Consider the following 72,089-nt stretch of genomic DNA (forward strand, 5'->3'; position numbering starts at 1 on the left):
CATGATGCTACATCATCACTAGAATCGCCCATCGATGCCATGCCAATCGATGAGCCACAAGGGGAGCTAGTGCCAGATCAACAGTATGACTATTGTACACAAGGGATTGAAATACCATTGGAACAACCTCCCCCAAGTACTATAGAATCATCGGGATGGCTACATGGGCACCACTTGTATTAGTAGTATTGCCAAACCTCATCACCATCTATCATTCTCCAACATCAAGCTAGCCAAATGATCCAAATGTCAGAACTATTCTCTAGCTTGGCCAAGGAAGAATATGCAAGAGAATTGGACATACAGACTACAACAGAAATCGAAGACCAATTCTAGGCAATCGCCATAGAGGTCAAGACACTTTCGGCACAGATAGATGAGAAGGAGGTAGAAGAAGTGCACATGAACCAAGCTCTCCAAGCTCAAGAGAAGGTAGTGAGGGATGTGACCTCCAACCTCCACCAAAGTCAAACACAGTTGACAGCAGTAGTATAAGCAACGGCAATCCTATAGACCTACTATAACTCCTTGACATCCGCACATGCTCAACAGATGGAGGTAGTGGCACAAGCTCGACTCACTCTAATTCACAAAGAAGAAGAGCTCCAGGATTGCAAAGATAAGCTTGAAGACATAGAACAATCTTTGGCAGTACATGCCTTCAACATTGACGAGCTTACAAGGAAATGCAGAATCTTAAAGGACCAACTTGCTACCACTTAAGAGGCCAGCACTTCACAAGCACAAGTCTTGGACCACTGGTCCAATACCACTGAAGACATTCCTCAACAAGTAAAGGTCACCTTGCAAATGAGAAAGCTTAAGGAGGCATATACAACCATCTACTAGCAATACAAAGAAAAAATGAATGAGATGCACTCCCAAAATATAATCATCTCCAAGCTTGAACTCCAATTGCTAATGCACAACAATGAGGCATTGGAAGACAACATCAATGAAGCCCCATTACAATGCATAACAGTGGTGTACCAAGAGCTTGTGGTTGCTCTACAAGTGGAAGATCACCTCAATGCACGCGTGCTTATCCAATGGAAGCAACTCCAAATCAAGAAAATATCTGCTCGTCCAACAATCAAATGGGAACGTTCCATAGGGACCAAAACCCTACGCATAATTTGCCAAGACTTGTCCGAAGATGAGAAAAATATCTTCTGCTTATCTACACATGCCGGGTTTATAGCACTTAGGACGGATGCTTTCATTGCATATGTATGCCTCATGGGTAGTCCTCCCCTTAGTATTATTGCAGGTTTGTTGCCATTGCTACAAAGGCCATCACTATTATTTGCAAGGCACGACATAACCGACATCACACCCATGCAGCTGATGATCCCATCGCACCAGCAAAAAAAAGTGTCGGAAGATGATAGGGCCTATCTCACATCCAACTTTCCATATCTAACCACTCTTTTTGCAAACCTCATAACCTCACTTACCCTTGCTGCTACCACCCTCTTAACCTTCCCCGAGCTCCATCCTAACATCTATTCCCTCCATCATCTCTTTGCTCATGCCTCTCATTATTTTCAACTAACCCAACAGTCACAAACTTACGAGCCCCTCACACCTAGCTTCTTCCCCTCCCTTGCTAATCCTACCCATGAGGATTACCAAGCTGCTCAAACCATTTGCCCAGTTCTTCCCCCCCTCCCCTCTACTCCCCCTTCCGCAACTAACACTCTTCCATATTTCTCCCCCATGTCCCCAGATTCTCTCCCTGCCCCGTCATCACCTCCAACACTACTTGTGCTTCCATCAGTAGAAAATGACACAGTATTTGATTTTGAATATCAGGATCCAGATAATCCAATTCATACTCCCATGCCAAGTTCCAATGATGGGTATGATTTTGGTGAGATACCACTTTCCAGTAATCCCAACAAGGAATTTTGGAGCAAATATCTTCATATGAAAACTCAAGGTGGATGGACCCTGGACAACTTTCCTACCAACCTTCGTCTCCAAGTTGGATCCACAACCTATGGTGCAGTCCCAAGCTCTTTGATGTAATCTTCTTGGAGTACCTACGTGCACCTCCATGTCTCAGAACCCATCCCACATGTGAGTTCTACATGCAAATCCTACATGCGAGTTCTACATGCAACTCCTACATGCAACTTCTATATGCAAGTTCTACATGTAGAGAGAGAATGTCTTACAATTCCTACATGTAGAGAGAGAAGCTCTCCAACTTGTATAAATACCCCATAATGGAATGAAGCCCACACTCTTTGGGGCATTGTGTTGAGTTCTACTTTGGTATTCCAAGAAATTGTCTCAAGTGTCCATACTTCCTTGCACTTCACATCCAAAAGCATGTCCTAACCTTGCAACCCATCCTCTCCCTCTCCTCCTCCCTCCTCCTCCTCCCTTCTCCTCCTCCCTCTTCCTCCTCCTCGTCCCTCCTCCTCCTCCTCCTCCCTCTTCCTCCTCCTCCCTCCTCCTCCTCCTCCTCCTCCTCCCTTCTCTCTCTTCTTTCCCCCATGCTCTTACACCTTCTTCCTCTCCCACTCCTATGCTCCCCCTAAACCCTCAGTTCCTCACCCCTTAATCTCCATGATCTACAAGGGAGACGAGTTCTCCACCATGTACTCTACTCTAAACCTTGGAACCTCTTCTAAACTCTAGAAACTTCTTCTAAACTCTGGAACCTCTCTCTAAACCTTGGAACCTCCTTCTAAACCTTGGACCTCCTTCTAAATCTTGGAACTCCTAATAACCCTGGAACCTCTTCTAAACCTTGGAACCTCCTCCTAACCCTTAAACTCCTCCTAAACCCTGCAAACCCAAATGAATACGAAAGCCTTCATTACCTCAATCATGATGATCCACGTTCCTTTTACACATGCATGCACTATGTTTGCTTACCACACTTAAGCCTACATCTCTCACCGGAATATGACTCGAAGGGTATCTTAGCCCATATTAAGCGTGTGTGGGCTATGGATAGGGGATTGAGGCTGACCACACTCATGGGTACAATATTCATACGCACGACGATCGCATCAACTTACACCCCTTCTCTCACCTAGGCGGGCACCGTTGTGTAAAACACCCTTGGCATACAATCTATACTATATATAATTGACGTCGTTCTATCTCTAGAACTCGACGCGCCACCTTCACTAAGCTCAAAAGAAGGAAGAAACATTGGCACATGGCGCTCTCTCCATCCTTTAGCATGCGCTCCATGTACTTTTTTGAATTTTGGAGAAGTAAATTATGGAGAAGGTGCGGTGGTGACACAAAAACGTGCAATGCACACGGGTTTATTGTTGCTTCTAGGAACTAGAGGGGTAATGACATGGTGGGAAAAGGGTTTTCATGGGAAAAAGAAATTTCCCACGTTGAATGTCATAAAAAGGTAGCCCTTAAATGCTTCAAAAACTCTTTTTCCCACAAAACCATTGAGCTCAAGTCCTCCCCTGGTTTTGTGGGAAAAAAAAGGGAAGAAAAGGTAGGGGACCACTTGCCACCTCCATTTCCCACAAAAGTACCACAATGTCATATGGCCTTAGTCATGGTTCACACTAGGCACCCGGACATGGGCAAAAGGTGGAGTGAAAGGGCCCATGTTCTACGTGGTCTAATGGGAAGGAGGGGCCCGGACATGAATGACAAAAAGTCTTGTCTGCCATTTGAAGGAGTGGGCGGTTGGAAAAAAAAAAACAACGCGAGATGCTGTTGTTGGGTGTTGGAACGCGCCCTGTCAAGCTTGGAAGACCTTTGTGAGCCACTAGGGTAAAGGGGCTAGTAAAGAGGCGGGTGCCTTTAAAATGTCAGCACCCTCCCCTAATTTCTCCATGGAAAGACCCAATAAAGAGGCATGAAAAAGGCAAAATATGCTTAGGTGTCAAGCTCTTATGAAAAGTTAAGATAGTCTAAATGTGGCACAGTACTGGCCCACGAGTGCCTTTAGTATTGGGTATGTAGGTTTTCCACCAAGTTAATATCTTTTTCTCATTTTTTAAAATAAAATTATATCCTTTCTCTATTTCCATTCATGGGATGCCCTTACATTTTGAAAAACATAAAAAAAACTATAGGCGCAGCCCCTTACACTATGAAAAAGATAGGGGTGCACAAGACTGGCCCCTTTACCCTAAACCAATCATAGCTTTACCGCCAGGTGGTGTGAACCACCCACCCGACAAACATTGTCTTTCTTATGTCGAGCGTCAAGTGTGGGCCCTTTTTTTTTTTTGGAACACACCCACCCGCCACTCACACCGGTACACACGACACAAACGCACCCGACCACAAGCTAGGACTTGATGCCGCAACCTTTAAGACTTGAACCGATGATGTGAGGGTTAGAAGCCCAAAGCTCGAAGCACGAGGCGAGAGCCATATGAGAGGACGGGAAGGCGCGGAAGGGCGACGTGGAGGAGGCGGAGGGAGGGCAGTTAGGGCGTTTGATTTAGGACAGGGTGTCGTAGGAGTCCTTCAACTGTCGTGTGCAACGACAATCTGTTTTGTTTGGTCTCCCGCTCGATTGATTCAGATCATTTGCATGCTCTTCCAACAATCGATCGCTTCATCGTTCGATTTCATCATCCTTCCATCTTCCCCAAATTTCTCCCACTTCTTGCTTACGTTTTGCATTTCGCGGAACCGCTCCGCACACCTTGCCCTTTTTTTCCCCTGTTTAACATCTTCGGCAACACCTGCGTTTTTTACACCATCGCTCAACAAATTGTAACGAGAGTCGCGCAATCGTTGCAAGATTCTGCTCGTTTATATCCAAGAAAGCAGTGAAAGTATTGCCCACACGATTCCAGACTGAGCTTTCAATTTTCGAGGACTCTGCACCCCGAAGTTATCAACTGTTTGTTGGTTGCGAAATGCGTTCAGTGATGCCGACAAGGCTGCCAATTCACATTTGCACATCTGTGCTCCGAACGTCAATACAGTAGCATTTTCTTGGAGAGGATTGTGTTTCAGGAAAGAGAAGACTGGAGGTGTAGGACGCTGGAAACTTCTTGTGCTTCAGTTTAACTTATCTGCATTACTGTTATTTCCAACTAGGCGGATTTCCAGAGATGGTATGATGCTTTGATAGAACTAGCTGCCATGGTGAAGCTGCGGTACCGTCAGGAAACCAATCCTTCAAATAATGAAGACGGCAAAACGATGCACCGTCGGTCGCTACTGTCGTTTCCCAGTTTCCGCAGGTCTTCAACTTGCTCTGCACTCCCTGGTGAACGACCAATTAGCAGGTTGTCCAGAATGTCTACCAGTAAAGAGGCTGTGAACTCCTACGCTGCATTGCAAGAAATCGGTGCCAACAAATATTCATGCACTCAACAAACTGGCTCGCTCGAAGCTGAATCCAACAGAAAGCCCTCACCTTTCAGAGTCGAACCACCGGTATTTGGAAGTCCGAAGCCTCAATGCCAACCTTCTCTGGTAGATGGTCCTGAATTGGACGCAGCTCAGACATCGTTTCAGTGCTCGACTGTCTCAGCTGCAATGAACGCCCCCCTAGCGACGACTATATCACGAGACAAAAAGTATGCTGCGATCGAAGCAGCACTTGCATTTCAACGATGGCGAAATGTTCATCTCAAGGTTTATATTCGTTACTTTCTTCGAAGAATTCTCGAGCTAAACGGATTCAAGGATTGAATGATATCCTTAGAATGGAGTGTCCTAATTAGATGTACAGCGGTTTTTGAAAGACATGGGATTATATTTAAGTACCTGTGGCTATTCAATTGCAATATCTTGTTGCCCAATTTATTGGAGGTTGGGTGGATCGTTGTTTCCACCATTCTTCGTTGTGCTTTAGTAATACAATATTCTCCATGCTTACGAAATCCTTTGAAAACACCTCATTTATCGCCACGAAGCATTTCTTGAGAATGGACAGAATACGTTGTTTTGACCCTCTTCGATCTTTCGAGCTTGAATTGAAAGCATATTATTAAATGGCTACTCAGTTATATACTCATAACGCCCCACGTTAGATTACTGCCTCTATATTTGGGACATATCTAGGGTCTTCCGTGGACCACAATTAACAGAAAAATGCTGAAGAGCTTGTTAACGGTTTTCAGAAACTTTTTAATCAAGAACTAAACAAAGTTTTGGAGGAGGCTCAAAAGGATGAGGCATGCTTAGCCTCCATGGAGCAGGAAATTTTGGATAAGGAACAACAGTTGGCCCGTGCTCTGGCAGACTCTGCTCAGTTGCGAGCACAGCTGTCAACCATAAACTTTGCAAATGAGAAAAATAAGAGCTTGAATGAGGTACGTTGCAAAATGTATCTCTTCGATTTTATTGGTAAAAGCATCCATAACTGGCATATCAGAAGTTTTTCCTATTTAGGAACAAACAAAGGGCAAATAAATATCACAAATGGCAAACTTGATACCTTATCTGATTCACTAGATTTTCGAAAGTCATGGATGGACAGAGGCACAACAAAATAGGGCAATGCATCTTCCTTATCACCATCACATACTTGGTTCGAATTACACACATTCTTCCTCCACTTTGAAAGAAAAATCTCCCAGCTTTGCATGTATATCTTTGCTTTCAGGATGGCTCCTATCCCTCAGTACAAATGCATGCACCATTTAGGTCAGTCGACAAGCGCTGTCCTAGTTCTACACCCTACCCAACAGTGAGTCAACAGCTGTTAGGACATATACATTTGCACAAGCAGGGAAGACGTAGCAATCTCGATTGGGCAAAAGGCAAATACAGTATGGAAGTTTGCCAAGTTGCCAAAACATGGCAGACAAGTACTAACTTGATGCAGGAAGGGAAGACAAGCACTCATCCCCAATGTCTAGATACCTAGTTTGTTATCTGTGAATGCACTGAAGTGCGCTTTAAAATTTTGTTTTTTATGGTGTGCCAGAAAAATCAGGTCCTGTACAGATGATGATCAATAATTATTTATCGAGTTTTTAACATGCTAATTTGTGGTCCTTTCATACGATACCCACATTTTTCAGGATCCATGTGCATGTAATCTGACTGAATTTACCATATAAAGCACCCCCTCCTCTTTCTTCTTTCCAAAAAAACTCCCTTGGAAATTTCACTCCAAGGGGGGGAAAGCGAAGCTTAAAAAGGAAATCAATGTCAGTTTTTCAGCATAGAGGAGAGTTAGATTGCCATTCTGCGGAGATTCGATTTCAGCAGCCACACAAAAAATACAAGAGTTCTAGGAGCCAAACCAATACTCAATCACATAGCCTGCATAAATCCGATGTAGACGCATGGGCCAATGATTGCGTTGTGGGGAAGAAGGCAGAATATATTTTATGTCGTTGCATCAAGCAAGAGCCCCAATTATTTCTCAATCAACATCCCACATGCACATGGCTAATGGGGTGTCGTGCGTGTAAGCATTTGGGCTAACCCTTCAATAAAGAATGACACTTATGAGGCCTCCATTTCCACAAAAATCAAAACCCAATCTTGATTTGGTGAGTTATAGGCTTGGACCATTTCCCAATCTGAAGATATCCAAATGCTAACTAAGGGGACAAAAGGAGGGTTGGCACAATGATTCTTGCCATCTCATCCTACTTTTCCGATTATATAATACATGCCATCTCATCCTACCTATAGACCATGGCCACTTCATATGCCCACATGAGCACATACGTTGCATTCACTACGTAATTTGGTTAGGAAATTTCTCTCCTTAAGGACCACCCACATTGGCCAGCCTCCCATTTTCCAGGTTAATACATGAATTACATTATGAAGAGAGGTCAAAACTTTTCCCACTTAACAAGTCCATCAATGTTAGAGTTGTCAAATGTCTTGCATAGGTTTGGACCACAAACCTTACTATGGAGTGAGCTGACATGTATGGATCTCATAATTCACAGTGGAGGTTATGACTCATCAAATATTGCCTATTTTTTGTCTTCTTGAGATTTGGTATATTGGAGATGACCCAATACTTTAGGCTGGTTGGGGGTCTATAGTTGGTTAGGTGCTATGTTATGAGGAGAATGACACAGGGATGTGATTTTTGTTGGCAAATAAACCATGACTACCTTGGCTTTGGGGGACTAGCCTAGAGGAAGTGCAAAACTTCTAAAAGTCTCTAGGAACTAATGTTAAGGTGGGGCCTAGTTCTAGGCACATTTATGAGGCCCAAATAGTACATTCACTTGGCCCAATTGTTAGGCCCAAGGCAAGGAATAAGTGTGACCAGAGAGTGCATTAGAGGCATTGATGATGTGGCGAGTCAGCCTGCCACGTGGCAGTTCAAGACTTGCATGTGTTTGCATGCATGTTTCTCTCTCTAGCTCGCATTTTGGAGGCTGCTCCCTGGCTGTACGGCTTCCCTCTCCTACCCACGATCAATTCTCCACACATTTCAAGGCAGATTGCTGGGTGTACGGTCTTCCTCGTGCATTTTGAGGCTGTGTACAGCTCTTCTCCATGATTTTCGAGACCCTTGGCTGGCTTATGGCTGCTTCTTCCTGCTGCGTGACCCGTGGGCTGCGAATTTTGATCCTCTCTCTCTCTCTCTCTCTCAGCTGCCGATTTCTCTTGCTGGCCTCTTGCTGTGTGGATCTGCTGCCTCCCGGAGGTGTTCCAGCCTGGAATCGAGTCTCTGGGAGCTGGTTCGATGCTATTTCAAGCTGATTCGATCCCATTTGCTGCTATTCCTTCATTCTCTCGTGGCTGAAGGTCATCTGTACACTGGTGGGAGCCTGGAAAGAGGATAGGTACGAGGCTAGAGGTCGCCGCTCTTCCATTGACAGCAGGTACAATGGATTTGACCTTCCTTTGGATGCTTTTGATCGCTCTTGAAGTTTCTTGCTCTATTGTCGTGGCCAATTCGGCTGACACCCAGACACCGAGGGTGAGCCAAAGTGGGAGCTAGAAGGTCAGTTCTGTGAGTTTCATTTCATCTTGAGCTCACTTTTGCAAGTTGGATGCCTTGTTGAATGCATTTATTAGCTTTGAGTTGGTCACATACACTTTTGGATGCCTTAGCCTTGGCTTGGCAATTGGGTCTAGTTGGCCTATTGAAGAGCGGGACGCAAACATGCCCTTGCCTACCGGCAGGGGAGCTGAGACAGGTCCGATGGAGGGGTGGGAGGGGGGGGGGGGTGGTTGACAAAGCTGCTATGGAGGGAGAGGGGGAGGTGGAAGGAGGGTGGGGGGGAGAGGAGGCGGAAGGGGGGGGGGTGTGGTAAGGAACACCGTAGCAGGAGGGGCGTGGGGGGGGTGAGTGGGGTGGGGTGGGGAGGGAGAGGAATCTGGGGGGAGGGGGACGGGGAGGAATAGGGGCGAATGCATGCCCACCTTGCTGATCAGGCACGTTGGGGCTCTACCTCACCCGCTGCCAGGCTAATCTCCGCAGCTTCCACCATCATGACATCAGAGACTCTCGAGGCTCACTTCTGGCGCGTGGGTAATTGTGGACCCGGGACCTCTACTAAGGGAGGATCACTTGGTTGGACAATGGCCCCTGCCGCTAGGGGAGAAGGATCTCCAACCAAGGGCTTTTGCAATTGCTCCTCCGTGGGTGCCTCTCTCTCTCTCTCTCTCTCTCTCCCCCCCCCCCCCCCCCCCTGTGTCTAGCCCGTTGCTTGTGGCACTTTCAGGCCAATTTGCTTGGTTTTTTTTTCTTGCCCACTTGGGTCCACTCTCCCTCTGAAGGTGTCACCTAGGAGGTCTAAGACTCTTGCTGCTCCTGTCTGAGGGGGTAATGGGCCTTGGCCTTTTGACTTTGCCTACCCTGCGGGGGTTTGGGGGGGAGGAGCTCGGATCTAACCACGAGGGTAGTTTCGGGCTAGATTTGCCATCTGTCTGCAATAGCGAAGACACTGGCCTGGTAAACTGGAAATCTCCACTCTCTAACGGAGTGTACCCCTCTCAAGGGTCTCAAAGAGGATCAACTCCGGGAGGGACTCTAGGCTCTCAACCACCAATCTGATCCTGGGGACCTCATCGTCTACCACCACTGATGCTGCCGAATCTGGTGGGGACTCCAGCACCGTGCCAAACGCTCTACCAATGGAGGGGAGAGTGGCTCTGTATTCTTTTGGGATCCCCCGGGAAGCAAAGCGTCACCAGGAATCAGGGAACATGATGTGTCGTGTCCATGTCCTCCACTGTAAAGCCATGGTACCAAGGGAAAAGGTACACCAAATGCAGGCCAAGGAGGATGGGGCTCTGCTCCACAAGTGTCAAGGCGGTGGTGGCGGAGCTCAGCTAGATGAGGAGTACGCCTCTTCCATAGATGGTGACCTTTGCCTTCTAGTGCCAAGCTCGCTGGGATCCACTCTCTCACCTGTCTCCTCATGGGTGTGAGGCCCACAATTCTGCCCACGACTGCCTTTTCCTGAAGCGACTGAACTGCATGCTGCACTTGTTGCTTGTCGGTTGGCAAAAGAATGACCTTAACGGCTGTGGGATTCGAGGGTGTTGCCATAGAGCCCCTCTGGCCAGACCAAGGGTCACCACCAAGGTTTCTTTTTCTCCAAAACAAAGCAAAATACTCACCGTTGCAGGGAAGGAAAAAGGAAAAGGCAAAACCTGCTAGGGGGGGAGTAGGGAGCTGCTACCCGCCACTAAAAACTGGTTACAAAGGAGGGAACCCATCTGATCACTTCTGCTGTTGAAGAGGGTAAATTAGGGAGGGAGGGGATCTCAGTGACCACTCCATAGATAGCTCCAATCGCGGCAAGGAGCCGATAATAAGCCTAACGAAGACCAGGGAACCTGATGAAAAGTGAAAAGGCATGGCTATCCTCTTGTACTAGGTCAAAGCCCAACGTGAAAGGTTCCAAAAAGATCCTCTTAGAACCCAAGTGCAAGGGTAGGCTTTGAGCATAGTGCTCATAGCCTTTGGAGAATCAAAGGCCACCTGGAAAAACCCACGTCCCAACAAATGAACATCTTTAAGGCAGGGAATGAGGTTCGAGGGTAAAGCCACAAGCATCTAGTCTCTGGCTTGAAGTCTAGAAGGGTGAGATCCATAGATGTGAGCGAAGAAGGTGGTGGAAGTTTGCAATTCCAAATATAGCAACTTGTCTTTTGAAAAAGTGCATATTCTTGGGGCGGCAGGTTGAAGCAAATGGGGATTGACTGAATGCACAATTCGTCAATTGAGGGTGAGAGGCCAACTCAAACAGGTAATAAATGGCTCTGTCCGTCTCGAGGGAAAAAGGGGGAGTTGGAGGGAGGGGGGACAGAAAGAAAGAAAGAAAGTTTATTAAAGTCTTCAGAAGGCCGGTTCTAGTCATCACACCTAATATATCTATAATTCCCCTCAATTTTATCTACAATTTGAGAAAAACTTTTATGAACATTTTTGCAGGAAGAACAAAGGCAGCGAAAGGAGTTGCTGGAAGCATTGGAACGAGTGAAATTGGCAGAGGCTAATGTTGAAAGGAAAGACAAAGAAATTAAAGCATTAAGTCAAAAACTTCATTCTTTAGAAGATGAAAAATGTAAGACCATCACAACACTTGAAGCAGATATAGTATCGTTACAAAAAACGAAAGACTGTTCTTCTGCTGAAACTCAAGCTTTGTTAGATCAGGTAACTTTTTTCATATCTTCAGTCTGTGAAGAAACTGGAATTCAATGCACATAGACTTTTCTAGGTCCTCTATTTGAGCATCTCAACAGGAGCTTAGGCTCAAATCTATTCCAAACATATAGCTGTTGAAAGCTGAATGTTACATACATTTATCATGTTTGATGACGTGTCCTTCAGTGGTGAGCAGAAAACATCACACAATATAAATGGTGGTCTTCCTTTGCAGCTTGCAGATAAGAATCAAGAAATAATATCACAAGAGAAAAAGATTGATAGCCTTCAGTCCGAGCTTGAAGAATTAAAAAAAAAACATGTCAATCAACAAAAGAAAAGGTCAATTTTCCAGCGGAATAAAGGCTTGACTCATATAGATCATACTTTGGAGGTCTGTGATCTCAATTTTCGTAGGGTGGGGGAAATTCTATCACTGTAGTAAACAAGTGGAATTTACGAGTTCTCTTTACACCACTCATGTGAATGGTTTCTTGCCCTTATATTTTCTAGGTCACTCAGAATATCAGAATCCAACATAGGCAGTAATTTTTTCAATTCCTTTTGTTTATTATATATCGGATTTGTTTCTGTTCTTCTCATTATATAAATATTTTGACTGAATTGGCTCATGAGTATGCTGCTATCTCTACTTTCTAGCTTTAAATCAGTGGGAAAAGCACTCAGGCGTCTAGAGGTGGCGTTTGACGAGCTGCAGCTATACTTTTGTAAGGGTTAGATATCCAATGTTTCACCAATACCGTACAAATGAAACATATATATCATTTTGTGTGTGTGTGAAAAAAGCGTTGCTGCTTCCAAGCCTTTTCCTTAACTTGAATGGCGGATTATTTCTATGAGAAAACCTTTCACAAAGACAAGTCGGTTTCCAACAAGAAACAAAAACAGGTGATGGATTCAGATGATTCCCTTCATGACTCTGCTGAGGCTCAGCTTGTTTATGAGGTTATGCATGAAGGGTTTGAAGACACCGTAAAGGTTGGAAAGATCCACTTCCCACCACTGGCATTATGGTGGAAGTGGATGATATATTTGATCCAGTTAAGGAGTATGCAAAGCATGCCATTATAATTTTCTTCCCAGGACGGATGCCTGCTGCAGTAGATGTTGGGAATTGGTTGACTCGAACCCTGGGTGGTTCTTATGTGTTCATTATGCAGCGAGGGGCTTTTTTGAGATCATCATGGCTCATGAGGAGCACTGTCAGGTTTTGCTGGAGCACTCTCCTCTCTTCTATGGCCAACAGATGGTCCATGTTTTGCCCTGGTCTCCCACCTGGGATATCAGGCATTGATTCGGCATCGTTGCCCTGCTTGGGTAGAAGTTGTGGATTTTCCTCAATGCTTGTCTTCTCTTCTACCTAAAATTGCAGCTTCCCTCGGTAAGGTGGTATGTCCACCGCGACCCAATGGAAATTCCAATCGCTTCTGCATTTTGTGGGATACGGATCATCCCACTCCAGCTTCATATTCGGTTACTGTGAATAATGTTTCCATGGGGAGTGCCCTAAGATGCATGGTGGATTGAACATCACGGATATTCATGTGCATATTCTTGCCCACAGGGGAAAAATGTTGTTGCAATTTCTGCAAGGTGATCAGCCTTGGGCTCTTATGATTAGGACTCTGGTCACTCATATCAGTATTTATGCGTTTGGTCATTGGCAACTCGATCACTGGGATTTCTTTTTTGGCTGCACTGATGGCACTTTGCCTGGATGCCCTTTTGTCTCCTGCTTGCTTTTCTTGACTGGAAGCATGTTCTTTCTCATCTGGAATGGAATGGACGGCAATCTTTGCTTGGGAATTCTTTGAGAGCTGAAAGCATTCACTGGTCGAAAGTCTTTCAGCCTCCCTTGGCTTTACAGGAACCTCGACGTTCCTACTTTGTCTCGTTTAAAGGCATCACCTCGGTTGCTGATGTCATAGATGATACTGGTACTATGCTCCCCTTTTCTCTAGCAATCAGTACATATGGATTGGGCTCTCATTATCGTCCTTTGTGGCGACAAATTACTTCCACTCTACCCTAGTCCAATCTGCATGTCAGAGATCTGGCCCCCAATAGGGGCTGCCATATATGCCTGCTGGCCGGACCAAGGAGTCAAAAAAGAGAGCCTTGGTTTGAGGGTCGTGAAAGTGTGAGTGGAAGCACTGTCTCTCTAGCCGGGCTACCTTTGCTCAAATGGTCCTGCATCGCCGGTCTCATCGTGAAAATAGGGCCAGAGAAGAGAACTCCCAAGTATGTGCATGATGAGACAATCTCAACCGGTGATCCATCGAATGTGAACCGTTCTCTATGCATGGCTGCTCAGGATGTGTTGAAGATCATAAACTTGGTCTTACCAATGTTGACCCTCGCATCCTATGACTCACGTAATGCCTGTAGCGCATCTAAGTGTCTCTGGAGGCCCTCTGCAGAAGAATATAATAGCACCACATCATCTGCATATAACAGGATCTAAAGCAAGGAACCGACGAGAGGACATCCGGCCCCCCCAGTGCCTCCATAACAGTCTCAAGCTTGTCTGTATAGAGCCCAAACAAGATTTGTGATAATGGGCAACCTTTTTTGACCCCAATAGTGCTCATGGCCTCCTCTGTCCATTTAGCTCTAGTTTGGACTCTACCTGAGACCCTCTCGTATAGTGCCATAACAACACATATGATCTCGTGGTCATAACCCAACTTTTGTAGTCGTTCGATAGGGTGGGCTCTTTGTACTGTATCAAAGGGTTTGCGGAAATCCACAAAGCAAAAATAGACCCTTTGCCTCCATGCCCTAGAATCCGATCTGCCATTGTGGCCTGGGTCCCTACATCTCTGTGAATCGGCTGACCTCAGTGTCAATACTGATGCATATATCTTAGACATGACATGGTCGATCATGATGGTACTGTATTTTTCCGGCTCATGGGGTCTCGTGCCTTATGAATGGGTATGATGGTGTTGAGAGTTCAGGTGTGTGAAAAGCCAAGACAAACTGCATCATTGAAGAGCTTGCTAAGATCGGGGCTAGAGTGTTTATCCCATATGCAATAAACTCAGTGCACTGTCCTTCATGATCTTTCCCTCCGTATTATGGAGCTTTAATGCTGTATCCTTGACACCGCCCCTAGGACGAGGTGAGTACGAGAGGTCAGGAGTGGGCTGGTGGGGATATCACACAGTGTGCATGCATAGGTGTGCCAGATCTGGGTGTCTGTGAGAGGTGACAAGGATCGCTGCTCAAGGAACTGCGACCAAAAGTCCTTGGAGTGGTTGCTAAACAAGATGTTTATTAACTCCTCGTTTTGATGGACAAAGTCCTGCTTCTTCCATCGACCAGTTGGTGGTACTCACATATTGTCTCTGGATCGCTCAAAAGGCTATGCTTGGTCTCAAATCCGAGTTGGCGGTAAAGAGCCTTGCACTCACCATCGTACCAACTATTGCAAGGCATCGAACCAAGGGGCGGAAGCCATGTGGAGCAAATGATGTAGGGACGGCATGGAGGGCAGCCTCGTGAAGTGAAACGGAGCGGTGCAGTCCTCTAATAGTGGTATGTGATCAATGTGTGTGAGCAGTGTGTATAGTCGTGCGAAATATTTCGGTGAGAGATTATGGTCAAAGTGTATATCATGGTAAGTGGTGTGAGTGATCGGTGGTGTGGGGGTGTCGTGAGAGGAGAGGTGGAGATATTGAAGAAGAGATAGGTGTGATCTGCTCTTGGAGGGGGTGGTGAAACAGAGAAGTCAGTGATACGCGATGTGAAGGTAGGGGATCCTATGATGTAGTCAACTACGTTGGAGCCTTCTCCCATGTGGGAAACAAGTGAAACCATATGAAGAGGGCCATTGTCTGAGACATTTGTAAATGATAAGATCATGCATCCTACCCATATCCAAAAGTGCATGTCCGTATGATGTGACTGGGGCCTGTTATCAATGGAGACTCGTGTCAAACCTGCATCGTCAAGATCAATGTTTGGTAGCAAGACAACACCAACCCAAAGTCCAAAAGTAATACTTGACGTGCACCTGTGCTCATGTTGAAGTCCCCAAGGAGGAGGATTTTTATGTGGCTCAAGAAGTCCATAGTGTCCGGATGGAGGCCTGCATATGGTGACATCTCGGTCGCCTCGCCTACATCTCTGGCAAACTGAGATGTCTAGCATACTGCGATGAAAAGGTCTTGACTAGCTATGGGCCATCCGAATCCAAAGGAATCTGAAATGAATGTCCCTCCTCTCTACTGAGATCGCCACTCTGAGGGATGATCTATAAAGAATTGCCATACCCTTGACCCTTATACTCCACTTGCATCCCTCGTCTTGTCTTTGTATGCTGTCTCCCATGTGTATCCGCTAACTACCGGTAGTGTGTGCTCTGGACTTTGATGTGTCTCTATGTAGAAGACTATGTAGGACTTCGAGAAGTTCCCTGGCTCTGACCATAAGGCACCATTGCAGTTCTAGATGGTACAAGACAGAGTCTCGACATCCTAAGTCTCATAGACTCCACCGCCCCCTATTTAGGGGAGCACGCAGGTGCGTGACAGGAACCGGTGAGAAGTCGTCCATCTCGTTCTATCGCCTAATTCCCCTCCTTGTGGGCCATGTCCCAGTGTTGTAGCAGAATGCATCTCTCCTCAATCTGTAGGGTGTCAAGTTTTCCTCCATGGCTGTGCAAGTCGGGCGCGAGTGTTGTTGGATGTCTTTGCAACTTCCCCTTTCGCCACATCTACCCATCTGGATGTCTCTACAATAGGAGCTATAAGATGTCCTGTCTAAGCCCCTGTAGCTAGCTTGCTCCTGTATGATACTCGCTTGATCTTGGGTGAAGTGAAAGGCTCCTCTAATTGCCTGCTCTACTATTGAGATATGAGTCCAAACCCCACGAGCTGCATGGACCCATGACATTTTGCGGGTCAGAGTGCATTTGTCCGCTCCCATTCCTCAATCTCTACAATTGTGTGCCTTCTAACCGAGGCTCTAACCGAGGCCTAGTGGTATAAAAAAATTATTTGATCATTTTGTCGCCCTATTGTACCCACCACTGGGCCCTGGATGAGTGATAAGAGAATTATGTGCGATGGAGTCCGTGTTCCGAAAGTTGGGGCCACACACACTCGTGCTGATCCGTCGGCCACTGAGAGCCCGAGTCTTGCTCTTTGAGACGCTCAATGGAAGCTAGGTCCCGTCTCAAAGCTCTCTCACACGCTTGCAGAGCCTAAGACTGGAGCTCCTCACTGCTCCTTTGAATCTCTTATTTAACTACCCGATACAACTTATCTAAACATGGTTAGTGTTTTGGAAATCTTGGAAGTGTTACACTGCCATACCTCATCCTTGAACAAGGCTTCTGGAATATGGATCCCTTTCTAGGGAAGTCCTTGACGGGGTTGCCCGAGGTGTAGAACAATCAGTGAATGGTCAGTGGCTGCCCCCCTATGCATAGCCTGACCCCCCACATAGAATTTGAGTAGCCTCTCTAAAAGACCATCATGTTGATGCTGCCCAAAGGAGAAGCGGAGATTGCCAACGAGTTTGGAAAACTCAGCCTCTTGCCAAGGATCCCTGCCACAGATCGTGAAGATAAACTACTCCCATGTCCTCTTCTCGGCCACTGGCATCTCCGAGAAAGAGGCTTCACCTTGCTTGTCCTCCCCAAACTCCAGGTTTTTGAAGTCACCTCCAAGAGGTACCCTAGAATGAAGGCATGTGGCAAACTAGATCCATCTAGGGAACTGGGGTTTTGTGGATTAGCATGAAGAGCTTTCACGGTGCGATTGCGATCTGATGTATTTGGGCTTCATGTAAATGGTCAAAAATATTAATGTCAAGGTCCTTGATGAGGGTGACAAGGCACTGACTAGATGGGCAAACTAGATCCATCTAGGGAACTGGGGTTTCGTGGATTAGCATGAAGAGCTTTCACGTGCGATTGCGATTTGATGTATTTGGGCTTCATGTAAATGGTCAAAAGGATTAATGTCAAGGTCCTTGATGAGGGTGACAAGGCACTAATTAGATGGGTCTAAGGCTATGGGTCTTAAATGCATTAAGTGTATAAATGTGCCTAGGGGCAAGTGAATTAATTGATATCCCAAGAGAGGAGTAGTAAAGATGCATTTAAGAGGTACCCTAGAATGAAGGCATGTGGCAAACCAGATCCATCTAGGGAACTGGGGTTTCGTGGATTAGCATGAAGAGCTTTCACGTGCGATTGCGATTGATGAGCTTGCTACCACACATATTTGGCTTGGAGGAATATTACTGTGCCTGCACCCGAGAAAGATAGTAGTCTTATATACTTGGAATCTATTGTACGTCGATTGTCTGGTTTGCAGGCATTCCCTAGCATAGGGAAGTTGTGACAGTTTGCATTTACAGTTTATATAGTGTGTGAAAAAATAAAAAACTGAAAAAATAAAAGTCCCAAAGTGTGCCACTAGACTCTAGAAAGTCACAATGTCTATGGGATATCTCCCAATATGACACATGGCATGCCTAGGACTCACTAGACTATAAAACACACCTAGAACACTCATTTTAGACTCACTTTGGCTTCATATTCCAACACTAATTTGGTGACTCCTTGCATTCATGTGTTAAATGCCTTCTGACCTTTCTAGAGTTGGATGAGTCCTCTATCTTTACTTGAGTCATCTATTTGAGCACAATCTTTCCATAGGGCATCCTTGAACTTAACAGACCCTTATCTATTCCAAGATTTTACCAAAAGGCTGCAGATGGGAAATTTGGGCCAAGAGTTAGTCTTAGGTTTGATCACCTTTATGGGGGGGATAAATCTTGCTAAGTAGTCAAAAATAGAGAACTCTTATTTGTATGGTCTATAAACTTTTGGTAAAAGCCCTTGCAGCCTCTCATACTAGACATCATTTGCTGACAATATTTTGAGGACCAAAGTATGTGGATAAAATTTTCACTTCGCAAGGTCAGTCAGTATGCTCAAGATACTCATAGTGATTCAGTTTTAGCCATCAGCGAATTTTGATAGACTTCCATCTTATACAACCATTCCATTGGTCAATCAACGGTTTTCTCCTTGGCTTATTATGTTTTCCTCTTTGTCGGTGCGACGTTAGGTTATCTACTGCATGCAAAGAGTGAATATTCCTTAGGCACTCCCTGTCAAGAAGAACTCTCAGATGATGTCGGGGTTTACTCGCTAGGGTATAGGGCTAGTTTGGACCCAGTGAAAGATGTGACAGACCTTTAACTTTTGGCTTCAGACATGTCAACTGGTGGAAGAGCATAGTTTCTGCACAAGTTTACAGGACACACTCCCGATTGGGGCCCAGCCATTGTATCATCCTAGAGGGATTTGCATATCGAACACCACACCTAATTTCACTTTGTTGGTAAGGTTCTCTTTTATGTGGTGGAGGCTCGATGCTCATTCATGATCCAACTTAAATAGGGAGGAAACGTGCTTATAGCCACTTTGTTTGTGAGAGGGGCTCCAGATCCTTTGTCTGAGGCAGAGGCTGGTCACTAGATTTTCATCTACTAACTTACACGGACATGAACACTCTTGAGGCCTTCATATTTCTTGCACTGACTCTAATGCATCATATCACCCCATCTTGTATCATTTCTGCAGAAACGTTGTCCAGGCTTAAAACATGTTGTATGCGAAGATTGGAATTGCAACAAATCAGCTCATATTAGTTGTTGGACATTGTGTATATTCCTCATTTTTCAAGAATAAGAAGAAAGATTTCTGGATTTGCACGAGTTGTGCATAGTGTGGAGTAATGTTTCTAGCACTCTCTCAAATGTATATTCACAAAATTTTGTTAGTCATACATTACCACTTCTCAAAAAAACAGGAAGAATTCTTTGCTGAACATCAGAATTCATTGACTGATCCATCATGCTGTTGAATATCTAGCATTTCAATCAAGTTAAATATAGAAAAATGTAAATCTTAAACTATATCAGGGCTACTATACTGATAGCATCAAACTGTGAAAATTTTAAAGGAAAACAACATGTTAAGGAATCATAGATCGGAAACAAAAACATAATTTGAAAAGTTACGTTTTTTTCTTTGGGGGTGGGATCAGGAACTAGACATTACTTTACGAGGCAAAAAGGATGAGCAGTCAAAAGCAAATGATCCAGTTTCTGTAGAACTAGCCGAGCATCTGAAGCAGCTTACTGCTTATGTGCGAAATTTGGAGATCTTTATACAGAAGGGTGGAAAGGATTCAGGATATGAGAAGAGGCTGGCCAATAAGCTGAACAAGGTGCAAAGCGTTATGCACAGATCTGAAATTAACTCAGAAGAGCCAATAGCCATTTACTTGGACTCCACTGACACAGTGCACCTAGGTGATGCTCTGGATTATCCTCGTGGTAGGTCCATCCCGTTAAGCATCAACAAAACTTCGTCTAAATCATATCTTGAGTTGGACATTGATATGCCTGGGGATGGTAAGTGCACGACAAGGGGTTCCCCTTACCTTTTCCAAAATCAGAGAATCTTGTCGAGTCAAAATCATTCCCAGGAAAGAATCACTGCAGTGGCCATCAAAGATTCCACCCAAAAATTCACTAATTATCTGTCCAGATGCATATCCTGGAAATGGAGATGGGCTGCAGCAGCATCACAACTCAAAGCTTTATCAAAGGAACTGCAAAATATGACCATGACAAACAGGGATAAAACTACAAAAGGATTGACAAACGCTGTGCACCCTCCGATTCCAGGTCACGACAAATTTATTACTTCTATGCGAAAATTAGGATTTATACATATACAGAACCTGCAAAATTCTCACAATCCAAACAATGTACACAATCTTCCTAAAGTACGGAAAGGAGAGGCGAAAATTTCCATGCCAGGTCATAAGGTGATCTCCATCATGTTATCAATGTGGCGAGCATCGATCAAAACCGCTAAGCTGGAAAAAGAGGCAGTGAATAGTAGTGAGAAATTTAGTAAATTATTGTCTGGTTTGCCTTGGTTAATACAAAGGTTTGAAGAGAGGAGATATGTGGAACGGATGTTTCTTCATTGGGTGCTCCATGTACTGCGCTCCAAATTACAAATGTACCAGGCATCCATTCATTTGAGCTCATGGACCTGCTGGCAGAAAAGGTCTCCAAGTTCGCTGTCGGCTGCACAACTTAGTTCAGCAGATCCTAGATTGATTGATATGAGCAGTTACCAAGGAAGATACATGAGATATGTACACACTAAGCCCAATGAAATGCAGATTGTTTCAGAGGAAACAAGCAAGGCAGAAATAAGAAAAGTGTACAGTGGGAACCCTTGCGATCCAAGCTATTTTGAGCGAAGCTCTTGCTTGAGAGTGACAGAGTCTGATGCAGAGAACTCCCCATTGGAGGGGTGTTTCCCGTTCCAGAAAGACAATAAACTCTCTCTTCGTCATAGCAGATGTATTACAGGCTCTGCAGAGTCTGCTTGCCAGTCCAACAGGAATGGAGCTGGACATCTCAACACCACACTAAGTTCTACAGATGACTTGGTCTGGAATAGGAGATCCAGTGTGACAACCTTCACAGAGAAAGCAATGCATACACTCCAGGTGAACACTGTTATTTCTTTCATCTCTATGTCATTAGGCTAGGTCAATGACATGGTACATCGCATGACTTGTAAAGCTATGATCTATATATCCTTGCAAGTTCTTGATTGTTATGAAAAGAGACTATTCAAGTATGCTATCAAGTAGGTATGTAATATTAGACACTCTTCATCAAGTACTAAAGTGTGTTTTATCATCAACAAATGCTCATGGATAGTCCTTCTCATAATTTATACAGGTATGCTTGCCAATATTGAATGATGGCTTTGTGTACATTCTAGGTGTCCTTATGAGATTATATTATCCAAATTATGTGTCTCATCACCCATCTAGAAATCAGTTAGACGTCTAGTGTGCTTCCAGAATTTAATGAACTTTATGCACCTTGCCAGGTGTGAAAATCTAGGGACTATAGAGTCGGTAAAAAATCACAGCAAAGAAAAAAAAGACTCAAAATAAACCTTCCCTAATTACAATGCTTGACCACTCCTTGGGCGTATTCCTCCAAAACTACTTATATTTTCTCCCAAGCTAGGATATAACGAAAAGATTTCAAGTAAAGACACCTCCATGAACCTTGTATTCAAATGATCACAAGTGCATCTTTGTCTCTTGTTGCCATTTCTTTTTTGTTGTAAAAGTTCTAAAATCAGGAAAGTGGCTATCCTGTGCAATGATGAACATGTAGAACATTTACGAGGCCATGGATGTGTAGGACATAGAATAGTTTTTTTTATAAAAATAATGCCAAGGATTTTTACAAGGCTGCTCGTCCTCGTGAATTGTTTTGGATGAGAACTTTACACACTTTCTTCCCAAGAGGTTTTAATTTGGAAGGAAAATCAACTCTTCGTAAAAATAAAAGAGCCTCTAAACATAACCCTTTGATGTGGAGAACTCATATCAAGCCCTTTAACATTCCTCTTTACCAACATAGTCATACCCCTAACCTTGTATGGAAACCTAAAGCTATGTTACGGGGTTGTCCTAGCTCTCCTGCAATCTCACATGTTGTTTGTGAGTTGCCTCTGTCAGTTCCTCTTCCGCCACTTCCTCCTCCTTTAGTTCCTTTAACTTCCTCAGTTCCAAGAGTTTTTGCTTCTCGAGACTATAAAAGAAGACTACTCTACCTAGATAGATTAATGTCTCTTGGTCGTTTTTCACTAAAAGTTTTTGAAAATTATAATGTCAAAGTTCTTTTGAAACTTCAATACACCTTGGAAAACTTCTCTTTTGAGGATTTGAATCTAAATAAGCTCCATTATATACAACTTAAAACTTCGTTGGATCGCTTCTTAAAAGTAAAAGCTTCCTTTCAAAGCAAAGAAGTCTATATAAATAAGGAACTCTTGATTTGTATTTTTACCTCTCCCTCTTTTGACAAGATAGGCTTAAACTCAATTTTGAAGTCTCCTGAAGTAATGGATTCTCTCCCTCATTTTGTGAGAAGAATTTGGAAGCATCCAGTAGTAGCTTGGAAGTATGTAAAAACTTTAGGATAAAAGGCTTTCAACTATGGAGAGATAGGTAAAAGGCTTTCAGAGCATTCAAAATCTTCTATCCTTAGAGAACCTTGTTGTTGTAAAAGTAAGAGATTCCAAAGCTTTATTGATGCTGATTTAGGACATGTAGTCACAGCTGATACCTCAATTTTGCTTTCTAGTAACTTAAGAGACCTTTTCATGAAAGGCATGAAATTTCGATTGTACTCTTTTAAAGAGTCTTGCCTTTTAAAAGCTATCGATAAGGGAATCTCAAAGTTTGTTTTGCAATTAGAAGAATGTTTAGGAGTTCAAAATATCTTATCAGAATGGAAAGAGAAGATTTTGAAGAAAGTTGCATTGAAACTAGAAGAAGTTCCTTCGGTTAATTGCTCAAAGCAAAGTAACCATATTTCTAAAGAAGATGAAACTCTTCTTCGAAAATTCCATAGGAATTTTGTCATTTCTTATATGGATAAATGTTCCAATAACTTTGTTTTTATTTGTAAAAAGTTTTACTTAGAATGTCTTTTGAGAGAAGTGAACTCGTCTGCCAAAACTTACACCCCTGCCTTAGTTTCTCAAAAGGATTTGATCTCAAAACACCAGAGTTTTTGCAAGTCTTATGGGTTTGTTTGCAATCCAAGTATCTCTTTTCTTTGTGCTGTGCTTAAAAGTTTCACAAAACTCCAAAAAAGCCAAGATTTATTGCAGCTGCTTGTGAGACTACTTTGACGGATGTCTCTAAATGGCTAAGCTACTGCTTCAAAGCCATGTTGCCTAGTGTCCATGAACTTTGGAGGGACTTATTAAAGGAGGCAGATGTCCCCTCGCACTCAAGCTGGATTTTAAATGACTCTGTAGGAGTGATTCCTGTTGTAAAATTTTTTAATTTCTCTCAAAGGATTCAGGAAAAAGAGTCTCCTATTCTCCTTCAAACCTATGATTTTACCACGCTTTACACAAAGATCGAGTTGGAAGACCTGAAGTTTAGAATAAAAAAGCTAGTGGATGAAGTTTTCAAGCTGAGATTTGATAAAGATAGATGCAAAGTGCTAAAAGTTGAGAAAACAACCTTATGCTTTGACTTTTGGTGGCTAAAAAATAAAGATCATGACATTGGTTCTAAAAAGAAAAGATACACAAAGGTAGTAAATGTTAAAGATATTTGCTCTTGGATAGATTTTTTTAAAGATAATCTTTACATCACAATAGGTGATTCTTTGTTTCAACAAATTATAGGAATCCCCATGGGCACTAATTGTGCCGTCCTTTTAGCAAACTTTTATCTTTTCACTTATGAATTTGAGTTTATGCAACGTCTTATTTCTATCAATACCTGTCCTATCATTTTACATAAGCTTAGCCAAGTTAGGTGTTTTATAGATGATTTATTTGTACCAGATGTTCCTAACTTTCAAGACTTAATGTACAAAGACGCTTGTGCTTTTGGAGAAGGAATCTATCCTCGTGACTCTTGTGAACTGAACTGCATTTCAAGGGGGGATTCTTGTGTTTTCTTAGATCTTAGACTTTCTCAATCTACCATAGGATTAGAGGTTGATATTTACGATAAACATGAACAACCTGCATATAGTGGTTTACACATTATAAAAATGCCTCACATTGACTCAAACATTTCTGATTTGGCAAAATATGGAGTCATTTCTTCCCAATTCCATAGGTTTTTCCGCCTTTGTACAACTAAGGAGTCTTTTATCACTCAATGTAGTAATTTGATTACTTTACTATTACACAAGAGGTATAATCCAAGGAAAATAATGAAAAAAGTACGCACAATCTTAGATATGAAGTCTTTTATCTATGGTGTATCGGCCTTAGGTATGTTTAGAATGATTGAACATAAGCTGAAAATAAAGAGCGGGGAGCTGAATAGCCCGTTTTTCTTTTAGTTTCAAAAGAGAGTTTGATTGAGTATGCTTGTGCTTTCTAAGTTAGGATTGTAATTTTGCCTCTTTGTAGGAAGCGATACATAAGTGTAAATGGTCCTTTTAGTTTTTTATGTTTTAAATGAGAGAGAGAGAGAGAGAGAGAGAGAGAGAGAGAGAGTGAGAGAGCGAGCGTTAATTTCAGTTTTTTGGAAGATTTTGTTTTTTGTTTCTTGTTTCTTGACTTGCTTGTTTATTTTTGCTTAGTCACTTTCTTCCTTTCTTCTTTATTTCTTGTTTTCTTTCTCTTTTGTTTTTTTGACGTATTTTAGTAAGCACTGGGTTTGCCCAAGAGACTTCGCGGGTCTTTAGAAACCCAGTATAGCTGCTTATGCTTGGGCACTGATGACAACATAAGTGTTGCTTTGCTTGCTAAGTATGTCTTTCTTTTGTTTTTCATAAAAGTTTTGGTTTACCTCTTTTTTATGCTCTTTCATTTTCTCTTTTATTTTCTGTGTAGATTTTGTCTTTAGAACAACAAAAAATCTAAATTTGTATGATTGGACTTATTCTAGTCTTACAAAGGTATATCGTTTTCATTATTTTCCTATGTACTAGTGCCTGTATATAAATACAAGTACATGTACTTTCATTCCTACAACTGAGTTGATGGCTCTCTACGTACGTGTTGTACTCACCTCCTATTCCTACACCTACATTTGGTATCACACCATTGATTGCTCTATGGAGGTGGGGTATATCACCATACAGCCTTTGTGAGTTACCTGAAGCAAAGAGGGAGCTTGAGAGTTCAGCTCTTGTTAGCTCAAAGGCAGCAGCAGAAGAAACATCAACCGCGAGGGAGCTTGTAGTGTTGAGCCTACAACACAACTGCTTTGGTGTTGGAAATTGGTGGTCAAGTAAACCCACGTTATACAAAACGACTCAATACTTTGGCAACCTGATGATTTTAACCCACGAGATGTAGACTGCAGTTCGGTTGAATAGATCATGAGTGAGAGATTGCAAGACAGAGGTATCATAATCCAAATATTAAAGTATTACGAGGAATCGACTCAACAATGGACTCTTTTGCTCACCTCTACCGGGTTTTTTGTAGTGTACAACTCATGACATGACCTTCTATATACCCTTCTGACCAAGCTTTTAGACAATCTTGCTTGTGCTTACACAGACTAGGACACGACTTGTGCTTACACATGACAAAAGGAAGGAGAACCATTGCATATGCGCCTTCTTGAAGGAACTGCTCGCCGACATCTTGAAGACCTGACTCCACAAACCGCCACGGGTTACCATGCATTGAACCATCACGAAGAGCCAGCTCCACGTGCCCATCATGTTCTGAATAGCCGACTACAACGACTGCCATTGCTCTTCTTGCATGGGCCAATCACATGCAGCTGATTACCAAATCTCCACGCCGCTTTCCATGCATGGACAGAGCCAATAACCATGCTTACAAAGATGGCCCAATCACTGAGCTCCTACCAGACCATATGACCAATTTCATTAGAGAAACATGGACTCCTCAGACTATCATCAAATCTCACCATGAGGTCGATCTAAGGATTCCAGTAAGGAATTCCAACAAGCCCCCTCTCGACCAAAATGGGGAGAGAATAACCAGCTACGAAAACATGACTGTCACCCACAAAGACTGCTACTAATGCTCACAAAGAGCTACAGCATCAACAAAATAACATGCTCACAAAGAGCCCAACAACAATTGCTCACAAAGAGCCCAATAACAATTGCTCACAAAGAGCCTGACTTCGGTAGTCATCACTACCCTTCCAAGTTTAGAAAGCAAAGTCTTATCACGGAGGTGATCAACTTCAGCAAGCATAGTAACCTCTTCCTTGTTCTGTTCTTCTACTGTAATTGCCTTTTCTTTACCTTTGGTTTGCTTCAGTTGCTCATCACGTTGTTTGGTATAGCAGCACTTTTCAATGTGGCCCTCCTTCCCCCAGTTTTGGCATTTCCAAGTATGTGGAGCTACTGTTTTCTTCTTGTCCCTGGCAGCATATACTTTGCTATCATACATGGATATGTTGTTGCGCTTTTCTTCACTTAGTAGCATCCCTACACAGTCGAGGAAGTCCATGTCGTCGTCAAGGCGTAAGATTTGAACTATCTCCCCATACTGTTCAGGAGCTAGGCTTCTCAATAGGATTGCCTTCTTATCTTCATCCTCGACCCGTGCTCCTAGATCACTCAATTGCCTCAACAAGCTTGCATCCGATTCAAGAACACTCCCAGTGTCTCGGATTCATTCATATGGAGATCAAATAAATATTGCTTGAGATTCGATTTCGAGTGCTTCATACGAGCTCCGAATAGAGTTTCAAGTGTTTGTCAATTCTCTGTTGCCGTGGCTTTCACATCAAGATGGTGGAAGTACTCAGGTCCTAAAGCTCTACCCGTATAGCCAATTGCCTTCTCATCCTTCTGCTCCCACATAGGAATTTTATCTGCATCATGAGAGCATTCTTTCGGCTTCTTCTCTGTACGAGCAACAATATGCCAAAGTCCCTTTTGCATGAAGAGTAAACGGATAGCCAATTGCCAAGAAGCAAAGTTTTTACCATGGAAGGTCACTAATATTGCTCCGTTCTTATCCTTCTTCGATGCATCCATTTTCAAAACCTTGTAGGATTCAGAAGAGCACGAAACAAGCTTCAGCTAGGATGTCGAGAGAAGATCTCTTCTATGACCTCGATTACTTCTCCCTCTTCTTACAACCAAGAGGGTAGATTGCCTTTGAGTAGTTCCTTGGCATGCATGAACCACACTGCCTATGTCACCAAACTGTGACGAGCGACCTCAGACAATAATTCACAGAACTTCCGAACTTATTGCTTTCATACCAATTGTTGGAAATTGGTGATCAAGTAACACGAGATGTAGACTGTAGTTCCGTTGAATAGATCATGAGTGAGATATTGCAACATAGAGGTATCATAATCCGACTCAAAAATGGACTCTTCTGCTCACCTCTACCGAGTTTGTTGTAGAGTACAACTCATGACACGACCTTCTGTAGACCCTACTGACCAAGCTTGCTTGTGCTCACACAGACTAGGACGCGACTCAGGCTTGAAGCCTGTCACGACCAAAGGAAGGAGAACCATTGCATATGCGCCTTCTTGAAGGAACTGCTCATCGACATCTTGAAGACCTGACTCCACGAACCATCACGGGTTTCCATGCATTGAACGGTCATGAAGAGCCAGCTCCACATGCCCATCATGCTCCGAATAATTGACTATATTGATCACCATTGCTCTTCTTGCATGGACCAATCAAGTGTAGCTGACCAGAAAATCTCCACATCGCTTTCCATGCATGGATAGAGCCAATCACCATGCTTACAAAGATGGCCCAATCACTGAGCTCCTACCAGACCATATGACCAATAGCATTAGAGGAACATAGACTCCTCTCAAACCTTAGACTATCATCAAGTCTCACCATGAGGTCGACCTAAGGATTCCAGTGAGGAATTCCAACATTTGGCTAGAAGCTTGAAGCAAGAAGCTCGCCATGCAATCTAGAATTGTTTGTTTGCAATTTTAGAGCTCCTCTCGTTGAACACTTGAAGTTGTGTAGCTACAACACCAAAATAATTGTCAACAGCCCGGCATTTGTGAACTTCATCCCGAGACCAAGCACGGCTAAGTGAGTCTTCTTGTTCAGGCCTTGCAAACTTGAACCCGCGACTAAGCGCGTCACTACAAACTACAGCCCGCCATCCGAACAATTGCATTGTCAAAAGTCAAGGGCATTCAAGCTTGAAGTTGGGACAACACATCTAGCTCTTGTCCATAGGAGCAGCCCGCTACCAACCCCTCAAGGTCGTGCAGCTGCAAGGGCTTCCTGTAGCTTATCTTTGGAAGCACACGTGTCTTCATCTTGTCTCCAACCCAAAGACACCACAATCTGCCTCAAAAAACCCTAATCAATAGGTGGGTATTGATGTGGCAAGGCTGACAGGGCACATTTATGTGGTATGTGACACGTGGCATTGGCACGTTGCAGGTGATGTGGCAAGATAGTCCTAGAGTTGACCTAATTGGGGTTATTTAACCTATCCTAACTAGGGTTACCTAACCTATCCTAACTGAGACTAGTTGACTTAATCTAGTTGTGGGTTAGTTATTCTAACTGAACCATACTACAAACAAGTTGGAAGTCTACAATTAAATAATTTCCAATATGTCAAACAACATCTTGATTCCACGAGTCATTCAAAGGACATTTTGAAGCAACCTCACTGAGGTTGATATGATCAATGGCTACAAACTAAGACAAACCACTGAACCAGTGAGTGTCAACATTTGAGGTCATTAGCCTCGTGAAGAATCATTACAAAAGTGCTCGATTGGCACTAGTGTAAGTTGTTGTACGATGAACGACAAAGCTTCATTTTTAAGGGTAGTTTTGGCATCCATTGCCAACCAAAACAAGTACTTTTGCTTTGTACACCTATTGTGTACTGTGCGTACTTGCATATTAGGTAGTTGATAGGTATAATATAGAAAGATCTTGGCATTATAAGCTCGTCAACGTGGCCATTTGCTGTTTGGTGCCAAATCTCTGTCAGAGTTTGCAGGCCCGTTTTCAAACAGTTCTTTTTTTTCAATGAAAAGACTTCTATTAAGTAGGAGAAAATCCCCAAGGGCAAATGCAATGGCAAAAGTACATCATGTATAACATAAAAGACAAAATACCTTTAGTGGGTCAAAAACCTACTCATCAAGAAGAGGTAGTAAAGCTCCAAGGATGAGATGAAAGTGCCACCTCAAACCTATGATGGACTCCGAGAAAAAGGGGGACCCTCTCCCCTCCCTGAGAAAGATAGTCCTCTGAGCATATGCCATTTGGGAAGATCCATGCATGCTCAACCAAATGGTCATTGGATTTTATATATATGTGTCCAAATACTGGCCAAAGTGTGAGATGCGTGGACCTGGGAGCCATCAAGTGCTTCTATGCATCTGGATCTCCATATATGCCACATTGAAATAGTCACTATGATCTCCCAACAAGTATACACCAAGGCATGTGCATGTCTATAAGGAGAAGGGGGAACATCATCCAGAGCAAGACTCAACTAAATGTTGTTGAAAGAAAAGAGCCCAAGAGGATAAAAGATATGAGGCCCCGAAAGAGAGAGCCAAGCCACTGAGCCCTAGGTCATGAAGAAGGGGGAGGGAGGAAAAGTACTCAAAAGTCTAGCAATCCCCTTCCGGATTAACTTCGCCTATCTGCAATCCCATAAAGAATGCAGAATGGACTCCTTGATAGAAAAGTAGCAAGGACAAATAGGGGCTGATACCTTCACAAGTTCAAACCAAAAGCACCAAGAGGTCAGCCATGATCATCAAGTATGAGGTTGTTTAACATGACATGTTTCCTATCAATCCCTTCTTAAGGTAAAGATCCACTGAGGGGGAGCAGGACTGCATGCAACGAATAAAGCAATCTTTCTAAGACTCGTGTGTTGGCAAAAGGTCCCTGATCACAACCTTGCAAAGCAAGGCCCTGCACTTCAAATCTGGATCAATGGTATTGAGGAGGTCTCTCAATCCACTCTGGCTCTTGTATTGTAGAACCATCAAGTCCACTACACAAGTAATTCCTTATTGGCCTTTTGAGCTAGGTCATGCATTCCCTAGAGTGGCATCAACTAGAACAAAAATAAAACAGGCCGTGGCCAGCAGTACCTGGTTAACAACTACACCTCTGGATGCAAGGTCAAGTTTAGCTGAACAAATAAACCAAGCTATGGCTAGCAGTACCTAGTTAACAACTACGCCTCTAGATGTGACGTTAAGTCTAGTTGGACTTCCACATCGACGTTGCAGCCCAAATATATGGCCCAAATATATGACAGAGACACCTCTTTGAATCCAAATTAGCCCTTAATTCGGGGTGTCCTTGTCACTAATGTAGAAGCCATCAGATTGACTCCAATTGATATATGCACTTGCTATAGGACAAAATAAATCCAATGCTGGCTTGAAAGATGTGAGAGTATGGGAATTGGTACCCTAAAAGACAGCAGTGTTGTCAGTAGGCTCAATGTCCAGGATCTCCTCATCCTACCTGAAGGGAAGCGTATCTCAATAATGTCAGCTTGAGATCTCAAAAAGAGGTTCATGGCTTCAACCACGAATAAGTATAAGAAAGGGGAAATAGGGCACCTGTATTGGACTGATTTGGAAATCTGAAATCTCTCTCCTCTGGCCCTTTGATAAGCACCTAGCTATGGTCTAATCTGTATAGTAAAGAGAGCCCTCTGATCCAAGCATCTGAAAAACCTAAGCACAAAAGGGTATCCCTTAAGAAACCCCAATCTACTCTCTCAAAAGATTTCTTGAAATCTAAGAGCAGAATGGCTTAACTTTGCCACTATTCATAGCCCTCTTCACAACCATCTTGTATGTTAACCATCCATAAATTGCAGCAAGAGAAACAATACAACGTATTGTGGTCATTTTAGTAACGGAGCAAATGTTTGGTCATAGTTAATCCCTTCGTCTCTTTCTGTGTGGATTACACTCTTGTGTCTTGTGTCCACTTCGTGTCTCCCCACAGTTCCAACATTTGGTATTAGAGCCATTGGTCTCACCAGTATATTGCCCCGTAACCTAAGCATTCCGTATTGTCTTGTGCTTAGATTCGTGGGCATTTTTTTCATTAGTCTTGTGAGCATCTTTGGGGGGGGAGAGAAAGAAAGAAAGAAAGAAATTTTATTAGAGTCTTCAGAAGACTGATGGGTCTATGAGACTGAAAGAAAACCTGTTACAAAGCACAGTAAGGGTGGAGCTACTGAAACGAGCATCATCACCCGAGAGAGAGAGAGAGAGAGAGAGAGAGAGAGAGAGAGAGATGGATGTATTACCGTCTTTGGGTGCCTTGCGGGCCTATGAGACAAAGTACAAAATTACAGTAACTCATACGAGAGAGAGAGAGAGAGAGAGAGAGAGAGAGAGAGAGAGATTAGTGCTACGCCTTCACGGTAAACTGCCCATTTTCCATCCTTTTTGGCAGCCGTGACTTTAGCTAATTCAGTTGCCTTAATCTTAAGTTGAGCTTGTGTAAGCTCCTCTGCTATCCATACTTTGGTGTCCTTCAACTTGTAAGATTGTCGAAGAAGCTTAATCCGCATATCTTTTGACTTCAATGTAAGGATTGCATGACCTTTATAGTACAAAATAGAAGCTGGCCTGGAGTCGTCATCATCCCGCTCATCATCATCCATCCATTCAATGTTGGGCAAGCTTGCTTTGATCTTTGTCAATATTTCACTATATGTGTCCTCCTCTTTGTACCAATCTTTTGGGAGTCCCCCTATTCTAATCTTCAGTGCATTATCACATCTAGATTCATGTTCTTTAATCTCTATTTAAATATCTGACTTACATGCTTTGTTTACAATCACTTCCTTCCGGTGCCATGGTAGCTCTCCTATGAGCTACAAAAATATATCGTATCTGTGTCTGCCGGGTCATCTCTCGCTATGGCGGGGGGTGCGGTCTCCATGTTGTTGTATTTGGTGGGCCATATTAAGAGTGATGCCTTTGCTCAGGCGATCCCCTCCGAGTAGAGCTATGATGGGCTGAATCTCCATCATGAGTGCTCCAGTCTGTCTGCGCACCATGTATGGCCCCTGCATCTCTTGTTGCATCTCGCCTCGTCGTCGTCTCATCCCACTAACCCATGCTGCCCTCATATCATCTATCTCCTCCTCCTCGACTCCGACCATGTCTAGGGGTATACTTGAATGCGTAGAAATCTATGGTGTGTCACTGAGCTTGATCCAACCCAATCTTTGGAAGTACTATCTCCTCTTGCCGTTTGATCCGGTGCAGTAGGATCTCTCTATGTCATTGCATCTCCATCTGATATAGGCCAACACAGACCTGATCCTGGAAGTGAATGAGTCAGGAGAGTGGCCCAAAGCCGTGTCCCTTTTGAAAGAGGCAATGGTACCGTCCTCAGATCTTGTAATAAGCTAGGCAAGTACAGGGGAAATGCTCCTCTGTCTCCACTTCATCCAACATGCATAATCTGCAACCCCGATACTCTCTAGGCGTACCTATGCCTTTCCCTGCCTCAATCGTCAACTAATTGGACGAGACTCGTATTTGTCCAATGGCAATCCTTACGACGTATGAGACTGGCCTATCCTCTAGATATTGGAGTATGATAATCACTCCATTCTCCAATACTCTCAAGAAGTGGTTGCGGTAGAATTGGATCTTGGTAGGAAACTCTTGGTCTCCTCCCCAAATCTGTAGGGTATGAAGCTAGAGTAGGTCCAACCGTATGATCTGATTCCGTGGTACCAAGGGATCAGGGGCATCAAAGCTGTACTGAAAGGGGGGGAGACGGTCGATCTTGAATACCTTGGCTGCCAAACCATCTGGATATGCGTGCATGTCAGGCCGTGCATACCCTACTCTCAACTAGTCATATAGATGACTCCAGTGCCAACCTCGGTAGTCTCTCTCTAGGTAAGGTCTACCCTGTGAAGATAAGTGACTATCTAGAAGATGGCATCAATCTAGAGTGGCATCATGGAGAACTCTACCTGCATAGTCTGGCGGGGGGATTGAGGGCTCTCAGAATCATCCTAGATCCCATAATCACTTACAGCCTCTCGAAACATTGCCACTTAGTCGTTGTCGCTGATATGTCACTTTCCCAGAAAGTTGCTGCGTACATGGTTGTCGGTCTCACTACTGTGTCGAACAGCCAACCCTCCGGCGGGAGGTCTTGAAAATGTGCTTGAAAGCATTGGCGCTCTACTCAGGCTAGAGCTCCCCGTCATTGTGTAAGTTGTGCCTTGGTCATTGTGAAGACTAGGCTCGCAAGGAGGCTGCCCATAGATAATTGTATGATTGTAAAATTTCCATTGGATCCCCTCTGTAAGGGAAACTGTGTCATTGAGACTGAAAAATAAACAATTAAGGAAAGTGCCTCTGACTGCTCTGTGCAATCACTGCAAGTATGGCATCAACTGATTGCTCAAAGTGAAACTGACTGCACTATAGCATCGCCCATTGCAATCAAACTGAAAATGCGCCTCGAGTGCAAATGTGCACCTCTGAGCACACCAATATCCTCAAAGAGAACCTGTACACCGGTAGAAAATCCTCAAAGCTTTCAGAGGCAGCTGGAGGTCGCGGATTGTACAGGCTGAAGCAGAGCTGTATGGATTGGCTGCTGTATGGACTGTATGGCTGAAGCATAGCTGTACGGACAAGCAACGTGACGTGCATACGGGCAAGTGTATGGGCTGCTGTATGACTGACAGGCAAACATCATGGGATTGACAGAAGTCCACGAGCAGGCTGGCTAGGGTGCTGAAAGTCGAGTTACAGGCTGAAGCTGCTAGCTGAGCAGGTCACCAGTCTGCACAGACAATGGGGAGCTGCAAATCCCACGTTGAAGCTGCAAATACATTTTTGTAAATTAAAAGCACATGTAGACTTTTGACTGGGAAAACAGTCTCATTTTTGTAAATTAAAAACACGTGGACTTTTGTAAATACATTTTTGTAAATTAAAAGCACATGTAGACTTTTGACTGGGAAAACAGTCTCATTAAACTGTAATGTGTCCTTATTATCTACTTTGTGTATCTTCTATGGCAGGTCTCATTGTACAATGAACTTCAAAAACTACAAGAATTGATTGTGAAGGAGGCCCGGTTTCACCAGGAAAAGGTATTTTGTGATCCTTGAGAAATCGTATCAAGCTTGTAGGGCCGGTAGGACTTTGTGAAAATTTCAGCTTCTCTATGAATCTACTCTCTTTTGTTGCTTCCCTTCCCCCTTCCACTTTGATCATATTTTCCTGCTTCACTTTTGCGTTTTTGTTTGAGACACACACAATGTTTGAGCTAATTTTGTGATCTTTGCGAGTCTGGTACCTTTTTTATTAAAGATCAAAGAGTTGGACAGGGCCCTAGATGCCGATCAGGTGTTCCATGAGGACATTGTGTTGTTACTCCCTTGATTGGGAAGCTCTGTGTCTATGTATAGAGTTACGTAGATCAGGAGGATTTCTTCATTTTCCCTCTTAAACACTATGATGTAGTTTTGGGCATGCCTTGGTTTCATCATAAGGCAGTGAAGGTGCCTCTTCTTGAAAGAGTGCATGAGTTTCTACATAGGGGTACAACGCAACGTATCATTGCCAGAAATAGAGGGGAGACCATCTCCATTGTATCTGATGTTTGTAGTTGGCAAGGTATTAACGTTTGTTGTTTCAATGTACATGGTTTTCATTAAAGAAAGAAATTTAGAAGTGCATGCTGATTTGAATGATGCTAATAGAGAAAAAATTCAGTTTCTTGAAAATTTTAAAGATTTCTTCTCAGATGCATTGCCAGGGGAGTTATTCCCTGTGAGACCAAAAGATCATTGCATAGAACTGATACCTGGCAGGGAGCCACCCAACAGACCACCTTACAGGGTCAGTGCTACCCAGAGAAAGGAGATTATGGCCTAAGTATAAGACTTGCTGTCCAAAGGCTTAATTCAGCCCATCTGCTCTTTATTTTGTTCCCCTGTGTACTCCTTGTACAGAAGAAAGATGGCTCATTTTGTATGTGTGCGCACTAAACAGGATGACCATCAAGAATAGATTCCCGATTCTGCACGATGATGTGCTAGATCAGCTCAATGGAGCTTCAGTTATCAACATAATAGATTTGAAAAGTGGTTATCACCAAGTCAGAATACAGCTGCAGGATGTGTACAAATAGCGTTCTGCACTACATTTGGGCTGTATGAGTATCTAGTGATGCCTTTTGGGTTAACAAATGTCGTGGATACCTTTAACATGATGATGGATTGTATCTTCCGTCCTTATAGGCAGTTCATTGATACCTTCTTCGATGACATCATAGTCTTTTCCAAGTCCGAAGAAGAGCACATGGAACACCTTGCTATTGTCTTCGAAGAGATGCGTAATCATAAGCTCTATGCCAATAGTAAGAAAAGTGAATTTTTCTTGGAATAGATCCACTCTTTGGGACACATAATTTCCAAATGGAATAAAGATGGATCCTGTGACGATTTAGGCTGTCTAGGAATGGCCAAAGCTGAAAACTGTGCATGAAGTCCGTAGTTTCTTGGGTCTGTGTCCTTATTACAAAAGAGTTATCGGACATTTTGCTGATATTACTACTCCACTTCATGACTTGACCAAGAAAAACGCAAGTTTCAGATGGGGTATTCTACAGAAGAAAGCATTCTTTATGAAAAAAAAATTCACGAAAAAAGAAATTGAATATAGAGCCAATTCTGATAGTATCCAATCTGTATCAGCCTTTTGATGTAGATTGTGATGCTTATGGAGTGTGTTGGGGCTGCATTGCATGAGAATGGTCATATAGTGGTGTATGAAAGCCGGAGACTCGCTGAAAACTGAAAAACTAGCGTGGATCCAAGATGAGCAAGATAAAGTAGACATTCTAGAGCTGCTGCTCCCCCCCCTCTAGCTGCCCTCTCCCCTCAGCCCCCTCAGCCTCCCCTCCCTCTCTCAGCCCCTCCCCCTCAGCCCCTCCCTCTCTCAGCCCTCCCCTCCCCTGCCTCCCTTCCCTCCCTTCCCCGCTTCTCCCTCCCGGCCTCTCCCTCCCCGCCTCCTCTCCCCTTCTACCTGCCTCCTCTCCCATTCTACCCGCCTCCCTCTCCTCCCTTCCCCCACCTCCCTTCCCTCCCTTCCCTGCCTCCCCCTCCCGGCCTCTCCCTCCCAGTCTCCTCTACCCTTCTACCCGCCTCCCTCCTCCCCCTCTCCGCCTCCCCCCCCTCCCCCTCTCCCCCTCCCCCCTCCCCGCCTCCACCCCCCTCCCGTCTCCCTACTGTCACCTCCCTCCTCTCCGACTCCCCCCTCTCTGCCTATCCCCTCTCTGCCTCCTCCCTCCCCGCCTCCTCTCCCCCTTCCGCCTCCCTCCTCCCAGTTGCCTTCTCCTCCCTGGCAGCCCCTCACCACCTCCTCCCTCCCCGCCTCCTCCTCCCGTCGGCTGCCTCCTCCCTCTCGGCAGCTCTCCCCCGCCTCCTGCCTCCCCGCATCCTCCTTCCCGGCAGCTCTCCCTCTCATCCTCCTCAGCCCCCTCCTCCCTCTCCTCCTCAGCCCGCCCTCCTCCTCCTTCTCTTCATCCCACCCTCCTCCTTCCTTCCCGGGCAGCTTAGTGCGGAAGGATTTTCTTCGTGTTTGAGTCGGCCTCACTCACCTCGATTGGTGATGGCTTTGCCTTCAGCCAATCTCCATCCACTTCCACCAGCCGCGAAAACTGTGACTTTTTTAAAAGACGAGTTGCAGCAGCTTAAAAAGATGCAGAGCAAGAGAGTTCAACATCACTCTTTACTCGCATCCATGGGTCCCACCCTTCGAGATTACAGGCCAGGGACCGGATGCTCTCCACTCTACCTGGAGACCTCTCAAGGCACCTCACAGATGTTCATCTACTTGGGCAAGGATTCTTCCAGGTTGTTTTTGATTCCTCGGAGGTAGTAGGTACAATCCTTCAGGCTAGTCCGTTAGCACTGAGCTCCAGGAGGATTTTTTGGGCCCCTTTCTCATTGGGGTTTGATCTTGTTGAGGAGGATAGCCGGATGACGCCACTCGTCATCATATTTCTCGGCCAGATGTCATAGAGCGATACACAAAGTATGATGTTGAGAGCCAGGGCACCTTATGTGATGAGTTGTATATTAACAAGTCCATGTCAGGCACATGTGATCGTGCGATTGCGAAGGATGAAAAGAGAATGCACCAAGGGGTGAAATGGTGGGAGACATTTGGGACTCACACACCAAATTTGCAGTGGTTGGCTCTTCGAGTGCTCTCATAAGGCACATGTGCTTCTCTTTGTAAGAGAAATTGGAGCACATTCTCTCTTATCCATACTAAAAGAAGGAATAGGATGCTTCTAAAGAATACCAAGAAAGTAGTATACATCCATATACTAATTTGTGTCTCATCCACAAAATCAAGGAAAGGGGATTTGAGAAGATAGAAGTGACCCTAGAAATGATCAACAAGGAGAAGGATGATTGAAGGCTGCTCGCTTTGCAAGCGGGTACAAAGGAACAAGAGATTGCAGCCCCTATTGTTATAGGAAGGATGGATGCTGTCTTCAGCTTCAAGTAGCTCTAGTCTTTTGGAGTCTCATGGCGAGGTAGATGAGGATGATAGTGATGAGGAAGAGGATGATAATGATGGCACTGGTGCTGATGACGATGAGGAGGATGAGCAAGATGATTAGGATGAGGATGCAGCTTGAGGCTTGAGCCTCATTGGTTGTGAATCTTGATGCATTTCAAGCTTCAGGCTTCAGCTTTATTTCCAGGCTGTGGCAGCCTTCTCTTATATGATGTTTTGCTTTGATATTTTGTGTAGTACCTACTTCCTTTGATCATGATGTTTTGGTATAGTATTCATCTATGATATATCATTGACACTATGGAGTTTATGGTTTTCAACCTTGTGAGTGACTATCATGAGATTGAAACTGCACTATGTTGTGTTTTTAGAGGATGAGTTTGGGAATGTTCCTGGATTCATCTAGGTATATGCTTCTGCCGTATTAGCGGGCATGCAAATTTCACCTTGTGAAGTTTTCGTCCAAATTGCGGACTGCTGGTATTGTGATAATTCTTTGTATCTTAAATGGTGCGTTGCCCTATCAGCTAGATTTAGATTTAGATGCTCGTTGGGGAGAGACTAAAATGAAAATGTTTAGACTTCACAAGCAGTTGTAGCTTGAATGAAGAGATTTTGGACCACCTCTTGATTAGCCTTCTCCTTTAGTGCTACCCTTCATCATGGCTGAGTCTGCCCTTCACCTCTGGAGTGCCGACAGAAACTCAGTACGAAGACTTTGTATAAATGGATGCTCAAGTATGTGTGGGTGTGTGGATTTGTATGTGTGAGAGCATATTTTTATACTATGGTCTACACCCACTGTTGGGCGCTGATGACGTCAGTGGGGATGTCATAGTAGCTAGTCCCTGCTATGCATGATGGAGTTTATGGTTTTCAACCTTGTGAGTGACTATCATGAGATTCAAACTGCACTATGTTGTGTTTTTAGAGGATGAGTTTGGGAATGTTTCTGGATTCATCTAGGTATATGCTTCTGCCGTATTAGCGGACATGCAAATTTCACCTTGTGAAGTTTTCGTCCAAGTTGCGGCCTGCTGGTATTGTGATAATTCTTTGTATCTTAAATGGTGCGTTGCCCTATCAGCTAGATTTAGATTTAGATGCTCGTTGGGGAGAGACTAAAATGAAAATGTTTAGATTTCACAAGCAGTTGTAGCTTGAATGAAGAGATTTTGGACTACCTTTTGATTAGCCTTCTCCTTTAGTGCTAGCCTTCATCATGGCTGAGTCTGCCCTTCACCTCCGGAGTGCCGACAGAAACTCAGTATGAAGACTTTGTATAAATGGATGCTCAAGTATGTGTGGGTGTGTTGATTTGTATGTGTGAGAGCATATTTTTATACTATGGTCTACACCCACTGTTGGGCACTGATGACATCAGTGGGGATGTCATAGTAGCTAGTCCCTGCTATGCATGATGGAGTTTATGGTTTTCAACCTTGTGAGTGACTATCATGAGATTGAAACTGCACTATGTTGTGTTTTTAGAGGATGAGTTTGGGAATGTTCCTGGATTCATCTAGGTATATGCTTCTGCCGTATTAGCGGACATGCAAATTTCACCTTGTGAAGTTTTCGTCCAAGTTGCGGCCTGCTGGTATTGTGATAATTCTTTGTATCTTAAATGGTGCGTTGCCCCATCAGCTAGATTTAGATTTAGATGCTCGTTGGGGAGAGACTAAAATGAAAATGTTTAGACTTCACAAGCAGTTGTAGCTTGAATGAAGAGATTTTGGACTACCTTTTTATTAGCCTTCTCCTTTAGTGCTAGCCTTCATCATGGCTGAGTCTGCCCTTCACCTCCGGAGTGCCGACAGAAACTCAGTACGAAGACTTTGTATAAATGGATGCTCAAGTATGTGTGGGTGTGTGGATTTGTATGTGTGAGAGCATATTTTTATACTATGGTCTACACCCACTGTTGGGCGCTGATGACGTCAGTGGGGATGTCATAGTAGCTAGTCCCTGCTATGCATGATGGAGTTTATGGTTTTCAACCTTGTGAGTGACTATCATGAGATTGAAACTGCACTATGTTGTGTTTTTAGAGGATGAGTTTGGGAATGTTCCTGGATTCATCTAGGTATATCATTGACACTATGCATCCAAATCCACGTGATTGTGGTCTCTGGAGGCTGGACTCTTTCATGAATCATGTGTTATGACTTTAAAATTAATACAAGTTTCAAGTTTCAAGTTGAAAGTTTTGTAGCTCTATGTCAATTTATATATTTTTTATTTTTTTGGGGTAAAATTAGGGTCACGTATGAGGCTCGTATGTTTCAGACCCAGGGGCTGAACCATACTCCAATTGTACTTCCGTACTCGTATGACGTATGCGTATGGAAAAAATATTGGCAACAACGTTCCATATCATGTTAAACCCATAGAAACTGATGCTATAGTGCCCACAAATAAATGTGGGTGCATCACAACTATGCTTGTGCATGTGAAAAACTCAACTAGACTATGCAAAGTCTCATAATGTGAGACGATGTTACGCTCTAGTCGAGGTAGCATGACCTCGGAAGAATCAGTCGACATTTCCCTTATAGGATCTATCTTTGTAATATATGTGTTTGCGCTTTATGTAAATGATCGGGAGGGATTAATGTCAAGGTCCTAGGTGAGGGCTGATAGCACCAGACTAGATAGGTCTGAGACCAAGGGCCTAGTGCAAAGAATGTGCCTAGGGGCAAGGAATTAAATGCATCCCAAGTGAGGGTGAAATGTTGCATTAGGAAGGCCCTATATGGATGACATGTGGCATCTAGATCTATCTAGGGATTTGGGGTCTGTCAAGGTTAGTGAGAGAATTGAAGAATGGGGATTTACGTAATTTCGATATAGCTCTCTCTCTCTCTTGCTTGAAGACTGGGCAGAATTGGCTGGGTGGTAACGAAAGGTGCTACTCCCGTGATCTGTAGAGAAGAGAAAGGCAGAAATTTGTTGACATTTGGTATCAGAGCGAAGTTAGAGATCGAGGGATATGAGATTAGTAACGACGAACAACAGGGACGGACTGCTGAGCGTGACGTCCAACGGAGACTCAGACAGAGGGATTGTGGTCTTCACGTGACAGAACGTGGCGGGGTGTTAGGTCTGGTCGTGATAAGGGAGCGCAGACACGCGATGCGTGATTGAGCGACACGCACAATCTACGACGAATTTGGTGAAGACCGTCACGTACTGACCTGTTTGTTCCGCTTTGGAATATGGCTGGTTATCAGTAAGTAGACATGGGTCGTGGAAGAGCGAGCGACACGCATAACTGATGCATCGAAGTAAAAGGTCACCGTGGTCTATTTGGAGCTACGTCGACGGACGGTAGGTGGTGGCTTGGTTACGGGTAGAACCGGAATCGTGAATCGAGAAGGGGCAAAATTGATCGCGATTTTAAGCGACTGGGAGAACTAAGTCGTGACTATAGTTCAGTTCGAGACTTCGTGCAGCTGATAGCAGCGATTCAACGGCAGTAGAGAAGCTACGAAGGACCAGAACACATGCGCTGTTGACGAAGCCAGACGCTGTGACTGTGGGGAACTAAAGGTCGCTTGCGAAGGGTGGTGCAAAACCAAGACACACGAAAAAAAAATCGGCTCATTGTGTGAAGATACGTTCCAAAGCACAGGGGTGAGCCTGCAAGACTGTGTATCGTGGAATTTGCATCAAAGAGCCAAGTGGGCCGTACCTGCGAATAGCTGGAGCAGCCAGAATCGTCGAAAAGATCAGGGGGGCCTTTCTTTCCGTGCAGTTTTTTTTTTGTGTTGTTCTATGGTCTTGTGAATTCTGCACTGTAGAAAAAAAAAAAAAAAAAAAAAAACCCCATCTTCCACTGTGAACCTATGGAAGCAGAAGGACAGAGTTCAAGGGTGAATCCTAGTGAGTCTAGAGCTCAATCTACACAACAGATATCACATCACGCAGCACCTACATTAATTGGTAGAATTTCAATATTAGAGGATGCTTTACAGCAGATTATGAACCAGCAACTTCAGGCGAATGCTGGTCAAAATGAGATTAGGGAGATGGTGCAAGCCTTGTCGGCTAGACCGTCTAGGATTGATAAGGGCAAAGCTCTAGCTGAGCCAGAGCCCAGTGTACATTCCTTAGAGCGCGCAAGGGTCAAAGTGCCTAATATCGCTAATTATAGACCGGAGAAGTACGCTGGTCGGATGACCGAGCGCAGCTCTGATGTGATCGAGGTTTGGTTGCACAAGTGGGAAGAAGCCTTCGCCATTTGTGAGATTAAATCCGATCTAAAGAAAATCCGCGAGGCCACACACCTGTTTATTGAGGCAGCGGACAGATGGTGGATAAAGCAACAGAAGGATCAAGTTGCTCCAACCACCTGGGAAGGGTTTAAAGCTGAATTCAAGAAACACTTTCTCCCACCTGATGAGGAATCCCGAGCTTGGGATGCTTATAGAAGTCTTCGTCAGAGGAGCTTGTCAGTGGCAGAGTACACTGACAAATTCAGAGAATGTGTTATGAAAATAACAGACCCTCTCCCTATGTCGGTTCAGTTAAAAGATTATATCTATGGACTGAACAACAAAATCAAAATGGAAGTTCGGGCTAAATATGTAACTACACTAGATGAATCTATAGCAGTAGCCCTGAACTATGAGGATGCCAGAGGCAGGTCTGGTGGATTTGTGCAGGCAGGGACTCAGTATGAGCACCCGAGGAAAGGGGGATTTCAGAGGAAATGGGTTTCAAAGACAAGTGTCTCGCAGCCAAGTGGCCAAACCAAGCAGGTGAAGCCGGTTGAGGGACCAACAAAAACAAGTACCACCGTTGGGGTGAAAAGGAAAATAACTCCAATGGCAGCCCGGGCTTGGTCAAAGTCCTCATTGACCCCTGAACAAAAAGAGAAAGCTAGGAAAGAAGGATTGTGCTTCGGCTGCCTTCAGCGACATCAGTGGAAGGATTGTCCACTGAATAAAGATCGTCGCACGGCTAATATGATAATATCTGAATGCGACGTAGAAATGCAGGAGAGTCCCAGTACGGAACATATGCAGATGCAACTGGCGGGACCTTCTCAGAGGTTAGTACCTTGTTTGTTATGTGTATCTGTTGCTAAGTTAGTGACGAGTGCACCTGATAACATCCTATCTAAGCCCGCAGCAACGGGGTATACAGCCTTCAATGATACGGAGTTAATCAAAATGAAAGGGCAAGTGGCCAGTCATGATGTCATTGTGTTGTTTGACTCAGCGTCAACTCACAATGTGATTAACTCCAAGCTCGTGAAGAGGCTGAAATTAAAGACAAGTCCATCTGACTATGCGTACACCGTCAGGATGGCAGACGGAAGTTCAACTGAAGTATGGGACCAAAGGGTTACCCAGTTGGAGCTTCGGATTCAGGACTATACTGAGAAGCTTGATTTTGAAATGACCAAGCTTGCTCATGCGGATATAGCCCTGGGAATGGCGTGGCATTCTAGGAAGAATCCAGCCATTGATTGGAAAAAGCACGTATATCAATTCAAGATGAATGATGTGCTTTATGTCTTGCGAGGTGAAAAAGATATACCTCAGGGACCGTTGGTTTCCGTGATGGAAATCAGAAAGGCTCAAGTTGAGTTTTTATACCTTTGCACAGCATCGGTAGAGTCGGTGGATGATTCTTCGACTAGCACTGATGTTACGCAAAGTGGTGAGATGGCCAAGCTGGCTAATCTTATAACAGAGGAGTTCTCTGAATGCTTTAGGGATGAACTACCTTATGGGTTACCTCCAGAGCGGAAAGTTCAGCATAAGATTGAACTGATCCCGGGGGCAGAACCTGTAAATAGACCTCCCTATAGAATGAGTTTTACTGAAGAAGCGGAGGTGCGTAGGCAACTGGAAGAATACCTCAAGTTGGGGCAAATTCAACCAAGTTTCTCACCTTTTGCTTCGCCAGTGATATTAAAGAGAAAAAAGGATGATACGTTTCGCCTCTGTATAGATTACAGAGCATTGAATAATATCACTGTTAAGCACAGGTATCCGATGGCTCGGATTGATGATTTGCTAGATGCATTACATGGAGCCGTGATTTTCAGCAAGATAGATCTTAAGTGCGGCTATCATCAGATCCGGATTAGAGCCGAGGATGTGCATAAAACCGCTTTCAGGAGCAGGTTTGGTCATTATGAGTTTTTGGTAATGCCCTTCGGACTTACCAATGCTCCAGCGACCTTCGTCATGCTTATGAATGATTTACTACGTCCGTATATCGGAAAGTTCGTAGTACATTTCATTGACGATATCTTGATATTCAGTAAAAGTGTTACTGAACATTGTGAACACTTAAGGATAGTGTTCAGTACTTTGAGGAAAGTCAGTCTTTATGTGAATAAAAAGAAAACTATACTGTGTATGGTTAGGCTTGAGTATTTAGGGTTCATAATTACTCCACAGGGGGTAGAAATGGATCCGAAGAAAGTGGCTGCGATACTAACTTGGCCAATCCCTCAGAGTCTGACCGCGCTGCGATCATTCTTGGGATTTGTCCAGTTTTATAGAAGGCATATCAAAGGATATTCCGAAATAGTATCGCCATTGACTGATCTGACCTCAGATAAAGTACCTTTTGTTTGGGGACAGAATCAACAGGAAAGTTTTAACACCATAAAACAAGCTGTGGTCTCAGGACCGGTGTTAAAAATAGTTGATCCTCAGAAACCGTTGTTCCTAGAAACCGATGCAAGTGGCATTGCGGTAGGAGCAGTCCTCCTTCAAGAGGGAAGGCCAGTAGCCTTTGAAAGCAAGAAGCTTTCTCCCTCTCAAAGGAATTGGCCAACTCATGAATTGGAGTTGTATGCTGTTATCCATGCTTTGAAAACATGGAGGCATTATCTGTATGGTTCAGAGTTTTATGTGGATGTAGATCATGATACTCTGAAACATTTTTGTAAACAACCTGACTTGAGGGGCCGCCAAGCTAGGTGGGCAGAGCTCATGTAGGAGTTTAATCTAACGATTCGGTACCGAAGAGGAAAAGACAATAAGGTAGCTGATGCGTTGTCTCGCATCATGCACAACCTGAGTTTCACGGTATTAGAGAGTGCTCTAATGACCGAGATCAGAGAAACTCAGAAGGTGGACGAGTTTGTCCAGAGCTTATGGCCTAAAGCTCATGTGTTAAAACCCGGGGAAAGTGAAAAGGATGACCTGGCATCCAGAAAAGGCCAAACTTATGCAAGATATACCATAAGGGATGGTATGCTAGTTAGAAATGGCAAGGTTGTAGTACCTGGTCAGAATGATCTCAGGCAGAGAGTCATTCGACAATGCCATGATAGCCCGTGTGCGGGACATCCAGGTGTCGAGAAGACATATGATCTCGTGAAGCGAGATTTCTTTTGGCCAAAGATGAAAAAGCATATTCATGAATATGTGACACGGTGTTTCTCGTGTCAGGTAAGTAAGGCCGAGCGGGTGAAGCCACCCGGACTTTTACAGCCCTTGGAAATACCACTAAGTAAGTGGGAGAGCATTTCCATGGACTTTATTGTAGGGTTACCTGCAACGCAAGGAGGGTATAATTCTATCCTTGTGGTGGTTGATCGTCTAACCAAGATGGCTCACTTCATTCCGACTAGAGAGTCTGTTAGTGCCCCGCAAGTAGCGGATTTATTTATTAGACATATATTTCGTCTGCATGGATTGCCTAGATCCATAGTGTCAGACAGAGATGTCAGGTTTACCGGTCACTTTTGGACAGCGGTATTTGAGACACTAAGGACTGAGTTGGGAATGAGTAGTGGGGATCATCCTGAGACGGATGGTCAGACGGAGAGAGTCAACCAAACTTTAGAGGATATGCTGAGGGCATATGTATCATTGAGGCAACATACATGGGACAAGTGGTTGCCATTGTTGGAGTTTGCCTACAATGATAGGAAACATTCATCTACTGGGTTCAGTCCGTTTGAACTGAACTATGGTTATAGACCAGCCAATCCGACTATAGTTGGAGTACCTCAGAAAGTGCCTAGTGCCGCGAACTTTGTAGTTCAGATGCGGGAGATGCTAGCACTTGCGAGAGCTAATATCCGCCAGGCTATGGATAGAGCCAAGGTGTATGCGGATGAAAATCGGTCTATAAGAGTATTTGAAGAGTGTGCTAAGTTATCACCTCGATACTGTGGGCCGTGGTTAATTCTAAAGAGTGTGCTAAGTTATCACCTCGATACTGTGGGCCGTGGTTAATTCTAAAGAGAATAGGCAGTGTAGCCTATAAATTAGAATTGCCACAGGGGTGTAAGGTGCACCCGGTTTTTCATGTTTCACGTTTAAAGAAATTTTTACATACTGGTGACTCACTAATCGAAGGTGTGGTTTTGTTTCAGGAGATAGAGGATATTGCAAAGCGCAAACCAACAAGAATCCTGGACCGAGGAACAATGCAAATACGAAATCGGAAGATACCCACGGTGTTGGTTGCATGGCATGGTCAGCCTCTATCCGAAGCTACCTGGGAATCCGTATATCAGTTGCGGAGAGTATTTCCAGACTTTATCATCGAGGACGCTGATGTCTGAAGAGGGAAGGAATGTTACGCTCTAGCCGAGGTAGCATGACCTCGGAAGAATCAGTCGACATTTCCCTTATAGGATCTATCTTTGTAATATATGTGTTTGCGCTTTATGTAAATGATCGGGAGGGATTAATGTCAAGGTCCTAGGTGAGGGCTGATAGCACCAGACTAGATAGGTCTGAGACCAAGGGCCTAGTGCAAAGAATGTGCCTAGGGGCAAGGAATTAAATGCATCCCAAGTGAGGGGTGAAATGTTGCATTAGGAAGGCCCTATATGGATGACATGTGGCATCTAGATCTATCTAGGGATTTGGGGTCTGTCAAGGTTAGTGAGAGAATTGAAGAATGGGGATTTACGTAATTTCGATATAGCTCTCTCTCTCTCTTGCTTGAAGACTGGGCAGAATTGGCTGGGTGGTAACGAAAGGTGCTACTCCCGTGATCTGTAGAGAAGAGAAAGGCAGAAATTTGTTGACAGACGACCTATGAAAATGCATGTAAACTGAGAAACCCATACCTTGGGTGTATAAGGTAATTTATGCTTTACCTTAGGGACTCCTACAATTGTAACATAGGAAAAAGAGAGGACTAGAGAACCAAACACAATTACACTCAGGCTCCTTGGTAACAAGCATCACCCTAGCCTCCTATTCACTAGGATGGTGAATAAATCTAGGAGATCATGAAGTCATAGTTGATCTAGGATGACCAAGAGACATCTTGTGCATCGAAGGTGACAAGAAGACCTCTTGTGCAAATGAAGTGACCAGGTCACAGCTTGTACATTTAAGGTAGCTAGCTGACCTTTTGCTACATCTTAGATGACCAAGTGACCATTGGTATAGCTGATATGGCCAAGTAGCCCATGGTGATAACGAGGATGGCTATAGTGACTAAGAGGTGACAATGACAAGGTTGGTGACATCCAAGATGATCTAGGATTCGATGCACTTGGTCCACCGCAAGCCATCAAGTCAATACTTCACTCACCAGTTCTAGAGCATCACAAGTTATGAGGAGGTGCACATGGAGGGGTTATGACATCATAGAAGAGCTAGAGGCCTAGACCATCGTTGAAGGGTAACAAGACGCTGGCGCATTCATGGAATCCAAGGTCATTAAGAATCCAAGAGGTGGAATGCAACAACTCGGAGACGAGATAAGAGAGCCGCCAATGAGAGTTAGGGGAATACTTTCCACCAATGGGAGATCCAGTAGTCATCACCAGTAGATGTGATCAATGAGGATGAAGGCCTGGCAAGGGAGATCACTTGGGAGATTGTCATTGTAATGGGGATTTTCATAGGAAAGAGGGGGAGGCTAGACTATGAGCTCAATTATATTGGGAGTGTTGGGAAAATTGGAGCTACATGTGCGTGTGAGGAAACCCTTATACAAAATGACTAAATTTGTGTGTGTTTGAGAATGCTCTCGTGAGAGAGATTATGTGTGTAGATGTGAACACGATTTCACCCTTTTGTATCTGGATAGGATAAGAATGCCATGTGTTGGTATCTTATCAGTGTGTGGGATTGTATTTGTCAAGAAGGTAAGGTTCTCTGCCTGTGAAAGCATATATTTGGTGAAGCGGTTCAATACAAATCGATCTCTCATTCTTTCTCCACTCCATTTCTCTCCTTCACACTATCCCTTGCATAGCATGACTTTGTGCACTATGTTTCGCTAACATGGTATAAGAGCAGAGGTTGGTCGTCTCCCTTCTCAACTTGCCGCTTGGGACATGCTGGTTGCAGCTTGTCTCTTCTAGAAGAATTGGACGTTCTTGGAACTATCACGATTTGGCAACATCAACCATCTAACCGTTCTAGTATTTAATGATGAGAAGATGATTGATTTCATCATGAGTGATCCCTATTGCTCCACATCCTCACTTGAAGATCTAAACTTGGCAGCATAAATGGTTCAGTGGAGAAGGATTTCTTCACTTTCACTTTACACACATATGCATGAAAACCTCTCTCCTCCGAATGCTCAAACACAAAACTTTTTTTTTGTAAGATAATTAGGGATCGTGTCATTATATACCTTTCAAATCTCTAGAAGTCAGGGTGATACATTCCAAGCACGTTCTCTCAAATTATCGATGTAGTTTTGCTCAAGGAACTCATCCATTAGGTGCCTTCCATTAGATCTAACAGGTGCAACCTATTTTGGGCACTCTACAGCAGCAAATGGACACGCCTGTTTGTGGTTCTTTCATGGTGTCATTCTATACATTTCAAATTTCTACAGTAGGGGTGACACATTCCGAGCATGTTCTCTCAAATTATCGATGTAGTTTTGCTCAGGGAAGTCATCCATTACTTGGTCATTTTTCTTTAGGGAGTCTTCCATTAGATTTAACGGGCACGACCTATTTTGGGCGCTCTACAGCAGCAAACGGACGCGCCTGTTTATGGTTGTTGTTATATCTTGCCTCCATGTGCTTTATTTGCTGGTGATTTTCCCTGTTCGTGCTGCATTTGTTGGCCATTTTGCCCCCGATTGGTGAATGATTTCTGTTTGAGCTGGAGCCGGCTCTCAAGACTGGTTGTTGACCTCCTTTTGGGTGGCAGTTTTGCAATGAATACAGCCAAAAAATTATGTTCGATATAAAAGGTGTATCACAAGTGACCTGTTTTCGTCACATTTGAGGTCACCTACCTCTTGAACGCAGGCCCGACCCATTTTGAGGTCACCATTGCTCTCCTTTGGGGTCCTATTGCTGTTCTTGAAGCTGGCCAACCTGTACTCTTGTTGTTCGTCGTTATCCAGCCGACCTAAAATGCTGCTCAAAAGAAACAAAGTCTCTACGTCAAATTGAAGGTACAACAATGAAGCAAATTAGGGATTCTTTGGTTTTACAAGAGAAATCTTCCCAGTTTCAACAATTCACGAAGAAGAATAACACATTGGAACTTGCTCCAAACTCACATGGTTAGGAGCATTCCACGCATGCTTGATGCAGCAATCAAGCAATCTCTATGCACATAATCACAGAGTAAAACATCCCATGTAGTTATTTGTGTAAATTTGTATGGAAGTGTTTGTACAAGGTCAGTACAGTCCATACAATGAGTACATCAGCTTTGCACAGTTGAAATAGGTGAAGCACCTTCAAAACAGGCAAAAATATGCAAATTTTTGTTTTCTTGTACTCTAAATGATTACATTCAACAAAAAATTACAGTTTTAGTGAAAGGCAAGATTTGACACTATTTTTCAATGAAATTTCACCTTTGGGATGAACTTTGCCACAATAATTGGGTTTTGCATGCATTTGTGATCTATTTCATAGAAAATTGGGCTGGAAAACAAGTAAATCTTATTGTACATGCACATTTATTACATTTTGTGGTGACAAACAAGGGGTTTTTTCTTTTTATATATTCTTGCACATGTTTCATGGTAGCTTGAGGTGTCTAGTAAAGTGCTCTTTCATTTCGTGGTGGAATTCCATTTTTGGCAAGAGCTATAACTTTTTAAGCAATAGCTATTGGGCATAGTGTTTGTTTGTTGACATGAGTTCAAATGATCACATGCCTCATACGGAAGAAAATTGGAGTGACGCTCAAAACTATCCCAAAGTAGAAGTTCACAATGAAAGGGCTACTATTCATTGGACAAGGATGATGCCACATTTACAAAGGCTCTCAAAATGTTAAGAGAATGAAGGGAGACAAAAGAGGGAATGTGAGACAAAGGAAAGACAAGCAACACCAATTGTTACAGCAAATATCAGATTTTTCCTAATAAATCATGTAATGAGACGTTTTGAAAATATTGTGAGGTAGTTGCATGAAGAGTTTTGCAATGGAAAGGACACATTTACTCTTTAACAATGATAGAAGGCAATCCAATTTTCAGTTAACCACAAATGACTAATTGTACACTAGATTTAGTTGAAAATGTAGAATATATACATTTCCTTTACTTTATAGCACTCTATGTGTAGTGCTATGCACAATATCAAACACATGATGTTGAGATGGTTTCTCAACACCTTCCCTCAAGATCAACATCATGAAGTAGGTCTTGCCTCAAGATGATGATTTTGGGGAATCAAAGAAGGACCGAGCATTACATTCCATCACACCCCTTTAATGGGAATATCCTTCCTTTGTGTCAAATCAAGAGCTTGTCGGTGCTTCTCGAAAATCTTTTTGCCAAGTGGTTTGGTAAAGATGTCTGCAACATTCTCTTTGCTATCACAATGATGCAGTGTAATGTCACCAAGTAACATCAATGTGCTTGGTCCTGGAGTGATATATTGGATTCTTGGCCAATGCTTGAGCCGATTGATTATCACAGTATATTGTTGTTGGCTTTGCTTCTTCAAAGTAATCTGTTTCTGACAATAGTCTTTTGAGCCATCTGGATTGTACTTCACTTTGTAAACCTATTTGTTCGCTATGGCCTTCTTTCTTGGTGGAAGGTCATATAATTTTCAAGTATTATTCTTATACAAAGATTCCATTTCTTCATTCATAGAAGGTTTACTATTCTGGCTTGTCAACTACGTCTTCGAAGTACACTGGCTCTTCTATAGCCATGATGGTAGTCATAAGAGCATAGTTGGTGGTTTCAACCTAATTGCTTTGCCTTTCTCAGCATATGTCAATCTGGTTGGTGGTCTGCTTTTCCTAGTAGACCGGCTGAGTTGTTGTGGCACTTCTCGGGGTGTCTGGCCATTCTTGCTCTTCTTCACCAATCTTTTCTGTATTTGACTGAGTAATCGGTATGTATATCTCCTGTGTATCTGAGGTTTTCCATTTTGATTCCTCAACAAAGATTACATCTCTGGAGGTAATGATCTTTCGGTTGATGGGATCATACAACTTGTATGCTTTGCTCTCTTCACTGTAGGCAACCATGATGCATTTGCATGACATTGCATCCAATTTTTTGCGATGATCGTCATGTATGTGGGCATATGCTATGCAACCAAATATGTGAAGATGCCCAATGCGTGGCTTGTGCTCAATGCGTGGCTTGTGTCCAATGCTTCATAAGGTGTCATACCCTGTATCGGTTCGATCGGAAGCCGATTAAGCATGTAGTTTGCAGTGGCTATTGCTTCTACCCAATACTGATTCGGAAGATGCTTCTCATTGAGCATTGCTGTCTGCTAAAGTACCATTCTTCCTTTCAGCTCTTGCATTTTGCTGAGGAGTGTCTGTATAAGTGAATTGTCTTCGAATGCTGCTACTTCTGCAAAAGTTCATGACTGCTGAAGACATGTATTCACCTCCTTTTTCTGATCTCATGACTTTGATCTTTCTGCCTATCTGCTTCTCTACCATGGCTTTGAATTCTTGAAATTTGGAAAAGACTTAAAATTTCTTTTTCAGAAAGTAGACTCAACAATATTTGTTGTAGTCGTCGATGAAACTCAAGTAGTAAAGTGAACCATTGATGTTGCGGGTCTAGGCATAACCCCATGCATCTGTGTGTGCATAATACCTCATGCTCGAGAGGTGCTTCTGCTGAAATTGGTTCGCTTTTGTTTACCAAAGCAACATGCTTTGCAAACTTTTCCAAGAAATTGAAGCTTTGGAATTCCAATTGCCATATTCTGATTTCTGAGCTCTATCAAGCTTTTGAAATTGACATGTCTATATCTCTTGTGCCATATTGCGGAAAGTGGCATCTGTTGCGGTTGAGTTGACATGGCATGCAATTCTGGTACTATAGCAAGTATTCTGAATAAGCGTCCTTCCTTGACTACTTTTCCTACTAGCTAATATCCTCTGGATTTGTCTCTGATAGTGCATTCATCTCCATCGAAGATGACTCGATAGTTGTGTTTTGTCATTTGCCCAACTGACAAGAGGTTCTTGCTGGGCTTCAGAACATAGAGTACATCTTTCACCAATCCTTTTGTACCAGTGAAATTGTTCATAGGGATAATACCTTTCCCTTGAATTGGATTCGGTGTGTTATCTGGAGTGTAGATAACGTTCTTCTGTCCTTCTAATGGTTTCATCTCTATGAACCATTCTTGATGCTTTGTCATATGAGATGATGCGCCGCTATCGATGTACCAAGGATTCTGATCTGCTTGATCGATTTGATAACTAAATTCCCCTTTTGAATTGCAATCCATATTAAGATACATTGTTTCAGTCTTCTGCATATCCTCGCTTGCAAGAAACATATTCCCAGGTTCATTTGCATAATGACTGTGACTTGAATGTCCATCGCGATGATTTCTCTTCCTCGGAAATTTTCTCGATTGTTGCTAGATTGACCGCCTTGGTCGTACTTCTTCTTGTGGCAATCTCTTTCATAGTGTTCAAACTTATGACAGTAATTGCACTGAATGTTTGACACGTTGGTGGATGCATTCCCTCGTCCTTGGAATCTTTCTCAGCTGGAATGATTTCCTCTTTGCTGATGCTGATGTTGCTGAGGATGATGCTGATGCTGATTCTGACTTTGATGCTGACTTTGTTGTTGATGATGACCAATTTGCTGGAATGATCTATCTCTGCCTCTGCCTCTGCCTCTATCTGAAGCTGTGAATGCTTAATCATTGGAATGATATATGCGTGCGTGAATGGCTTGTGTCTTGAGTTCTTCACCAAGTAAAACTGACTGGAGCTCTTTCAGTGTCGAAATTTGGCATTGAATGGCAATACTCTGGACTAGATTCTTGTATCCCTCTCCTAGTCCATTCAGGATGACTTGAAGCATTTCTGCTGGATTCATGGTCTCTCCTACTGGCTGCGAGTTGATTGTTGTAATCCTTGATCCTGAGTACGTAAGCATGATCGGTTTCACTGCTGTTGCGGAAACTCTGGTTTATCTGGTTTCTCAGTGTGAGAATCCTAGAAGTGTTCTTGAACTCATAAAGAGGTGTGAACATATCCATGCTTCTTATGATGTCTTGACTGTGTTGATCTGTCCTAGCATGACATCTTGCACATTTTTCTTGATCAAATGATATGCATATTTGTCTTTCTTGTTCCATTCTGCCCGTGCTCGGGCAATGGCAGGATCTGCTACACAGGTGCAGACACTGGTGTAGTAGGTGCAGCTATAGATCTCGCTGTTGGTGCTGCGGCAACAAGTGGAGTAGAGCTATTGCTGGCTGGATCGTCCAATAGTCTAGTTGTAGTTCCATTGACATACTCTTATTTGTCTTGAAGTACAAGAATGGTCTCCATTTGGTATTTCCATGTGCTGTAATTGGAGTTGTCTAGCTTAGCAGATGCCTCCAAATTGAGGTTGCTAGCCGTAGACATGGTGCAAGAAATGTACTCAAAGTGCTGTGAAAATCACTCTTTGAATCAACTGCAATACACTGACTGTATCAAGTGAAATATGAACTGTCAATGAAGATAGAACTGCAATATATAATCCAATCTGTTACAAGGCTTGTGGCAAATGATGCCGGGAATAGCCAAGAGGCTTTACAAGGCTTGAATGATGTGCACAATGCCGAAAAATAGCCTATAAGGCTTTACAATGATGGCATGTGTGTGTAAAATCAAATCATGTGCAATCTGCCCACTAAACAATCGGTCAATGCCTCTGAACACTCTGAAGTCTGCTCACTGAACTGTGGAACATCAGGTTTCAGGTAATGTGACGATGTGAAACCGCATGTGAGCGACGGGTGTGACTCCGAGTATGAACTATTTAGGAAATTTTTGGCATGGCTTCGATTGGTTTCTTTGGCGTTCTCTCCGCTATGGATGATCTAATATACTTTGAACTAGATCTAGACCAATTCGAGTGATGTAAAAGCAGCAAATAATTCCTTTTCTTTGTTCGTTTTGAGGTGTAGGGTCAAATGCGTCGATGTAGAGGCTGATCTACCTCCAAGAAGTGGATTTATCGCCGAGGCTAAAAAATGTGTGATACTTACACCAAAATGCACGCATGATGTGGCGAGCGCGTAGAGCACAAAAAATTGAGTGTTTTTTCTTTTTGGAGTGTCCTCAAACTCTTCCTAGATCAAGAGATATGGCTTGGTCTAGGTGAAGAGGCAAAAAAGGGTGCAAATTGATGATGCGGTACTCAAAGTCACATGCAGGGATGTGCCTGCCAAGGGGTGTGTCTCTGGGGCACTGCTGAGGTGTTAGAAGGGTGCACATGCAGTGTGCACAATGTGCCTATAGCAGAGAGGTAACTATGTCTGGTAGGGGGTTAGTGCCACATGGCAGATGATGAGGTGGCAATACACGTGGCAGTGATGACATGGCATTGGATGACATGGCAGATGATGTGACCGTGTAGACGTGGCTTGTTGACTTAGATGCTGACGTGGCACTCAGAGAGCTATTGCTGATGTGGGCAAGAGATAAGATGATGTGTCATCAATGACATGGCAAATCCACGTGTCAGATAAGGGTCCACGTGTCACTAGGGTGTGGATGGCCACGTGTCAAATCCTAGACCAAACCTAGGTAGAGAGAAGCTCGAACAGAATCTTTTTACACTCGATCTCTCAATCTTCCAATCTCTCACACAAGGATCACCATGTCTCAGGGATGCTCTGATACCATGACAAAATATGAAGAGAGGAGAGGAGATGACTGGAGATGAGGAGAGAGGGCACAGCTAGAGAGTTACACCACAAATGACTAACTGCACACTAGATTTAGTTGAAAATGTAGAATATATACAAACCCTTTTAGAGTCAGGGTTAGGGCATCTAACCCTTTCCTTCATAGCGCTCTATGTGTTAGTGATATGCACAATATCAAACACATGATGTTGAGATGGTTTCTTAACATGATAGTTGTGGGCTTAGATAGCAAATATGGTGGCCTTTCTATACATTCTATGGCAAAGGGATGAAGATATAGCATTTATGTTCCACATTAGAATAACTCACTACAAAAGAGATAAATGGGTCACTTTAACCCCAAAAGCCTTAAGCACTGAAAAGGCTTAACATGGTGGATGTCTTAGATGGGGTACAGCCACAAATCTCCTTTTGTGAGGGCTGTATTTATGAGAACAAGCACAGGTTTCAAGGAAGCCTGAAATCAAGCTATCCAAACTTGATGCAATATCACTAATTGGCTTGATCCTTGTGATTCCCTCTGTTTTTGGTTTGTACCTCTGCATCCCCTAAATCCCCCCTCGACATCAGCTACGGAGAAATTGAATCATACCAGCGTATTCTCTGAGGTTGCCATGCAAGTTTGTAATTCAGTAATTTTGAATGCTATAAGGAAGCCAATATTTTATAACCTTTTAAATATTTGTCTCTGTGGACTAAAGCTGAGAGGCGAGGAGTCTTATACTATGTCTCATGTCTTACTTTGTAGATCGGAAACCAAGAGAAAGACATCAACAAATCCTGCAATGACGAACTTGGAAGCAATGCAAGTCCTTTCAGCAGCTCCCTTTGGAGAATCTGTAATGGATTGGCTCACTGTCTCATTGAAGCTCGAAACCAGATATTGGCTCTTGCAGGGGACTCAAAATCCAGACCTTTTATGAAGACCAGTACATTATTGAAGTCATGTGGTATCCATTCAAACTTGAAACTTTGCAGCAAGTCTTTGTATGAGAAGAAGAGAGTCAAGTTCCAAAGACCTGAGCAGGAAGCAAAGTTCAATAATGAAAAGGATACGTGCAGAAAAACAGAAGATGAATTTTCTGAAACAAGAATGAATGCAGAAACCCTTGACTTTGTGGGCATAGGTGAAAGGAGACGATACAGACCACGACGGAATGTTGTCAACTCTATGCCAAGAAAACGAGTAGACAGATATCTGCTGTCAAAAAGAAAAAATATTGGCATTGAACATGCTTCTCTTATCCAGTCAAAGCGGGAGTAAAAGCTATGAGAGTAACAAGTACCAGACTCAAAGAGGAAGTTTCTCATGACAAGAAAGTATAGTTATTCCCTCTTCTCTTTCATCTTGTTGTAAATTAGCATGTCAAGGTATTGTCAAGGTTTGGATGCCTTTCAGTGATTCGGTTACATATCTATAGATCGAAACAGAGTGGATTGAATTGGTAGCAGCAGCTTATGAAACATTAACCAGTAGAAATATGCTGAGCAGAGATTTTTCGAAGTGAGAGAACAGAAATATCATGTCATTCATCCATTCATTGTTTATATGTTTGAGGCTTGGTAAGTTCCTTTTCCTGTTCATAGAGAAATAGACTATTATAGTTGCTCAAATCCGGTTTCCTAATCTGTCCCACCATTGAAACAACTAAAAAGTGTTGTGCATGCCTTCCACTAATTGCAGTACATTGTGTAGAGACCAAAACAAAAAAGATCATCTGTAGCAGCAGTTAACAAACATAAACCAGCGAAATTCATGCTGAGCATAGATAAGACATAACATGAACAAATGATGTCATTCATTCGTTCCTCGTATATTGTTTGAGGTTTTGTAAGTTGTTTGCATGCTCGTAGAGAAGTACCAAAGTTGCCCAAACCAATTTTGTTATTCTATTAGCTCTGTATTCCAACATGATTTCTAGCCCGTTCTTTTTCTTTCTCTCTTCAAGTATTCCCTGAGCATCAGTATGCTTCATAATACCCTAATTCTGTGGAGCTGGCACCATGATGTTTGAACAGAGAAGATGATAAGAATAAGCCTTAATGGGACAGAGAAGATGATAAGGATGAGCCTTTTGCCAAGGGCAAGTGCCCTGGCTCAGATGGGTCGACACCCTCTTTTTTCACTGCTTTTTGGGACATGATTGGGGACCATGTTACCCCAACCCTGCAGGGCATTTGGGACTTTGGTATTATGCTTGATTCACTTACAGAGGGTCTCATTCATCATATCTTAAAGGGGCCCACATAAATTTGATTTCTCAATGGAGGCCAATCACTCTTTTGGACACCTTTAATAAGATTTTGGCCAAAGCTACTATAAATTTGCGTTTGAGCCCATTCTTCCAAATCTTATTCATGATACGCAGACAGTCTTTGTGCATAGCTGAAGCATTTTTTATAATATCTTCTCATTTTGGGAGGCTTTGGATTGATCTATGCAGAGTGGCTAGAGGTTAGTCATTCTATTTTTGGATTTCGAGAAAGCCTATAACAAAGTAGATTGGGGTTTCTTGGAGGAAACCTCTACGTTTCGCATTGTCAGATGCATGGATCAAAGGGGTTTCCTCTCTGTACAAAGTATCCCATAGTCAGGTTTCTTATCGAGGGGAGATGGAGAGAGATTTCAGATTTCTAGATGGCCCCTTTCTTGTATTTGTTTTGTGGTTGAAGCAATGTGCATCTTTTTGAGATATCAAGCTGACGCCATAGCAGGCTAGATGGTTCTGCTGCACACAGCCTGAGTGGCTTGGGAGACTTTGATTCTCCCCACATGGGAATGATTCTCAATATCATTAATCCAAACGTGTAGTGCAAGGCTTTGCTTTGCAAGGTTGAAGGGGCTTTACTAGGACAAGAATAATGAAATTTTGTTTTCATTCATTGCATACAGTCTTGCTCTCTCTCCATGGGTGGGGGTCGGATGGATAGTACAAGGTGGATTTTTACTTCAGCTCGTATTAGGATTCCTTTCTTCTCTCTTATGGTTTCCATCCTGAAAGCTTGGGGCAAATTCAAGAGTAATCTTCGGAGAGCCCTCTCCTCTTCTTTGGAAGAGATTTAAAGCTAGTCTGTGATCATGGCAGACCTCTTGGTACTTGTTATATGCAGTGAGAGAGGTCTTGCTTCCTTTGTGGGTTCCTGGAAGGATTTCGAAAACCTCTCGGTTGATCGTAAATTTCAGTGAGTATGTCATCTCAGAGGTAAGTGAAAGGAGGACTGAGCATATTGATGCAGCCATGCCCTTGGATTGAGTGGTTACAAATTGATAGGCCTCACCATTGCTCTAGCTTGGGGGTTTGACAAGGTCAGGTATCCATCCCACTTCAAGTCATAGGACTATGACGAGCTTTAGATGGAGTGCCTTGTTTCTTCATGCTCACTCTTGGGGTAGGTCTAGATCTAGGGATGAGGATATCCCTAAGGACGTTACTTTGAGCCTATTAGGAGTTTGGATCATGTAGAGCAGTGTTTCTAAAGGTTGGTATCGAGAACCTAACCCGGATCACATTCCCTCGGGTTCATGGGGGATTTGGCTCTATGGAGGTATTCCCATAAAGTGGAACCTACCAGGAGTGGGATTGGTTTAATGCAAGAAACTGATCTCCTTCTTTCGCTACAATTAGTAATGCCAAGAGATTTCAGCTCATCCTTAAGGGCTAGGAGCCCATACTCCTCGTTGGAAGAATTTTCAGATTTCTGCAGACTTGCATAAATCCTTTTGGAAGAGACTCTAGAAATCCACACAAATTGTAAATTCAAACTTTTCTTTTGTCTTTCTATTCATGGAGGGATTACAGTGAACTAGTGGAGGTCTAGGTTCAAGGTAGCACTTGCTTGACCTCGTTGCCTTTATGCTAAGGAGTTAATTGAACATTGTTTATATGATTGCATATAGGCTAGAAGGGGATTGGTAGTATTTTGACCACTTTTGTTCCCACTTCTTTCAGTGGCTTGGCTCTCTCTTTTTGGGCCTCAGGTCTTTGTGAGAGGCATGACCTTTTTGGGGCTCTTTCGGTTTCTCTTTTTGGGCCTCGGGTCTTTTGTGAGAGGCATGACCTTTTTGGGGCTCATTCGGTTTGACGACATCTAGTTGATTCATGCTCTTGGATAATTTGCCACATTTTCCTTACAGACCTGCACATACCTTGGTGGATAGTTTTGGGGAAATTTTGGCGAGCATTTCAATGTGGCATATTTGGAGATAGATGCACAAAGGCTTTGGATGACTCGCAGATCCACCCTTCACACACATTGGCTAATATTTTGACAAATACTATACACACTTTGATGGCCATTTGGGTGAGCATGCAGGGATCTTTTCTGGCAGCTTCTGCTAGCATGACTTTTTCTCAATTAGTGGAGTGGCTTTGTGTTTTTCTCAAAGTCCACTACAAGGTTGAGGGGAGGTGGCATTTTCATCCTCAACCTTGGTGCTTTTCTAGCTCTCCTCTGATGAGTTGTTATTTGCCCACTTACGGTTTTTTGGTTTCTCATGCTTTGCATGATATATTTTTGCCATGAGCTTTGCTCTCGAGTATATTCCATACTTAATAGAAGTCTTTTCATTGAAAGGAAAAAACAAAGCATAAAGCTGAACCATTTTCATTTGTTCATAGTAATGTCTAGGGGTCTACCTAGACTAGTAGGTGTGCAATAGGATTCAAGGGGTCTTGGCATCATACATTAGGAGCGTAGAATGGACATAAACAAATAAAGGCCTTGTCCTTTCATGCATTCTACCCCTATATGGTGGCCATTGTCTCTGAGTCACAATGATATAGCCTTACTATGGCTAGGGAGGTTGGCAAAATGGTAATGCATATTCACAAGAGTGAGGTAGGTTCGCAAAATGATACTACATATTTAAAAGCCTTGACTCTTGCCAAGTGAGGAGAATCCTTTGCAAGAAGTCAATAAAAAGTCTCTAATAGCAAAACCTATGTAGAGGAAGATGCCAAGAAGCTAGTTGAGAAAAATGAGTTAGCCTAGAGCCATGGAGTCCAATCAAAAGAAAAGCAAAACTACCTTTGAGAACCTTGGTGGTCACTAGCAAGGGCTGGAAAGATCCCATGATAGCAAATAGAGAAGGAGACTGGAGTGATGACATGAAATGTTCTACCCATGCCTTGTTTGCAGCGAAAGGGATGTTCCGAGGAGGCAACTAGCAGACTATATGGTATTATGTGCTTTCTCTTCAAAGGAATACTTGTGATTTGATAGGAAACAAAAGTATATGATTTTACTAAAGGTGCTACTTGTGATTCACAAGGAACAAAAAGTATGTGATTTTCATAAGGATGGTCCTTGTGATATCACGATCGACTCTTGATGTTAAGGTTCAAGGATTCCAAGTTGACTGTTTTCATCTTCACGATTGGGTGTTTTGTTTAGGCATTGTCAAGGCTCGGTTTACTTGATTATGTCAATAGAGATTCCATTCAAGAGTTGGGGCGGGCTTTCTTCCTCGGGGTCTTTTGTGTGCTCTATCTTTAAGGAAACCTAATAGGAGCTTTTGCGCCTTCTCATCAGATTTGCCATCTCTTTAAGGGTTTCCTTGGCCTTTTGTTCTGCATCTTATTGATCAACCCTGTGGATAATGCTGAGTATTTTCATCTCAGTTCAAAGTTGTTAGGAGTTCTTCTTCATGCTCTTATGTGTCCTTTTCTTTCCCTTTTCTTGTTGACCTTGAAGTCTTGGGCATGCTGAGCGCATCATTCTAAAGGCCCTCCTCTTTGTCTGGAGATTATCAATCTCTTTGGGAACTCCTTTTGTGTCTGAAGATTGTCGATCTCTTTGGGACCCATACACGAGATCCAAAGGAAATCAAGCATGGAACATCTGCAAAACTACTGAAGCAAAGGCAAACTCCAAAGAAAATCTCTAGCGCATGCATGAAGATGGGTGTTCAAGGCCAGATCCGGTCGCCAAGCTTCATAGTCTGGAATTCGAAACATCCAAGGTCTAAAATTCAGGGTTCAGGAAAAATACGAGACCACCATCACGAATTCGGATTCGTTGGATCTACTGAATTCTCAGACTTGGATCCGACAAGACATTCACGACTCACACCAGACGCAAGGCCAGAGAGGCTCCCGTGTACAGTAGCGAGAATGGAATCTAACAAGGTCCTTCATCGGCTATGTCTGTGTTGTCACTCATTAGAGCTTATAGATCTCCTTCGTCATTAGCTCATGAGCCTAACTCTCATCGCTAACATCGATCCTACCAACATCCTGGACTTCTCGTCTTCGGGAATTTTGTGTACTATAGGCTCCATGAAAGGGGGCACTCTGGCAACGTGTTCGAGAGCTTGATCTAGGCCAACCCGAATAGTCCTTGGTGAGTGCTTATTGCAGGTAGACGGGATATCTTCTGAGGGCCTACCATATGGTACCCATATCCTTGCCAAGGACGCCAACAACGAGTCGGACAGTAGCATTGGAGTCCTAGACCCCCTGTGTGGACCCTTCGGAGGGACCCATTTGATCTCGTATGTATGTTGTTCCCCGGTCAGTTCACACTCGGATTGCCTTGATGCAGTAGTCCAAGTCGTCGTCGTCCACACACGCATCAACGAAGTCTTGGGAGGCGTGATGATAAAGTGTGGGCTCGCTTGATTTAATTTTGGGTCTGGTCTCAAGGGCCTAGCCCTATTAGAAAGAATCGAGCAGGCAATTTGATTAGTGAGAGCCCCATCCCTTGCCTGTGTTGGAGCTAAATTGGAAGAGAGTGGGTTGTTGGACATAAATCCAAGAGCCATGCTTAGAGGTCATCCAAGGCATGAATCTGGTTTTCAATTCTATAGGCTTGGACTTTTGAGTTTATCTCTCATCCAATTGGCGATCCTTTGTAGAGAAAACCCAGAGTCCAAATCCAAGGACTTGATCCAGAGGTGTTATCCAGGGTTCGGATTTGCAAGAGTCCTAGCTAAAGAACAAGTGGTCATGTGCCCAACAGTGGTCTTATGCCTAATGGTGGTCCTACGCCCCAAGGATCGAGGCATTTCTAGGGCTCAAACCTTGGGATGAGCTTGTGCAACCCGTAGCATTTGTTGTTGACAATGAATTGGCATGATCATTATCATATGGGAGGGTCCTAATTTCACCATGATTTAATTTTTAATGATGCACTCCTTAACTACATCATTATATCTATTTTGCAGTGGGCAGTGTGCCACATCAAAAAAGAGGCTACGTTAACCACCACATTGGTTGGAATTACAATCTAGACTTGACCATAGCATAGTTGCCATGTCAACCATGCGATGGCCACAACCACCACTCAAGTCATGTCAACCACCATTACAAGTCATGTCGACTTCCAAGGGAAGTGTTGGATGTGTGAGTTTGATTGCTCTTATGCACCCTTTAGTATTGATCTTATGCACCCTTTAGTGTGATAAGAAGGCAAAATGTTCCTTGGAGGTGTAAACTGATCTCTCTTTCGCCATACGATGCACCAATTGGCATGTAAATTCGATGGCTCATATGCACCATTGGTGTTATGGGAACACAAATGCTCCTACGAGGTTGAAAACTCTATGTGTGTGTGTGTGTGTGTGTGTGTGTGTTTGAGAGAGGAGGAGCGACCTCTACTCGTACAGCCCCATCAAGGCCTCCATACAGCATCCCCCTTTCGTTCGTACATCTGTACGGCCCCCAGTTCCATTCGCAGTTCCGTACGGCCTTCGTACAAGCCCTGATGCGGTTTCGTACAGGTTCCGGGCAGGTCCCATCTACAGCTCTGTGCTCATTTATTGTTTTCGTACAGTCCTGCTTCCGTACGCTGCTTCATCCTGCTACTACTGTCAGCCCTCTCGATTTCCTGGCTGTCTACCCTTGAGTTCACCCCTCCCTCCTTTTTTCCCTAGCTGTCTTTGCCCTTTCTGTGACCTCTTGCAGAGTTTCCTTTTTCTTGTCCAGTCCTTTATACTTTCTCCTTTCGTTGCTCTATATATATTTCACTTTCTTTACCTTTCTTCTTCTTCAAAAAATGGCAGACTGTCCATATGCAAAGACTTTTCAAAAAGAAAGATCAGTCCAAAGCAAAAAGCAAAAGCATGTCATGGGTCAGGATGACCCCTTTCATGCCTCTGCAGAGGCTCAACTTGTATATGAGGTGACGCATGATGCTTCTCAATCTTTTAGGAATTAAGCTTTGGTTTGGGATGCCATGCATAAATATCCATGGTGGCATTATGCTTTTATATGTGGTGATTTCAATAATGCCCCACAACTGGGAGATAATACCTCAGGCCACACTCACATGTTGGCTTCTGAAAAGCAGGCATGGTTTGATTTTTTGCTTCAGTTGTCTCTCGTTGATCTCTGGAAGGAATTGCAGGCCATGCTTCCAGGCTATACCTTTCAGCATAATTCTCAATCTTCATATCAGGCACGCTTGGACAGATGATATCGGGTTGATCTCTGCAGCATTCTTATGCCTTCACTTGTTAGCTTTGGATAGACCATGCTTTCATATACTCTGATCATGTTCCTCTTTAACTGAGGCTCTCTTTGCATGACTTTCCAGATGACAGATTGGCTTGTAGATGCCTTTTGCTAATAGATAATGGTTACCTTGACCATGTCGATTTTAAAGCCATGGTTTCTGATGTCATTCAACCTCTTTCTTATCAGATGCACATTGATTTGGATTATGCATGGCAGGATTTTGTTGCAAGAATGCAAGCTGTTATTGGGGATTATGGTAAATCTTACATGCAGGCCACACGGGAGACCGTGAAGCATGCCAAATACACTTGCCAGAGTTTGACAGATCTCAATCATCTTCGGCCTTTGTCTTCAGAAGAAAGCATGCTATTATGCTAGGCTAAATTTTGTCTCCAATCGAATGATCGAAGAAAGCTTGCTAAATGGGAGACCCTATCTAGGCAAAGGGCTTTTTTGGATAAAGGTTGCTCTTCGAAGCAATTCTTTAAAAGTTTGCATTACAGAAGATAAGATGCCAATATTTGTCGGATTCGGATGCCTCATGGTTCTTGGTCCTCATCTCGCTCAGAGCTTCTTGCTTTTTGTGTGTAGCGCTTTTCATCTCATTTTGGGCATGTGGACATTCTTTCTCCTCAGGTTGTGATTACCCGCCAGTTTCTTTTGCAACATGTCCATCCCATCCTCTCTGATGCTCAGGCTTTGGAATTGGAAATTCCTTTCACTAAAAGAGAATTGTCAGATGCTGTTGAATTCAATGGCAGATGGAAATCTCTCGGATGGGATGGTCTCACTGTGGAATTTTTTCTTGCTTTCTGGGATATCCTCAAGCAGATTTTGCTGCAACTGGTCAATTCAACCTGGGAAAATCAGCAAATGCCTATGTCATGGAAAAAAGGACTTGTCAAGCTCCTTCCAAAAAACCAGTTATGTGATTTGCTCACTGATTGGAGACCAATAACGCTCATGCCAGTTATTTACAAGATCATAGCCAAAATGGTTGTTGATTGTATTAAAGGTTATTTGCATGATGGGTTGCATCCTTCGCAATATGGCCTCGTTCCCCGTAGACATATCACAAATAATATTGCCAATGCTTATATTGGGATTGAATATGCCAAATACACACATCAGGATGTTCTACTCTTACAGGTGGATATTGCAAAAGCCTTTGATACACTTCAATGGAAATTCATCTCGCAAACAATGCGAGCTTTGGGGTTTGGAACAAAAATGTAGCAGATTATTTATTGGCTTTATAGGGACAGCAATGCAGTTTGCATTCTTTCTAGAGATCTCTCTGATGAGTGGACTCTTTGTTGTTCGGTCCGTCAGGGATGTCCCCTTAGTGCTTTATTATATGCCATTGCTACTATTAACTAGAAAAGAATTCAATGCATGACGCTAGACGCTAGGCATGGCGGCGCTCGAGGGCCATGGAGGAAAAGGGAACGTGAGGGAAGAAGCGTTAACATAGGTGGGGAAAAAAAGATTAAGAGGGGTGGGAATGAAGAGGGGGACTATGGCACAAGGGGGAAGGAAGAGGGGGAAGAGGAGCATGTACATGATGGGAGGTGGAATGTAGAGATGGAGACATCAAGGGAAGAGAGTCATGCTTTATTGGAAAGATGGGAGGGAAATCAAAGTACTAGCTAGGAGGCTTTACAAGAATGAGCGTGTCCCATCAAGGAATAGCCCCCTCCTTTTATAGCCAAGAGAGGGGGTCTCTTCCAATAAATGCATCCTCCCACATGCATGGTGTGTGTGGAAGAGTGTCCCATGTGGGCTAGGCGGTTACGCTTTCTCAATTGTGTGCGACAACCCTTTGCCTCATTTTTCCACATACATCAACCCCCATATCCCAAGTCTAAGATACTCCCTTGTTCTCTTCCTAATTTTATAATACATTCAAACATCTAGGAGAACAAGTGGAGGGCTGGCACAAGGAATCTTGCCACCTCATCCTACTTTCCCATTATTTAACTTACATTCTTAGACTTTATACACCCCCCTCCATATGGGCCTATCCTACATGGAGGGAATAATCCAATATAATATCCATCTCCACCTATTTTATATTACTTCTCCCATGGTCCTTGGGCCATATGTTACTAAATGCAGGCATGGGATTGCCTAGGTGGAGGGACGGTGCATGGAGGACCCATGCCACCTTATCATTTTATATTATTACTACCATGGATTATGTACAACACACCTTCTGGGTCCTCTTACATGGAAGGGTGGCACATGGTCATGCCCTGCCACCTCAACCCTGGGCCTTATGCACACCATATTTTATTATACTATTGCCACACATACAAGCACACACACATATTTATGCCTTTTACTTTGGTCAAATTTATCCATAACACTACCCATCCCATGCTGCACTATATTGATCATCTCGTGGCTACAAGCCCCTTCATGGTTTGGAATTGGATGCAAATCGTAGCATGGTTGCTCAAGGCTATGCTGATGATTCTTTCTTTACCCCGAAGAATATGCAGAATGATCTTTCTGATTTGATGCAGGCTCTATCGTTTATGGTTTGGCAACTGGTCTTCATGTAAATTTTCAAAAGTCCAAGATGCTCCCATTGCATTCTAAAGACTGGCATAGTCTTTTGTGGCCCGAGGAAATCATTCCACCCATTCAGATTGTTCGTCATCTTGGTTACCCTTTGGGGTGGGGTCTCACTCATTGTTAATAAAGTAATTGGGTGATGGTCAAGCTTCGGAAAAATCTAGAATATTGGAAATTGGCAACTTGGCCTTTGCATGTTCGCCTTCGGATAGTACAGCCCATCCTTGTGGCAGATATTCAATTTTACTTGCCTTTGATCATGTTCACTAAGGCAGATCTTGCTTCTTTCATGTCTACCATTATGGAAATCTTTTAGCGTTCCAAACATGGCAGAAAAAGTATCAGACTGCTTTCAGTGCATCAAATTTGTTCTCTTAAGATGCATGGTAGTTTGAACATCATGAATATCTAGGTGCACACCCTTGCTCACAGGGGAAAAATGTTGCTGCATTTCTTGCAAGGTGATCAGCCTTGGGCTCTTATGATTAGATCTCTAATTACACATATCACTATTTCTACCTTTGGTCACTGGCGAATCAATTACTAGGATTTCTTATTTGGTTGCATCGATGGCACTTTGCCTGGTTGTCCTTTGGTCTCCAGTTTGCCTCTTGATTGGAAGCACGTCCTCTCTCATCTCGAATGGAATGGTTGATAGTCTTTGCTAGGTAATTCTTTGCGAGCTGAAAGCATTCACTGGTCGATAGTTTTTTAGTCTCCACTGGCTTTACAAGAACCTCGCCGTTCCTATTTGGTTTCTTTTAAGGGCATCACTTCTGTTGGTGATGTTATTTAGAATGATGGCTCTGTGCTACCTTTCTCTCTGGGAGCTACACGGTATGGCTTGGGCTCTCATTATCATGCTTTGTGGCAACAAATTGCTTATATACTTTCGTCGTTTGTTTCGATTCCTCCTATGGAACTTCAGGACAGGTTGGAGGATTGGACTTTGACTTCGCCCTTTGAGGCTATCTCAGATTACGGTGCCTTCATTGTATAAAATCCTTTTCCCTCAACCTTGGGTTTCAGAGAAAGGCAATTCTACTTGGCGAATGCATTGCACAGCCAAGTGGTGGAGAAAGAGATTAAAGCAGCTTTGGGCTTACAAAACTCCTCTCCAACAATAGATTTTCTTCTGGTGAGTGCTTTTGGGTATTTTTCCATCTGGACGGATGTTGGCCCGTAGACACATTGCTCCTGCTCATTGCCACATATGCTTGAGTCCCCAGGAGACTATGCCTCATTTATTCTGGTTTTGTCCATGTTCTCATGAGTTCATCGATCTTCTTTGTTAGTGCCTATGAGCGAGATTCCCGCCTAGTCTTTTTGGGAAGTCTTTCTGGCTCTTTGGTTTTCATCCACCGAGACTAGAGTTTCATCTTTTCTTTGTTTGGGTTCGCTATTGGGCACTCTAGACTTTATGGACAAACAAGATTTGTAAAGTCTTTGGTGATCCCATATTTTCTTTGTTTGGTTTTCTAAAGCGTTCTCTGCAGCAATCCTTCTTTGATTGCTTGCATACACACTGCATAGATTATGATGTATATTTAGCATACACTGAGATTTTCAGTTGATGTACTTTTGGCTGCCTCGTTTTGAGGTTGCTACTCGTGTAATATAATCAATCAAAAGTTTTCACTAAAAAAAAAAAGTGTGCGCGCCACTGTACGGATCTCTCAAATAAACACTCTTTAATCATGCAAAATTTTGACACCATCCATGTTTGAGCAAAGTGTAAATATGTTAATACAATTATGGGTATTATTGTAACAACAGTCCACATGAAGAAGATTCAGGGGATATGAGGCCTACAAGGGCCATACAAGAACACAGGGATCAAATTCAATGACCATTTGAATCAGAACATTCTTGAAGGGCAAGTGGAAGAGACCCTCCCATAAACATGTTGACTGCCTCGTCGACAAGGGGATGACGCCCAAAAAGAATTGCCAAAAAAATCCCCTTCGAGAGTGCTTTGAAAACTTTGGAGACTTGCACTTCATAAGAGAGAAAATCTCGCCACACAAAGTTTGTAATGACATCGGTCATACACCAATGTGGTAGCAATGCAGGGCCATCGCTTTGTAAGAAGGTAAGGACAATTTAGGAATCACTCAGGGCTGATTTGAGGCATAGTTGTCCTGAAATGTCCTGAAACAACAGAGCACAAAGTAAGGAATTGAGTCAACAATGGAGCATACATATTAGTTTGTGGGTTTAAACTTTTAAGTACATTGTTCATGTTGAAAGGTCTTGGTGGAGCTTGAAGATGAGAATGGAGTAGGAGGACAATAACTTGAAGTAAATGGTGGAGACAAGTTTGAAGACGAGGGTGGCAAAAAAATGCATGCAAAGTCCCATTTATTTTAATTTTTTTTTGCAAAGAGAGGAACCTTCTATTAATGCTTGAAAGACTTCATACAAAACAGTAGCCCCGAAGGTGCTGAGTATGGAAAAAAATGGAAAAAGGCTAATAGAAGAAAAATCCAGCCTGTTCCAGAGAAACCTAGCTCACTGCCTAGGGGATCTATGGTAAAGGGGCTAACAGCCAGGTCGGGGGACTATACAACCAATGAATCCCTCACGGAGTGAATACATAGAAAACTCTTGTAGGCCAAGCCTTGCAAAAACGTGCGCACCTAGCGACAATCGCCCTAGAGCTCGGGGTCCCAAGCTCCCACATGGAGCGCAGGGTGTCGATGATATCTTGCCAGATGGCGACCAAGGTAGCCAAGGGTGGAATCGGATGCTCACCCATCACTAGACTACAACGAGCAACCCAAATGTTCCACTCCATGATACTGGCTACTACCTTCCACACGCTATCCTCCAGAGGAGAATGAGGATCTGAGCTATCAGGAGGGACCGCCTCATGGAGCTCTATTCTCTGAATTCTCTGACTCTGTACATGGTAGGCTAGAGAGACCTCATCAATCTGGAATGTGTGACCTTCCTTAGTCAACCAGGTCACCATCCCCTAGTTGTAGTCCCTCCAAAGGCTCTGCATGCTGGTCATAATCCTGAAGGCTCCCATCCAGATCTTCCTGCGCTACAGTGACAGCTCCAGAGGTAGTGAGGGATCTTCTCCAGAAATCCAGAAGAGTAGTAGTGGCACTGCCCATCCACCGGCATCCGCTCCACGGGCCTATGGAAAAACCTCCGTGAGTGAGCGGCCAGCTAGAAGAAGTAGGAGATCTTCCTCGGCTGCAAACTAGACCATAGACGTGTCCAAAATATGGAACGGACCTCTAGGGGCACCCTCTGGGCTGCCCAATGCCTCTCCCTCGAAATGGGCCAAGTCGAAGAGTCCCATCTAAAGTTTCCTGCCAATCCGAGTGGTATATGAAAAGAAGGGCACCTCATCCACCTGCTCAGGGAGGCCGATCTTAGAAGACCAAAACCACTCTCTCGGATCGCACTGGACCTCCCTCAGGGGCCTACTTTCCCAAAGCCAGAGGCGCCATCTGGGGGTATCTTGCTTTGGGATGCTGGGAGGATCAATGTGCCACTCCTTCCCTAATCAGCCCACCAATCTGATCATCTGCCAATGAATCCCATTCAGACTCCCGTCCATCTCTGGGTCTCTCTCAATGAGTGCTTGGAGTAGACCGCGAGGCCCTACATGAAAGAAGCCAGGCTGTGTGTTGCCTCACTGAATCATCATCCTCAAGGGGACCTCGGTCCGAGAAAATGGACCTAACCATTTGTTGTCCATCCACACGCAAAGTCTTTCCCGCCAAGACTCGAGGATGGCTAGGTCAATCTCCCTCATTCCCTGCCCTGCCCCTCGCATATGCGCTATGGCTCCAAGCCTCTCCTCTGTCTCCATGGGTATTCTGCTCCATCTGCCAAAGGAACAGGCCGGGCCACTATCCCACTGTGCCCATCCAATGTGAGTCCGTTGTCTAAGCATACGTCCATCCTGATCCTTGATCTCCGGTTGCCAGATGAGGGGTTGGTGCTCGAACTCCTCTCTGTAATGGGGCTGAGCCCGGATGAGGTCCCCTTCTAATCTCAGTTAGACCCTATGGAGGCTCCTCATCATGGGGGAACCCTTCCCCATAAAGGGGGCCTCTGAAAAGATCCATCTGTGTGAATGATGCCACTACCTCCCAGTGCGTGGGGTGTTCTTGAGAAGCCCTCGCTACAAGAGGAGCTTCCAGGGCTCTACGCCAGGGGTGAGGCTGCACACAACCAACTTGCCCAAGAGGGCTCTGCTCTGCATCTCCAGATCTATCATGCCCAATCCATCCAATGCCTGCGGCATGATCACCGCCTACCAAGCGACCCGAGCTCTGGTATTCCTAATGCCATCCAATCTTGCCCAGAGGGCCAGAGACTGCACTGTGCCAAGTAGGGCAGAGCTACTATGTGTTGAGCTCTGCAATGTTCTGAATGATAAATTGCATCTCATTATTATGCAAAGAACTAGCGCGGTGGTCGCTCCAAGCCAACCTTGAATTTTCACGATCTGCATGGGCATGCTGCCTAGTGACAGGTGGCAAAGCTACGGCAAAAGGCTGCATGATGATAGGTGGTTAGGCAGAGATGAAGCAGTGAAGAGATGCACGATGTAGTCAATAACGCTGCGCGAAGTATGGCAAAGATGCCATGTATCCAGCTCTACAGTGTTTAGAATGATAGATTGCATCTCATTATTACGCCAGTGTGGCATCATGATGTTGAAAAAGTTTTTGGGGAGAGCACAGGTCCGCCTCAAATTCATAATATCACCTAGGAGCGCGTCGCGTCGCGGCCTCAAAATAGCACTGAAAATGGCTCTATGATTGGCTACACCCAAGCAAACGTTGACCCGCAAGCTCAATAGCATTTTCTCATTTGATCAAAAAGGCAATTTTTTAGAAATATATACTCCATACTTATGGAGCTAGTGCTGGTGGTCTTAAAACTTTGATATTTAGTGAAATTTGTAGTTTGGTTACCATAAATGGATGCACTAGAAAAAGTTAAATTCATACATGTGCAATGCTCTTTGAATAAACCCACATTTTTTATCCTTTTGCATTGGTTTCTTTATAGAGTTACTACCTTGCAATGAGTCCCATAAGCATGTCAAAGGTGGTTCTTCCCCTTTGTGCTTGTTTTTTAATAGTGGTTTTATCTCTTCCTTGCTTCTCAGAGGCATTTGCTCCCATGGCTCTCTGTGCTCCTCAAGCTCTCTTGGAAGTTGAAACATGTACAAGTTTTGATTCTTGTCACGAAGCTGTCTTGAAGCTAGTCCTTGTTTCTCTTCATGAGCTAGCTGTCTAATAACATAAATTGTTTCTCATTTCTTCATTTGCTCTCTTTCTTTAAACTAAGAAACGACATGGTACGATGTAGTTTGTCATGGACTGCAAAAGAATTAGATAGAGGCTGCAAGATAGGAAAGTTGAAATACCCAACCATGGTACAAGAAAGAGGAAGCTGATGATACAATACTCATATAGAAACGAAAGACACATTTGCAACAAATGTAGAGGAAGAGACGACACTGGGAAAAATGCCTCCTTGCTGAGCAGCTAGCCTCGAAGACAACAAATGCACCTATTTAAGTAGTGCCATCAAAATGAAGAACATGAGCTGTGATTTCAAAACTGGTGAGAGCATTCAGGCAGCAACATCAGGTTATTTGGGGAACTACCATCAGAAGCTTGACCTTGCACCTGAGGATTCGGTGAGTGTCCACTCTTCCAATGCCTTGGGAGTTGCATGCCCAAGGGGTCATACTCTATAACTTGAGGGATGGCCTCGAAAATGCGAAAGGGGTGCATAGCTTATATCAACTAGCTATACAGGTGATGGCTTAGGTATGTATTTCATCTGAAAAAAACACAAAATAGCTTAGGCATACAACGTCAAAGATGTTGTCCATTAGGAGGATCAACGCAACTCCAGTGATTGGCCATTGAGTGGAAGCGATGTAGCCCGATGTGAGAAGGTCCCATGGGCATCAACCAATTGCAAGAAAAGGAGAGACTACCTAGGTGAGGAAGTCATCACTGCAGTGGCATTGTTCTAAAACAATAACACGAGAGTTCCTCCAAACAAGAAGGATGTATACATGCCATAGATTGGATGCAAGCAGTAAGAGGAGCACATCATACACATGCTTGACACAACACAAGTCAGTTGGACTTCCAATGTTGTCTTTGGCTATCTCTTTTTCTCACAAATCATTATGTTGGTATATTTTCATTTACATCTTATGAAATCTTGGGGAGAGAGAGAGAGAGAGAGAGAGAGAGAGAGAGAGAGAGAGAGAGAGGGAGGGA

The 72,089-nt window shown here is 43.6% G+C and overlaps 1 protein-coding gene across 2 annotated transcripts; it reads left to right on the plus strand.

The window, feature by feature from the left end:
• The first annotated feature begins 4,653 nt into the window (after positions 1-4,653).
• Positions 4,654-56,283, plus strand: LOC147902652 (uncharacterized). Of its 2 annotated transcripts, none has more exons than XM_087373586.1 (5): positions 4,654-5,592; positions 6,081-6,272; positions 19,639-21,126; positions 34,185-34,256; positions 55,527-56,283. In XM_087373586.1, the coding sequence occupies exons 1-5, from the start codon at positions 5,095-5,097 to the stop codon at positions 56,040-56,042; spliced, it is 2,766 nt and encodes a 921-aa protein (XP_087229712.1). In that variant the 5' UTR covers positions 4,654-5,094; the 3' UTR covers positions 56,043-56,283. The 2 variants fall into 2 exon arrangements, with proteins under 2 accessions (XP_087229712.1, XP_087229711.1); XM_087373585.1 differs by lacking the exon at positions 6,081-6,272 and adding an exon at positions 11,330-11,554.
• Positions 56,284-72,089: the final 15,806 nt, after the last annotated feature.

This window comes from Dipteris shenzhenensis, chromosome 4 (assembly GCF_047967505.1).
Source record: "Dipteris shenzhenensis isolate YYH24624 ecotype China chromosome 4, Dip_SZ_1.0, whole genome shotgun sequence".
In the NCBI taxonomy this organism is placed as follows: Eukaryota; Viridiplantae; Streptophyta; class Polypodiopsida; order Gleicheniales; family Dipteridaceae; genus Dipteris; species Dipteris shenzhenensis.

What these genes read in the sequence shown, in the direction of transcription:
- LOC147902652 (XM_087373585.1), top strand. Translation starts at nt 5,095, where the DNA reads ATGGTGAAGCTGCGGTACCGTCAGGAAACCAATCCTTCAAATAATGAA. An exon ending in CTCAAGCTTTGTTAGATCAG is followed by an intron (nt 11,555 to 19,638) that starts GTAACTTTTTTC and finishes GGGTGGGATCAG; the next exon opens with GAACTAGACATTACTTTACG. An exon ending in AAGCAATGCATACACTCCAG is followed by an intron (nt 21,127 to 34,184) that starts GTGAACACTGTT and finishes CTTCTATGGCAG; the next exon opens with GTCTCATTGTACAATGAACT.